The sequence below is a fragment of the Pantherophis guttatus genome, chromosome 4 (assembly GCF_059756535.1).
Source record: "Pantherophis guttatus breed Tessera chromosome 4, ASM5975653v1, whole genome shotgun sequence".
Taxonomy (NCBI): Eukaryota; Metazoa; Chordata; class Lepidosauria; order Squamata; family Colubridae; genus Pantherophis; species Pantherophis guttatus.
The window spans coordinates 156,415,670-156,485,579 of NC_142066.1; the positions used below are offsets into that span (position 1 = coordinate 156,415,670).

General features: G+C 44.1%; 2 protein-coding genes across 5 annotated transcripts; one reads left to right on the plus strand and one right to left on the minus strand.

Annotated features, from left to right (window-relative positions):
* Positions 1-497: 497 nt before the first annotated feature.
* Positions 498-46,385, minus strand: ALS2CL (ALS2 C-terminal like). 3 transcript variants are annotated; one of them, XM_087893143.1, is made up of 26 exons: positions 46,246-46,385; positions 36,360-36,604; positions 34,638-34,815; positions 31,865-31,930; positions 30,069-30,234; positions 29,237-29,365; positions 27,841-27,960; positions 26,274-26,341; positions 25,480-25,546; positions 24,137-24,333; positions 23,985-24,050; positions 22,988-23,086; positions 19,872-20,033; positions 18,744-18,855; positions 18,557-18,634; positions 16,875-17,002; positions 13,799-13,972; positions 12,741-12,831; positions 10,944-11,101; positions 10,243-10,305; positions 9,062-9,235; positions 7,857-7,899; positions 7,579-7,640; positions 5,224-5,373; positions 4,541-4,634; positions 498-2,447 (listed from the first exon to the last, which is right to left on the minus strand). In XM_087893143.1, exons 2-26 carry the CDS (start codon positions 36,463-36,465, stop codon positions 2,409-2,411), a joined length of 2,790 nt encoding a protein of 929 aa, XP_087749269.1. In that variant the 5' UTR covers positions 36,466-36,604; positions 46,246-46,385; the 3' UTR covers positions 498-2,408. The 3 variants fall into 3 exon arrangements, with proteins under 3 accessions (XP_087749269.1, XP_087749271.1, XP_087749270.1); XM_087893145.1 differs by having other exon boundaries at positions 36,360-36,542; positions 46,246-46,318; XM_087893144.1 differs by lacking the exon at positions 4,541-4,634.
* Positions 46,386-49,172: 2,787 nt separating this feature from the next.
* TMIE (transmembrane inner ear) lies at positions 49,173-69,569 on the plus strand. 2 transcript variants are annotated; one of them, XM_034408159.2, is made up of 4 exons: positions 49,173-49,583; positions 55,493-55,610; positions 58,344-58,493; positions 68,760-69,569. In XM_034408159.2, exons 1-4 carry the CDS (start codon positions 49,482-49,484, stop codon positions 69,095-69,097), a joined length of 708 nt encoding a protein of 235 aa, XP_034264050.2. In that variant the 5' UTR covers positions 49,173-49,481; the 3' UTR covers positions 69,098-69,569. The 2 variants fall into 2 exon arrangements, with proteins under 2 accessions (XP_034264050.2, XP_060541237.2); XM_060685254.2 differs by lacking the exon at positions 68,760-69,569 and adding an exon at positions 61,002-62,984.
* Positions 69,570-69,910: the final 341 nt, after the last annotated feature.

A 69,910-nucleotide genomic window follows, 5' to 3' on the forward strand; every position in this document is an offset into this window, starting at 1 on the left:
CTCTCCCCACCTTTTTCTTCTTCCTTCGTTCTTACTCTTGTCTTTCTTTTTCTTGCACTCAGTTCTGCTTTTCCTTCCTTTCCTTTTTTCTCCTTATACTCAAATCTTTTTTTACACTGTTTCTTCCGTAACCTTTTCTTCCTTCCTGTCTTTCTCCTTCCTTTCTTCCTTTTATTTGTCTCCTTCCTTTCCTTCTTACTCTTTCCTTCTTTTTCTTACTCAGTTCCTCCCTCTTTTTTCTTTTTTTTGATTTTTTTTCTTACACTTAGTTCTTCCTTCCTTCCTTCCTTCCATACTTACTTACTTTTTCCTTACACTCAGTTGTTCCTCCCTCGCTCCCTTCTGTATAATTATTCCTCTTTTCCTCCTCTTTCATTCCCACAGTGCAAAAAACGCCTCCAGAACAAAATGTCACTTATACATCAGGTCCTTTTGTACTTATCTCAAATTGTGTCCACATTTTTTTTATCTGATGTATTGCATAAACAAGGTCACGATTGAGAACACGTTAGGCAGTTTATTAATTTTTTGGTTTTTTTTTTAAATATAAAACCCAGTCAATAAACTCTACAAAAGACCAGAATTTCCTCTGGAGTCGATTAGGAAAAATTAGAGTTGCATTTCTAATGTCTGGGAAATAATCTGTCTGGTACTTGGGAGAAGTTGACCGTGGAGAAAAACGAATTAAATGCTTGTGACATTTAACCAATCTGTTGCAAAAATTGGTCCCAAAACCAATCTGTTGCAAAAAATTTTTTTAAAAACAACCGAATTTAGCATCCAGTATGAAATATTGGTAGTTGTAGAAAATCTCTTTGCAATTCCATAATTAAGAGGGTTTTTTCCCCCCTTCCCTTTGGTGGATCATTTTGAGAGCCTTAAATCTCTCCATCCTTAGGATCCTGTTCCTTCTGTTTTAATCAGTATAAGCAGCAAGGGGTGTTAAAATAGGACGGATAAAAATGAGAATTCTGCCCTTAACGGACTGCAGCTCTCAAGAGAAATGTTTTAATCTGTTTAAAAAAATGGGATTTGGGGGATTGACCAGCAAAAATACATCCATGAGACGTAAGCAGAAGGTAAAGTGCAAAGAACATAGGAAAAAAAAACACTACACAGGTAGTCCTCCACTTACAACAGTTCATTTAGTGACCTTTCAAAGTTACAATGGCACTCTGAAAAACAGATGATGGTCGAAGTGTCCTGGAGTCACGTTTCAGTTTCAGTTTATTTAGATTTATATACCGCCCTACTCCCGAAAGACTCAGGGCGGTGAACAGCCAAGATAAAACACATACAGTACAAAATTTAAAAAACAATTTAAAACGTATTAAATAAATTTGGCCCATACTAATTAAAATACCCCTGTTTTTAAAAACAAATCACAATTGATCCCCTTTTGCGACCTGATCAGATAAGTCAGTGGGGAGCATCAGATTCACTTAACAACCACGTGACTGACTTAACGACTGCAGTGATTCACTTAACTGTGGCAGGAAAAGTTCGTAAAATGGGGCAAAATTCACTTAGCGAATATCTCACTTAAAGAGAATTTTGGGCTCAATTACGGTCGTAAGTCAAGGACTACCTATATTGAATCTCCTTACAGAAGTCCTCACTTAATGACCGTTCCAATGGAGCCTCCTGAGGTCATCCAATCGCACTGCAGGAACTTGGCAACTGGTTTACCTTTAGGAACAGTTCCCTAGTCTGGCGATATAATTAATGATTTTTTTAAAAAAATTATATTTATTAAATTTACTAAACGTAATTATTTTCTAAATTTATTGAATTTACTAAGTTTATTATAATTTAACGAATCTGGAATTTATTTACTTATTACATTTCTCTACCAAGTTTATTGAATGCGTTCACTTCTATTAAATTTATTTGTTGAATTTTTATTTCAGTGAGTAAGTGCAGCTGTTCAATTAATACCACGGTCGTTAAGCGAATCCAGCTTCCCCATTAATTGTGCTCACCAGAAAGTTGCAAAAGAGGAATCACATGACACCCCCCCTCCCTAGGACACTGCCACAGTCATAAATACGAGACAGTTGCCGGGCGTTTGAATTTTGATCCCTTGACCACAGTGGATGCTGCAATGGTCGTTAAGTGTGAAAAATGACTTTGAATGGTCACTAAATGAACTGTAGCCTTACCCTATCTTTTCTTCCGTCAATTTCAAGCAAGCTCTGGTCATTGATTCAATTTTGAAGAAATTGAAAGCGCCCTTAAAAGAATGAACATACGGTACTTCCCATAGGAAAGACAAATATTAATTTTAAAAAATAAGCAACAGCAGCAAACTCTCCAGTCCGTTTTCTAGGCATGATCAGAATAAATTCTCCCAACTGCTATTGGCTGTTGATGATGGGTTGTGTAGTCTTTCAGGAGTCACGCGCCGTTCAAGGAAGTCTTATCTCCTGGATAAGCTGGTAGCAGGACTAAAAGACAAGAAGTTTGGAGATTAAAAACTAAAAAAAAAAATGCATTTATTCTGTGTTCTTCCCCTTAAGCTCATCTTCTCTCTGAGTGGGGGGGGGGGACTTCAGCAGCTGACACAACACCAGGAAAAAATTGAATTTTGCCATCTGCTAAAATTTTATCTTTTTTGGAAAATATTACACACTGAGTTTAAAAGGCTCCAAATACAATCTAGCGGTATAGCAATTAAAAAAACCTCCCCCCCCCCCTTTATAAGATTTATAAGGCCAGCTCAGCTGTAGATGAAGAAGGATGCCATCACAAATACAAGGGAAGGCAGGGGAAGGATCCTTCCTTCCTTCCTTCCTTCCTTCCTTCCTTCCTTCCTTCCTTCCCCCTTTCTTTCTCCCCCCTTCCTTCCTTCCTTTCTTCCTCCCTCCCTCCTTCCTTCCTCCTTCCCTTTCCCCTTTCATTCTCCCTTCCCTTTCTCCCTCTCTCCCTTCCTTTCTTTCCCCTTCCTTCCTCTCCTTCCCCTCCCTCCTTTCCTTCCTTCCTCCTTCCCTTCCTCACTCTCTTTCTTTCCCCTTCCTTCCTTCCTTCCTTTCCCCTTCCTTCTTTCCTCCCTCCCTTCCCCTTCCCCTCCCTTGTTTCCTTCCTTCCTTCCCTTTACTCTTTCTTTCTCTTTCCTTCCCTTCCTTCCTCCCTTCCCTTCCCTTATTTCCTCCTTCCTTCCCTTTCCCCTCTTTCTCCCTTCCTTCCTTCCCTTTCTCCCTCTCTCTTTTCCCTTTCTTCCTTTCCCCTTCCTTCCTCCTTTCTTTTCCTTCCTCCCTCCCTTTCCCCTTCCTTCCTTCCTCCCTCCTTCCTTCCCTCCCTCCTTTCTTCTTTCTTTCTACTCCTTCCGTCCTTTGTTATTTCTTTCCTTCCTCCCCTTTCCCTTTTCTTTCTCCCTTCCCTTTCTCCCCCTCTCTCTTCCTTCCCTTTCTCCCTTTCCTCTTCCTTCCTCCTTTCTTTCTTTCCCTTCCTCCCTCCCTTTCCCCTTCCTTCCTTCCTCCCTCCCTCCCTTCCCTCCCTCCTTTCTTCTTTTTCTTTCTACTCCTTCCGTCCTTTGTTATTTCTTTCCTTCCTCCTTCCCTTTCCCTTTTCTTTCTCCCTTCCCTTTCTCCCTCTCTCTCTTTTCCCTTTCTTCCTTTCCCCTTCCTTCCTCCTTTCTTTCCCTTCCTCCCTCCCTTTCCCCTTCCTTCCTTCCTCCCTCCTTCCTTCTCTCCCTCCTTTCTTCTTTTTCTTTCTACTCCTTCCGTCCTTTGTTATTTCTTTCCTTCCTCCTTCCCTTTCCTTTTCTTTCTCCCTTCCCTTTCTCCCCCTCTCTCTTCCTTCCCTTTCTCCCTTTCCTATTCCTCCTTTCTTTCTTTCCCTTCCTCCCTCCCTTTCCCCTTCCTTCCTTCCTCCCTCCCTTCCTTCCCTCCCTCCTTTCTTCTTTTTCTTTCTACTCCTTCCGTCCTTTGTTATTTCTTTCCTTCCTCCTTCCCTTTCCCTTTTCTTTCTCCCTTCCCTTTCTCCCCTCTCTCTTCCTTCCCTTTCTCCCTTTCCCCTTCCTTCCTCCTTTCTTTCTTTCCCTTCCTCCCTCCCTTTCCCCTTCCTTCCTTCCTCCCTCCCTTCCCTCCCTCCCTCCTTTCTTCTTTTTCTTTCTACTCCTTCCGTCCTTTGTTATTTCTTTCCTTCCTCCTTCCCTTTCCCTTTTCTTTCTCCCTTCCCTTTCTCCCCCTTGCTCTTCCTTCCTCCTTTCTTTCTTTCCCTTCCTCCCTCCCTTTCCCCTTCCTTCCTTCCTCCTTCCCTTCCTTCCCTCCCTCCTTTCTTCTTTTTCTTTCTACTCCTTCCGTCCTTTGTTATTTCTTTCCTTCCTCCTTCCCTTTCCCCTTTCTTTCTCCCTTCCCTTTCTCCCCCTCTCTCTTCCTTCCCTTTCTCCCTTTCCCCTTCCTTCCTCCTTTGTTTCTTTCCCTTCCTCCCTCCCTTTCCCCTTCCTTCCTTCCTCCCTCCCTTCCTTCCCTCCCTCCTTTCTTCTTTTTCTTTCTACTCCTTCCGTCCTTTGTTATTTCTTTCCTTCCTCCTTCCTTACTTCTAGTGCTGTCAGGAGGAAGTCATGTTTTCCACCATTTGTGGGATCCATCAGATCTCTGATCAAGTGAATTTCTGCTCCTAGATGTTGGATGCTACAAGAGAGGAATATCTTACGTCAGAACAGGAAGGCAGGTAACAGTCAGGTTGGGTGTCTGCAGAGCATTATCCCAACAGTCGAGACTGAGTAGAAGCTTATGAGTGGGGGTTGAAGTTTGCATAGAGGAAGAGGAGGAGGAGAGGAAGAAGGAGGAGGAAGAGAAGAAAAGAAGGGAGGAGAAGGAGGAATGTTGGGTCCTTGGTACTTTCTCTGAGCATGGTGGTTTCCTTGCAGATGTTTCATGACTCACGTAGGTAACATCATCAGTGTGCAAGGAAGTGGGGTTTGTGGAGAGGAGGAGGGGGGAAGAAGGAGGAGGAGGAGGAGGAGAGAAAAAAAGCAGAAGAAGGAGAAAAAGAAAAAAATGGGAGAAGGAGAAGAAAAGAAAGGAGGAAAAGGCTTGTGAGATCCTTGGTGTCCTCTGAGCTTGGATTCCTTGCAGACGTTTCATGACCCAACAGTGCTAGAAGGGAGGAGGGGGTTGTGGAGTGGAAGAGAAGGACTGTGGGGGGGTCCTTGGTGCTTTCTGAGCCTGTCGGGAGTGCGTCCCCCCCCCCTTGCAATCCTCAGAAAAGTCTTCTCACCTGGCCCGTGTCACCACGTAGGTCAGCAGAGGCAGTAAATCGTCCATTGGCAGATTACATTCCTTCCCCAAAAGTTGGTTTATCGTTTCCTCAATCTCCTCGTACGTCTGCTGGATTATGTCCAGTTTTTCCTGGGGGTCCATGGTAGCGCTGCAAGGGAGGGGGGGCTGTGTGAACAGAGACACGAGACTCCCAATTCTATAAAATCCCTGGGGGAGCCATGAGGTGCTATGAGGTGCACAAGGGAGAATTATTATTATTTTTTTTGAGAATGATTTCTCAAAAAAAAAAAAGAGGAATCTCATTGACCAATAGTCCTCAACTTACAACTGGTTGTTTATTAATGACCATTCTAAGCTATGACTAATCGCCCAAAAGTATTTTGAGACCTGTATTCGAATTTCAGACAGCTGCCCCACTGGTCACATGATTGCATTTGGGGTGATCCATAACCAGCCTGTTCTGTCCCCCTTCCTCACACAGGCAAGCGTAATACCAAGCATGCCTGCCAATATTTTATTAGGTAAACAGATTAGAATTCCTGGCAGACCAAGGTTTTGGCAGCAGACTGCCGAATGCCTGCCAAGACCATTTTCACTCCCATAAAGCAGAAGAGGACTTATCTTCAGTCCGTTCCAGGAGCAACAAATTATCCACCAGACAAGAGTTTAGTCAATGTTCAGTCCAAAATATATCCAAGCCGAATTTCAGAGATCACGATGTGACTTTCAGGGTTTAACTTTGTCCGTCACAAAGCCTGAAGAGCAATCCCACCCACTTTTATTCCTGGGTGGGGCGTGGCTCCGTGATTCAGCTCAATCTCTGGCCCTCCCACACCTCTTCTCCCTCCGACGCTGCCTGGGATCAAGCCAGGATTCATCATCCTCGCTCCCTATCAATGGGTGCTCCGATATGCCTTCCTCTTGGCACATCCCAGGCTTTTCCTCCTGGCCTTCGGATGGAACCTGAGGCATTGCCAGAGAGGAGGGTCCTGGAGAGGGAAGCCTTGTCAGTTCCTCCCCATCACCTTCTGAGTCCTCTTCCTCTGTTAGGACAGGTTCGGGAGCCTTGGTAGTACAGTGGTTTAAAGCACCCTGTTATTAACACAGCTGCCTGCAATTACTGCAGGTTCGAATCTCCCAAGGCTCAAGGTTGACTCACCTTCCATCCTTTCTAAGGTAGGTGAAATGAGGACCCGGATTGTGGGGGCAATAAGCTGACTTTGTATAAATATACAAAAGTATGACGGCTGTTGCTTAACGCACTGTAAGCCGCCCTGAGTCTCCGGAGAAGGGCGGCATATAAATCAAATTTTAAAAAAAAAATTAAAAAAAAAACACAGCCTGTATTTATGGCCATTTGCACTCTTTGAACGGTCACTAAACGAACAGCAGTAAGTCAAGGACGACTTATATCCTTCTCATTCAATGAGAGTGCTACCCCAGATTAGGGTTAGGGCAACTGGGCTTTCTGGTTTTTCTTTGAAGATGTTTCGCTTCTCATCCAAGAAGCTTCTTCAGCTCTGACTGGATGGAGGGGAATGGAAGGATTGATACTCCTTGCAGACAAAGCTGGTCATTTGCATCCTTTTAGAGAGTCATTGAGGCCACCTGGAGGTTTCTCTGTGTCCTCAGGATCACCTGAGTGGTGCAAATGGGTGTGGACCCTTCTTGGAATTGCTGATCATCCTGGAGAAAGCACAACTCCACAACGCAAGTCCTTTCAGCAGTTCCAAGAAGGCTCCACACTCATTTGCACCACTCAGGTGACCCCGAGGAAACAGACAAACCTCCAAGCGGCCTCAACGATTCTCCAAAAGGATGCAAATGACCAGCTTTGTCTGCAAGGATTATATAAATCCTTCCAACCCAGTCAGAGCTGAAGAAGCTTCTTGAATGAGAAGCGAAACGTCTTCAAGGAAAAACCAGAAAGTCCAGTTATTTTTGTTTTTTTGTTTTAATTTGATTTATATGCCGCCCTTCTCCGGAGACTCAGGGCGGCTTACAATGCGCTAAGCAATAGCCTTCATCCTTTTGTATATTTTATACAAAGTCAGCTTATTGCCCCCACAAACTGGGTCCTCAATTTACCTACCTTAGAAAGGATGGAAGGCTGAGTCAACCTTGAGCCTGGCGAGATTCGAACCTGCAGTAATTGCAGGCAGCTGGTCTTAATAACAGGGTGCTTTAGACCACTGTACTACCAAGGCTCTGTTCAATTGCCTCCTGAAAGGACACTTTAGGGACAACCATGAGCTGGATGACTGAAAAAAGACGCTGGGCTCAATTGTCGTCGTAAGTCGAGGACTCCCTGTATTATGAAGCTACGATGAGAAGAACTTTTCTTGGTACTTACATCAGTTTCTGCAGACATTCAGTTGCAGAGAGAAAGCAATGATCCTTCACCAGCGACTGCCTCTTTAAAAGAAGAATACCACAAGAGATTAGCACACCTGGGGGCATCGGAGGACACCCCAATCTAAGGTTTTGGGGTGTCCGAAATATCCTACATCCAAACGGGGGTATTTTAATTCATGCGAAGGTGCGGCATCGAAGATGCCAAGATTCAAACATGCAGGCATGGGAAGTATGCGGTGTGTCTGAACCGGGACTCGAACCCGCGCGAGAGCTTACTTGGTTACTGGTGAGGGTGAGGTCTTTCAGGGGCCAGAAGTCTCTGCAAAGAAAAAGGAACAGGGGATGAGGGACATTTTCAAAGAGGTGGAAGAGGAGAAAACAGGATTGCAATCGGGGAGCAGCACCTGCTCCAAGGAAATTTAGAAGAAGTTGCAGGGAGGGAGGGAAGGAAGGAAGGGATGGAGGGAAGAAAGGGAGAGTGGGAGAGAGGAAATAGAGAGGGAGGAAGGAAAGAGAGGAGGGAGGAAGAGAGGAGGAAGGGAGAGGGAGGGGAAACCATCAGAGGGAAGAAAGAGGGAGGGAATGAGCATGGAGGGAAGAAAGGAAGAGTGTGAGAGAGGAAATAGGGAGGAAGGAAAGAGGAGAGGGAGGAAGAGAGGAGGAGGGAGGGAAGGAAGAAAGGGAGGGAGGGAGGAAGAGATGGAGGAAGGAAGGGATGGAGGGAGGGAAGAAAGGGAGTGGGAGAGAGGAAATAGGGAGGAAGGAATGAGAAGAGGGAGGAGGGAGGGAGGAAGGAAGGAGGGAAGGAAGAGATGAGGAAGGAAGGGAGGGAGGGAGGGAAGAAAGGGAAAGTGGGAGAGAGGAAATAGAGATGGAGGGAGGAGAAGGAGGAAGGAGGAAGGGAGGGGGAGGAAAGCATAAGAGGGAAGAAAGGAGAGGGAGGGAGGGAGGGAGGAAGGAGGGATGGAAGAGATGGAGGAAGGAAGGGATGGAGGGAAGAAAGGGAGAGTGGGAGAGAGGAAATAGGGAGGAAGGAAAGAGGAGAGGGAGGAGGGAGGGAGGAAGGAAGGAGGGATGGAAAAGATGAGGAAGGAAGGGATGGAGGGAGGGAAGAAAGGGAGAGTGGGAGAGAGGAAATAGAGATGGAGGAAGGAAAGAGGAGAAGGAGGGAGGAGGAGGAAAGCATAAGAGGGAAGAAAGGAGAGGGAGGGAGGGGGGAAGAGACGGAGGAAGGAAAGAGGAGAGGGAGGAAAGAAGAAAAGGGGGAGGGAGGGAAAGGAGGGCAGGTGGAAGGAAGGAAGACCAAAAGAGGGGGAAGGAAGGAGGAAAAGAAGAGAGGAAGAAAGGGAGGTATATAGAGGAGGGAGAGACGGAGAAAGGGAGGAAGAAGTCAGAGGTAGGATAGGAAGGGAGAGAAGAAGGAAGGAGAGAGGAAAGAAAGAAGGGAGAGAGGGAGGGGCCTTTCTGAGACCCCCACTCACTTCTGCACATCCAGGTATTCCAGGAGCGTCGTGTCGGAGAAGCGGCTGAGGTTGGTGATTCCCTGGCAATAAACCTCGTCCTGCTTCTCGTGGGTGACCATGTAGAGCATCAGGAGATCCGGGTAGAAATATGGGAGGATGAGAGGCAGAATGACGGAACTTCCTTCCACGTCCCTAATCCGAGGGAGAGCAACAAATCCCATCATCCTCCTCCTCTCTTTCATCCCGCAACAGCAAAGTGCTCATCACCGTAACACTGACACATTCATTGCTACCGAGGTCTGGGTTCAAATCCAACCTCATCTATGGAAACTCGGCGGATTACTCCGGTGAGTTAATCAAACTGGCCCACCTTATAGGGTTGTTGTAAAGCAAAAAAAAAAAAAAAACCCAAGAGGAGAAAATATTAAACAAGCCACCATGATCTCCCAGAGGGTAGGTGAGATCTGCAGATAGTTCTCAACTTACAACAGTTCGTTTAGTGACCATTCCAAATTACAATAACTTATGTCCATTTTTTTACATTTTAAATAAATTTTAAATAAAATTAATTAATAATAATAATAATAATAATAATAATAATAATAATAATAATAATAATAATAATTTGTAACCATGGTCAAATGATCCAAATTCAGATGCTTGGCAACTGAGTCATATTTATGACAGCTGCCCCGGAGTCATCTAATCCCCTTTTGCGACCATCTGGCAAGCAAAATCAATGGGGAAGCCAGATTTGCTTAACAACCGTGTTACTCACTTAACAACTGGAGTGATTCACTTAACAACTCTGGCAAAAAAGGTCGTAAATAGGGCAAAACTCAATAAATGTCTCGCTTAGCAATGGAAATGTTAGGCTCAATTGTGGTTGTAAGTCGAGGACTAGCTATAAGTCAAAAGAAACCAGCAGATCAGTGAATCTGGAAGGCTAAAATCACAAAAATATAAGATTTCAGTCATTTTTAATGTGGAACAAAACTGAAGCAGCAACCAGACATTTACAAAATTTTGGAAATGCATCTGTGTGTCCAAAAATGAATCCCGACCTTTTAGCATTTGAATGTGTGAATTTGTACAACATGGTTTATGGCTTGGTATTAAATGAGCACCAAAGGACTGTGGCTTAGGTAACAAGCCATGATTCGAACAATCAAGAGCTTAACTGAGTTGTATATCAATACCTTTTTTCTGTGTTTTGGGGGGAATTGAAGCTTTTGACCTTGAAAGCAAGTTGCAACAAGCTTCTACAAGAGAAGAAAGTTAAAAGAGATTGTTAGAAGACAATAGGAAATTTAAAATTCAAACTCAGAAATTTAAAATTTAAGCTCAGAAAAGACACTTGGAAAATTAGGGAATTTTTAAAAAGTCATTAGAAGACTCTAGGAAATTTAAAATTTAAACTCAGAAAAGACACTTGGAAATTAAAAGAGACCATTAGAAGGTGCTAGAAATTTTAAAATCTAAATATGGAAAAGGGAAATTTAAAAATTAACAAAGTTAAAAGGGACCCTTGGAAAGACACTGGAAAATTTAAATTTTAAACATGGGAACTGAAAATTTAAACTTGGAAAATTAAGAGATCATTAGAACACACTGAGAAATTTAAAATTCAAACACAGAAACTTACAATTTAAACTAAAAAAAGAAACACAGAAAATTAAGAAATTTTAAAAAGATTAGAAAATACCCAGAATTTTAAAATTTAAACTCAGAAAACACTTGGAACATTAAGGAATTTAAAAGGGATAATTAGAAAACACTAATTAGAAAACACTAACACTTCCAGAGTTGGAAGCCAATGGCTCAAAGCAAAAAATAAATTTATTTGCAGTTGCTTAAGAGCGAAGTTTTCTAGGAATCGTGCAACACAAGTCACACTTACTGATAAAATTCCCATATTTTCTTGGCGTAGTGTTTGACCTCTTCTTGGGCCATTCTCAAGAGATGCTTGTTAGCCCCGATGCCAGAATAAGTGGACTGAAACACCAAAACCAGAGTTTTCAGCAATTTCCCTAAAGGATGTAAGGAGGATCCCAGAGCCTGGAAAATCAAGAAAATAAAATATTTTAAAATCAAGGTGGTTTTCAAATTTGGACATAGTATAGTTAGATAGATAGGGAAAATCCAAACAGGGTTTGTGCTCCTATTACAGATAGCCCTGAATTTACAACGGTTCGTTTAGTGACCTTTTGAGTGACAATGACTTATGACCGTTTTTCACACTTACGACCATTGCAGCATCCCCAGGATCATGTGATCAAAATTCAGATGGTCACAAACTCAATGGAGAAGCCAGATTCACCTAACAACCCTGTTACTCATTTAACAACCCTACTGATTCGCTTAACAACGGAGGCAAGAAACGTGCCATAATGGGATGAAACTCGCTTAACAAATGTCTCACTTAACCACAGAAATTTTGGGCCCTATTGTGGTCGTAATTCAAGGACTACCCTGCATCTCTTGCCTCCCTACTCTTCAATACAGGTAGTCTTCGACTTATGACCACAACTGATCTCAAAACTTCTGTTGCTAAGCCAGACAGTTCTTCATTGAATTTTACCCAATTTTATGACCTTTCTTCCCACAGTTGTTAAGCGAATCACTGCAGTCGTCAGTAGCCCCACGGTTGTTAAGTGAGTCTGGTTTCCCCATTGACTTTGCTTGTCAGAAGGTCGCAAAAGAAGACCCCAGGACACTGCGACCGTCATAAATTCGAGTCAGTTGCCAAGCATGCAAATTTTTATCACATGACCTTGGAATGCTGCAACGGTGGTCAGTGTGAAAAACGATCCTATGTCACTTTTTTTTAATGCCATCGTAACTTCAAGTGGTCGCTAAATGAACTATTGTAAGTCGAGGACTACCTGTATGAGAAAAGAGGTTTTTAAGACTTGCAAAATGGATGCTCAGCTGTCCCTTTGACAGAAATACAAAGCAGAAACAACGGATGGAAACTAATCCAGGAGAGAAGCATTTAAGGAGAAACTTCCTGACAAGTGAGGACAATTAAACAATGGAACTCCTTGCCACCAGAAGTTATAGGTGCTTCATCCCTGGAGGTTTTTAAGAAAAGTTTGGACAGCCACTCGTTCTGGAATGGTATAGGGCAGCGGTGGCGAACCTTTTACTCACCGAGTGCCGAACAGGTTCGTGCTTCGCGCGCTTTGTGCACACGCATGTCGTCCACACTAACACGCGGTTCGTCCCCATGCGCTTAGTGCGAAACCACACCATCTGCAGATGTGCAATTTTCACACGTGCACTCCACCATGCGTTGTGCATGCAATCGCACAATCTGCGCATGATTTTCACACATGCAATGCACTCACATGAACGCCATCTGCGCATGTGCATGCTACACACCAGTACTTTTGCACGCATGTGCAAATGTGCACGCATGCGCAGGAGAGCTCCGAAGACCAGCTGGGTCACCTGAATTGCATGCATGCGCACCAGAGGCCCAAACACCAGCTGGGGCACGCGTGCATGCAAAGCTGCAGGTGAGTTGGGTGACTCCCAGAAAAATGGCTCTGCGTGCCACTTCCGACACGCATGCCATAGGTTCGCCATCACGCGCATAGGGTCTGCTGCTGGTGCATGGGGTTGGACTAGAAGACCTCCAAGTTCCCTTCCGGCTCTGTTATTCTGTTTGATGCTTACCTGTGCTACACCATACCTGTTGCAAATAACTCAGCAGAGCTTCTGGCTCCTGGTGTTTTATTAGTTCTTCAAGAAAGTCCGTTTTCTCGGAGGCTTCTGCGGTTCCTCTGGAGGAGACAGACCGAGGTGAGTAAAACCATAAAGCAAAACCACAGGCTCACCGTTTCTCTGACGTTACAGGTAGTCCTCGACTTACAACCATTCGTTTAGTGACCGAAGTTAGAACAGCACTGGGAAATGGGATTTATAATCAGTTTTTCACACTTATGACGGTTGCACCCTCCCCATGTGATCAGAATTCAGACGCCTGGCAACTGACTCAGTGGTGGGTTCCAAGAGGCATTACTACCTAGAATTCTGGGAGTTGAAGTCCTCCAGGCTTCAAGTTGCCAAGGTTGGAGACCCCTGCTTTAAATAACCTGATCCAAAGCCAGGTAGGGCTTTGAAGGTGGCCACCAGCATCTGGAGTTGCACCTGGAAGCACATCGGCAGCCAAATCAACTCCCGCAAGAGAGGTGTGCAAATCTAGATTTGCACAAAACCACTGTGTCAGCGCTTCAACGCTGGCATAGAGAGCAGAGGAGAGAGAGAGATAAGCTCTGAACTTTTGCCTGCTAAATCCCTTTGAAGTCGGGTTGTCGTGGAAATGAGGAGGGAGGGGGGCATTCCTGGGAAATGACGAGACAAGAAGTCTGAAGAATGACTTGGAAGATAGCCAATGAGAAGCAGAGATTTGGGGATCGGAAAGGGAGGGATTGGGGGGCAAAAGGTCAGCCTTGTCCGCATCGAGTCATGATCCGGTGGCTGTGCTCAATTAAAGAAAAGATTTCCTTAAAGATTGGCAGTTTGGAAATTCATTTATTTTGAGATAGCATCGAAGTTTGACAGACTGCATGTTGAACCAAAGGAAGCTTCCAGGTAGTTTCCAAGGGCAGCCCCAGGCAGAGCACCTTGCGGTAGTCAAGATCTAATCTTGACCACCGTCATCCCGTTTTCATAAAGATGGCAAACCCCAAGCCCCAATCCTGCTGCTCCGAAACAGCGATGGTTTCTCGCAAGGCGATGGCCATTTACCCGTTGCAGAAGAGATTCTCCTGAGATTTGCGCAGTTCGCGACTCGTCTGGACGTGAAACCCCATGAACGATTCTTCGGCATCCGCTTGGCCTCCCGCGTGGACAAACGCCAGAAACTGGTCGTAGAGGTCTTCCCATCGCTTCTCCACCGGGAAGTCTTCCTGACCTAGCTGGCTGGACAAGAAAAACATACGGTTTTACAGCAGCAAGAATTGTATTTGCACAAAATTGGAAGACAGAGAAAATCCCGTCAGAAGGTGAAGTAATAAAAAAGATTTTAGACTGTGCGGAAATGAACAGATTAACGCTAAGAATAAAAGATAAAGAGGAATCGGTGTATTTCAAGACATGGGAAAGATTCTATGTACGGATAGAAAAGAAATATGAGTAAAAGTTGATAGATAAATGATATAGATAGATAATAGAAAGTTAAATGAGGGATAAGACAAAAAAGAAATAGAAACTTGGATGACACCAGAGTAAATGGAAAAGGGGAATGGGAGAAGAAGATTATAAATATAAATCTACAATTATGAAATGATAGATTGGGTAAAATGAGAAAGAAATTGAAAAGAAAGTACTGTATATATTATTAGAAAATTGGAGTTGCTTGGATACCAAATAAGGGAAATATTGCACAACAAAGGAGAAAGTTAGGAGAAAGGAGGAGAGGGAGAGAGGAGGAGAGGGAGAGAAAGGAATGGAAGAAAGAGGAAGGAGAGGAAGAAAGGATAGGGGAAAAGAGCAGGAGAGAAGGAGAAAAGGGAAAAGAGGGGAGGAGTGGGGGAGAGGAAAGGGAAGTAGGGGAGGAGAAGAGGAGGAAGAAAGTAGAAGAGGGATAGAGGGGAAAGAATGACGAAGGAGAAGAAGGTTTGTTGTGAAAAGAGAGGGTAGAAGAGCAACCCCAAATGTGATTAAAATGTCTTATTTTTATGCTTTCTTTAGAAAAAAAAATTATACATAACATCAATTATGGATAAGAGAATTTACATTTACAATATGTGTATAAGAAATAACAATAAAAAACTTTTTTTCAAAAAAAAAAGAGAAAAGAAAAACATACGGTTCACACGTAACAACATCCTCACTCTTGATGACTCTCAAATTTATGTATGTATGTATGTATGTATGTATGTATGTAATTTATATGTCACGGGCGAATGGACATCCACGAGCATCTAAGGCCGTGATGGTGAACCTATGGCACGCATACCAGAAGTGCCACCCAGAGCCATCTCTCCGGGCACGTCAGCCGTCGCCCGTAGCTCTTCCAGGTTCCAGCTGGTCTTCGCGCCAGCTGGTCTTCATGCAAGTAGGAGCGCCAAAAACCGGAAGACCAGGTGACACGCGCGTATGCGCACGCCGGAAACCGGAAGCTCAGCTCTTCCGGTTTTTGGCGCTCCCACGCATACACGCCAGGGAGATACTGTTCCGGTTTCCGGCATAACCCTCTCGCGCGCACGCACTCTCGTTTTGGCACTCAGTGCCGAAAAGATCCGCCAACACTGATCTGGGGCGAAGGGCATTAATTCACAGCTATCAGCCCTGACAATGTAGATCTGTTCGTATTGACCTTACGGACAGTCTTCAACTTACAAGAATTCGTTTAGCGGCCATTTGAAGTTACAACGGCACTGAAAAAAAGTGACTTAGGACCGTTTTTCACACTTACGACCGTTGCATCCATCCCCATGGTCTCGGGATCAAAATTCAAACACTCGGCAACTGACTCGTATTTATGACGGTTGATCCCCCTTTGCGACCTTCTGACAAGCAAAGTCAATGGGGAAGCCAGATTCGCTAAACAACCGTGTGACTCACTTAACAACTGCAACAATTCACCTAACAACTGTGGCAAAGAAAGGCTGTAAAATGGGAGCAAAAACTCACTGAATAACTGCCTCATTTAGTGACAAAGTATAGGCTAAATTCTGGTCGTAAGTTGAAGACTGCCTGTATAAACTCCATATTTTCCCACAAGAAGTCAAATTCTATAAAGTTGACCAAATGGAGATACTAGCTGGTCTATGAAAGGGTCTACTTGGGATAAGGCCAAAAAGTCAAAATGGAGCCCACACTGGAACAATTGAAACACGGATTGTTTTTGATGTTTAATGTTTCAAGGGGACCATCATGGCTGCCATCTTTGAAATAGACCTCCTTCAAAGATGGTAGCCATGATCAAAGTGTCCTGCTGAACATCATGGCTGAGCAAAGTCTCCAAATCCGGATCTAATGTTTCTAACCTAACCCAACACTTCATCATATTGAAAACTAGTGAACTTCAACTCCCAGAATTGTCCAAACAGTATGCTAGCTGGGGGATTCTGGGAGTGGAAGTCCTCCCCTCTTAAAGCATGCTGGATGGGGGATTGTGTGAGTGGAAGTCCTCCCCTCTTAAAGCATGCTGGATGGGGGATTCTGGGAGTGGAAGTCCTCCCCTCTTAAAGCATGCTGGATGGGGGATTCTGGGAGTGGAAGTCCTCCCCTCTTAAAGCATGCTGGATGGGGAATTCTGGGAGTGGAAGTCCTCCCCTCTTAAAGCATGCTGGCTGGGGGATTCTGGGAGTGGAAGTCCTCCCCTCTTAAAGCATGCTGAATTGGGGATTCTGGGAGGTTAAGTCCTCCCCTCTTAAAGCATGAAGGCTGGGGGATTCTGGGAGTGGAAGTCCTCCCCTCTTAAAGCATGCTGGATGGGGAATTCTGGGAGTGGAAGTCCGCCCCTCTTAAAGCATAGCTGGCTGGGGGATTCTGGGAGTTGAAGTCTAACCCTCTTCAAGGATGCTGGCTGGGGGATTCTGGGAGTGGAAGTCCAGCCCTCTTAAAGCATGCTGGATGGGGGATTCTGGGAATTGAAGTCTACTCCTCTTCAATGTGTTGATCTTGAGAAGCATTGGATTAGAGATCATTAGACCAATATTTTGAGACCTGTTTATGGTGGGATTGCTCTAGACGTCCATTAGCAAAGTCTTTCCTAACCAAACATTCGGGGGAACAAGAATGGATTTTCTAGAAGCTTCTCTCCAGGAGTGGAAGCCCCACAGCAATCTCAACAAACCATGGCCGTCTGACTTACATAGCAGATTTGGTGACAGCCTGTGGATCTCCAGAATGGCTCCTCACTCCTGGCACCTGTAGTCCTTCTCTAGATTTGTTGGCGAAGGTTTCCTCCAGAACGAAGCCATTTGGAAATGTCAGTTTTCCCTGAGTAAAAATTATACGATGGTTTGTTGCATTCATACAGCCGCCCATTTCGAATACATGATCCCGTGTCACTAACAATATTAAACATGATAAGGACACACACAGAAAACCCATACCGGTAGTCCTCAATTTTTAACCATTTATTTAGTGACCGTTCTAAGTTACAAGGGCAACTGAAAAAAGTGACTTAACGACCGTTTTTCACACTTACGACCGTTGCGGTCACATGATCAAAATTCAGATGCTTGGCAACTGACTGGTATTTATGACGGTCACAGGATCCCCGGGGTCATGTGATCCCCATGCGATTCACTTAATAACCGTGTTACTAACTTAACAACTGCATTGATTCACTTATCAGCGGTGGCAAGAATAGTCATAAATTGGGGAAAATAACTCTCTTGCTTAGCAACAGAAATTTGCGACTCATTTGTGGTTGTAAGTCCACAATTGGGACTGAAATTTTGGTCACTAAGTGATGCGGTCATTAAGTGAGTCATCAGATGATTGGACCCATATTACAACCATTTTAGAGCAGAATCATGCAGTCCTTAAGCAAATTCAGCCTTAAATTTTAATAGCATTCTACCATAAACATCAATCAGTTTCCAAAGCTGTGACAGTCATAACTTCAAGAGTGGCTTATACTGTAAGTTCCTTTGTTCAGCACCGTCGTTAACTCCAAGCTGTTCTTAAACAAACGGTCATAATTTGAGGAGTCCTTGTGAAATATTTAGCAGTTGGGAAGGGGGTTAAAATCATCCAGTATCACTAACACACCTGGTTAATTTGAATGTACTAATTATTCATTTTTTCTAATTTTAACTATTGTTCCTTGCCAATGCTTAGTTTATTATTAATCATTATTATTAATAGTTCATAATTTTGGTTAATCAATAACTATCATTAACTATTCATTATTACTAATCACTATTTCCCCACATCCATACAAATATCTTGGCAGCAATAAAGAACATCCATCCATCCATCCATCCATCCATCCATCCATCTATCTATCTATCTATCTATCTATCTATCTATCTATCTATCATCTATCTACGGTATCTACCGTGTTTCCCCAAAAATAAGACCCTGTCTTATATTTTTTTGAACCCTGAAATAAGCGCTTGGCCTTATTGCCATGCACCAAAAGCCCAATTGGGCTTATTATCAGGGGATGTCTTATTTTGTGGGAAACAAGGTATATCTATCTATCTCTCATCTATCTATTTATCACTCTATTTAACCATCCATCTACCTATCATCTATCCATTTATCTGTCTGTCTGTCTGTCTATATCTATCTATCTATCTATCTATCTATCTATCTAATCATATCTCTTTCTCATCTATCCATCTATCCATTTTTCTATTTATCACCTATCTCTCTATCTATAAATAAACTATACAGTATTAATCAACAGGCCTGGGATTTCTTGGTGGTCTCCTGTCTAGGGATTTATCAATCCTGATGTTAAGAAAAACATTTTAAGCAGCAGCCTGACTCTTCCAGGCTCCAGACCTCAATTCAACCCATTCTCCATCTCATACTTGCCTTGCCAACAAACTTGAAGTCGTTCGTGAAATTTCCCTCGTAGATGGAATCATCCTCCAGAATCAGAACCCCGGATCCCTTCCAGATAAAGAGAAAGGAATCGTTGGTTAAAGGTGGGGTTGAAAATCAAGTAAATAAATAAATGTTAGCTTTTATAGAATCTATAGCAGGCAAAAGATTCCCTTACCACCATTTTATCCAGGTGGAAAGTCCTTTGGAAACAGACCCCTGACTGCATCACCACAATTCCTGGTCCATGCCTCTGGTCGTTTTCCCACATCCCAATGTATCTTTCACCTCTGAAATCCAACAAGCCAGAAATAAGAAAGTGAAAGTGAAAGTGAAAGTGAAAGTGAAAGTGAAAGTGAAAGTGAAAGTGAAATTAAATTAAATTAAATTAAATTAAATTAAATTAAATTAAATTAAATTAAATTAAATTAAATTAAATTAAATTAAATTAAATTAAATTAAATTAAATTAAATTATTAAGCAAGTGCTCTGGGTTGTTCCTTGCTTAGACTGTTGTTTACCACCAACACTGACAGAGTGAGCCACTAGTATATACACAGACAGCAAAGCCCACATCCTTCAGGCACTGATGATGTTACCTAGTTGGGTCATGAAGCATCACTAAAGATCGGTTTATCTCTGCTAGATCAACCTGATTCCTCCAGATAGTTTCAGTTACAAATTCCATCAGCTCAAAGCAACATGGCCAAAAGTAATGGTTTATGGGAGTGGCAATCCAAAACATTTGGAACGGTGTGTAAACATATTTGATCTCTATGTGTCTGTGGATGGCTGATCAGTGATGAAAGAACCAGGCTCAGAGAGCACCAAGGACCCCCCAGTTCTCCTCCTCCTCTTCCTCCTCCTCCTCCTCTTCCTCTTCTTCCCTCTTTTCTCCACCAAAGAAGGAAGAGAAGGAAAAGGAGGAACCACTTTACTCCTCCTTCTTCTCCTCCTTTTCCTCCTCTTCCTTCTTTTCTCCACCACTTCTTTCTAGCACTGGTGATGTTACCTAGTTGGGTCATGAAACATCTGCATAGAAACAACCAAATTGAGAGACCACCAAGGACTTCAGTCATCCTCTTCCTCCTCTTCTTCCTCTTTCTCCTCCTCCCACAGTCCTTGTCTTCCTTCATCAGCTCCTCCTCCACCGCCTCCTCCCCTCCTTCTCCTCTACACAACACCCCCTTCTACCACTGATGATGTTATTTAGTTGCGTCGCGAAACATCTGCAAGAAAACAACCAAGCTCAGAGAGCACCAAGGACCTTACATTTTATTTACTCACGAGATGCAAGCCATCTTACCTCTCCTTGTCATCCCAGACACCATAACCCGTTCTCTTGTCCTTCGTCCAGTGTCCTGTGTACTTAAATGGATGGTCGGTATTCAGGGGGCTAACCAGAAGGCCAAAACCTTCACGCATGTTGTCCTTGAAATACCCTTTGTAGACCATCTCGTTGCCGTATCTGAAAAATAAGCCAACTTTAACAAAGACCTCTTCAATGGAAAGTAATTTTATCAAACTGCCCAAGGAGCTGCTGATCCAGTTCTACAGAGGAACTATTGAGTCTGTCACCTGCACCTCCATAACTGTCTGCTTTGGCTCTGCAACCCAACAAGACAGACACAGACTTCAGAGGATCATTAGAACTGCAGAAAAAACCATGGCCACCAACCTGCCTTCCATGGAGGACCTGTATACTGCACGAGTCAAAAAGAGGGCTGTGAAAATATCTACAGACCCCTCGCATCCTGGACATAAACTGTTTCAACTCCTACATCCTCAAAACGATGCTATAGGGCATTGCATACCAGAACAACTAGACACAAGGACAGTTTTTTCCCCAAACGCCGTCACTCTGCTAAACAAACAATTCCCTCAACACTATCAAACTATTCACTAAGTCTGCACTACTATTAATCTTCTCATCGTTCCCACCACCCATCTCCTCCCACTTATGACTGTATGACTGTAACCTTGTTGCTGGTATCCTTAAGATTTATATTGACTGTTTCCTAATATGATTTGATTGCTTATTTGTACCCTATGACTATCATTAAGTGTTGTACCTTATGATTCTCGATGAATGTATTTTATTCTCCTTATGTACACTGAGAGCATCTGCACCAAGACAAATTCCTTGTGCGTCCAATCACACTTGGCCAATAAAGAATTCCATTCCCATTCCCATTCCCATTCCCATTCCCATTCCATTCCATTCCATTCCATTCCATTCCATTCCATTCTATTCTATTCTATTCTATTCTATCCTATTCTATCCTATCAGTACAGGTACAGTCAAGTTACTACCTGTATCCTCCTCATTCAATGAAAGTGCTACCCAGTTTATGAAGAGAGGTAGAAAATCTTGATTTAATTATATTTTACTTTGTTCATTGACTCAAAAAAAAACAAACCCACATACAAAAATAATAAAAATACATTCTCCCCCCAAAAAAGAGAGAGATAATAGGTGCTTTTAAAAGAAAAAAAAATAGAAGAAAAAAATTGCATCGTTTTAATGGTAAATAGAATTCTAGATACAGTTTATATAATTCTATTATTATTCAATCACATTCTTTAAATACATGTAATCATCCATTTACAACCACAACTGAGCCCAAAAATTTCCCTTGCTAAGCAAGGCAGTTGTTAAGTGAGTTTTGCCTCATTTTATGACCTTTCTTACCACCATTGTTAAATGAATCACTGCCATTGTTAAATTGTGTGCCATTAGATTGTGTGCCGTTGTCACACGATCGTTAAGCGAATCTGCCTTCCCCTTTACTTTACTCGTCAGAAGGTCGCAAAAGGGGATCACATGACCCCAGGACACTGCGACCGTCATAAATATGAGCCAGTTGCCAAGCATCTGTATTTTGCTCATGTGACCATGGGGATGCTGCAACGGTCATAAGTAAAACTGTCCTAAGTCACTTTTTTCAGTGCCATCATAACTTCGAAGGGTCACTAAACAAACCTTTGTAAGTGGAGAACTACCTGTATTCTATAACTGGGAGGTGTAGAATATCCAGGAAAGGAAGGAAGGAAAGAAGAAGAAAGAGAGAAAGAAAGACAGAAAGAAAAAAGAGAGAGAATGAAAGAAAGAGAAAAAAAGAAAGAGGGAGAGAGAGAGAAAGAAAGAAAGAAGGAGAGAGAGAGAGAAAGGAAAAGAAAGAAAGAAAGAAAGAAAGAGAAAAGAGAAAGAGAAAAGAAAGGGAGAGAGAAAGAAAGAAAGAAAAAACAGAGAGAAAGAGAAAAAAAGAAAGGGAGAGAGAAAGAAAGAAAGAAGGAAGATAGAAAGAAAGAGAAAGAAAGAAAGAAAGAAAGAAAAAGAAGGAAAGAAAGAAAGAAAGAAAGAAAGAAAGAAAGAAAGAAAGAGAAAGTCAACATAGATTTCTCTTTCAATCACTGTCAATCCAAGTTCTTAGAGGTAGTCCCCGATTTATGACCACAAGTTACTGAGCCCAACATTTCTGTGGCCAAACGAAACAGTGGTTAAGTAAATTTTGCCCCATTTTACAACGTTTTTGCCACCGTGTTGAAGTGAATCCCTACAGTTGTCACAGGGTCGTTAAGTGAATCTGGCTTCCCCATGAGTTTGATTTCAGAAGGTCACAAAAGGGGATCACGTGACTCCGGGACACTGCAACTGTCATAAATACGTGTCAGTTGCCAGGCGTCCCAATTCTGATCACTTTTTTCAATGCCGTTGTAACTTCAAACGGACATTAAACGAACTGTTGTAAGTTGAGGACTACTGTGTTCTATAACTGGGAGGTGTTGTTGTGGCCCGTCAGTGGCCTGTGCGGATTGTAGCTGATTCTGACAGCGAGGAGGCTGGTGTGTGCAGCCTGTGCAGCTGGTGCTTGAGTCAGACAGTGAGGAGGCTGGAGAAGATGTGGGGCCAGAGGCCTTCAGAACCTCCAGAAGCTCCCATAAGTGAAGAGGAAGAAGAGGAGGAGCCTCTTCTCGATGCACCGGCACGCAGAGCTGCCAAAAGGCAGGAGTGGCTCCTCAGGAGGAGGTCTCCTCGAGAGTAAGGCTTGGGGCTAATTGGCCACTTCCTTAGCCTATTTAAGGAGGAACACCGATTGCAGCAAACTGTAGGGAACAACTTTAGTTCTCTCTCCTTCGCGTCTGGATTCTCTGCAAATTGCTTCTGGGCTTTCTGCCAACCCTAGTAAGATTACGATTATTTATTCTTTGGATCCTTGTAGGCTGTTAAGAAAGTTTATTAACAGCCTTTGTTTTGAAAAAGACTGAGTTATTTTAGTAAATTAAGTTTTGTACAAACTTGGTGTGTGCTGTGTTCTTTGGAGTCCGTAGCTGGGGCAGAACAGGTGTAGAATATCCAGGATTCTTTCTACCAATATATTGCTCATCCCAAACAGATCCCAGGTAATCTTTTGAACTTACTCACAGATACCGTAGCCATTCATCTGGCCCTCGCGCCAGTGGCATTTGTAGCAATCGTAGTGGTCACTGGATCCTTGAGGGATCAAACAGATCCCGAACCTGAAAAATGGAAGAAAAGACATTAGGCAGAAACGGTGAGGCTGACTTAATTCTAGTGAGGAAATCTTACGATTGTGATATTTGGAGGGAAGCCCTTAAGGTCATCCAGTCCAACCCGCTTTGTAGGAACCCAAATTAAAACATCCTCAATGCTCCATCACATCCAGTACAGGCCGTCCTTGACTTATGACTGCAACTGAGCCCAAAATTTCAATTGCCAAGCGAGACGGTTGTTAAGTGAATTTTGCCCCATTGTACGAACTTTCTTGCCACGGCTGTTAAATGAATCACTGCAGTTGTTAAGTTAGTAGCACGGCTGTTTTAAGTGAATCCGGCTTCCCTGCTGACTTCAGTTGTCCGGAGGTTGCAAAAAGGGGATCACATAACCTTGGCACACAGCAACCGTCGTAAATGTGAGCCAATGGCCAAGTATCTGAATTTTGATCATGTTACCGTAGGGAATGTTGCAATGGTCACAAATGAGAGGACTGGTTGTAACCCACGTTTTTGGCTTACTGTCGTAACTTCGAGTGGTCATTAAACAGGCGGGTTGTAAGTTGAGGACCAGCTGTATGTAAGTGTGTAAGAATTATAAAAGCAGTTTATAAAAGCATCAGCGCAGTTTTTCCTTGCGCCGTCCAGAGGCTGCTTGATTTTGCCTTAATTTAGAGGGATTTATCTTTTTTAACCTCCTAGGCGTCTCTTTTCAATCGAGGATTTCCTGGTGGTCTCCCATCCATAGCCCAATTTGGCCCAATTTTGCTTAGTTGCCAAACATTCACAAGATCAGGTGGATTTCAGGCATGGATCCACTCAACAGGCAAATCTGGGCATGGCCACCCACCACTCCCAACAGCCCCTCTTGTAAGTCGGCAATTCAACAGGTAAAGCCTCTCACCCGTTTTCCAAGCCTTTTTTGAAATCTCCTGCAAAATTCTGGCCGTTGGGCCACGTCAGTTTCCCTCTGCAAAGAGAAGAGGCCAATTAAAGCAATTAATTAAATCTGAGTCATTTTAAGACGGTGCCTTCCAGCTCCAGGCGGGGACTTACTTTCCGTGGGGTTTCCCCAAGCACCAGTCCCCCTCGTACGTGGCGCTCTTGAACCGCCCTTCGGCCCTGAATGTGAAAGTGGCAAAGCGGCAGAGCGGGGGGGAGAAGGTTTTGCCCTCATCGCCCCACACGAAGACGTCTCTCTTGTCTGCCAAGGCCTGGACCACTGCCCGGCGGATCTTCCATTGCCACACCGCCTGCAGAGGGGAATATGAGATGGGCAGCAGATAAATGAATGAAAGGAAGGAGGAAGGGAGGGAGGACAAAGAGAAAGAAAGAAAGAAAGAAAGAAAGAAGGAAGGAAAGAAAGAAAGAAAGAAAGAAAGAAAGAAAGAAAGAAAGAAAGAAAAGAAGAGAAAGACAGAAAGAAAAGAGAGAAAGAAAGAAAGAAAGAGAGAGAAAAAAAAGAGAGAAAAAAAGACAGAAAAAAAGAGAAAGAGAGAAAGAAAGAAGGAAGGAAAGAAAGAAAGAGAGAAAAAGAAAGACAGAAAGAAAAAAGAGAGAGAGAGAAAAAGAGGAAGAAAGAAAGAAAGAAAAGAAAGAGAAAGAAAGACAGACAGAAAGAGAGAGAAAGAGAGAAAGAAAGGGAAATAAGGAAAGAAAGAGAAAAAGAAAGACAGAAAGAAAAGAGAGAAAGAAAGAGAGGAAGAGAAAGAAAGAAAAGAGAGAGAAAGAGAAAGAGAGAAAGAAAGAGGGAAAGAAAGAGAAAAAAGACCGAAAGAAAAAAGAAAGAGAAAGAAAGAGAGGAAGAAAGAGAAAGAAAGAAAAGAAAGAAAGAAGAGAGAGAAAGACAGAAAGAAAGACAGAAAGAAAGAAGAGAGAGAGAGAGAGAAAGAAAGTAAGAAAGAAAAAAGAAAGAAAGAGGAAGAAAGAAAGAAAGAAGGAAGGAAGGAAGGAGAGAGAGAGAGAAAGAAAGAGAGGGAGAGAGAGAAAGAGAAAGAAAGAGAGAAAGAAAGGAAGAAAGAAAAAGAAAAGAAAAAAGCATCAGAGAAAGAAGGAAAGAGAGAAAGAGAGAAGAAAAAGACAGAGAAAGAGTGAGAGAAAGTGTGTGTGTGTGTGAGAGAGAGAGAGAGAGAGAGAAAGTCCCCATTGACTTTGCTCATCAGAAAGTCGCAAAAGAGGATCACATGACCCCGGGACACTAAAACCGTCATAAGTACATGCCAGTTGCCAAGCATTTGAATTTTGATCACATGACCATGGAGATGCTGCAATGGTCCCAACTGTGAAAAAGCCACTATTTTCAGTGACACTGTAAACTTTGAATGGTCACTAAATGAACTGTTGTAAGCCGAGGACTACCTGCATTTCGTGTCCACCACCCAATGCCATGTACCACTCACTTGGGCTTCTGGTTCTTTGGCCAACAGGAAGAAATTTTCTTCTGGAGTCACAATGTGTAAAGTATGGCTGCAAAAAAATAATAAAAATAAAATAAATGCAAATTGTTGACGTTGTGCATTAAAAATAATTTTGCTTTTTTTTTTTAACTGTGTAAACGGAAGGAAGCATCTCATTGAATTCTTATCAATTCATCCACCCACATTTTTCCTCCCAAGTACACGAAGTCCTCGACTTATAGCCATTTGCTTAGTGACCGTTCCAACTTACAACGGCACTGAAAAAAGTGACCTAGGAACGATTTTCACATTTATGACCGTTGAAGCATCCCCAGAGTCACGGGATCAAAATTCGGCTCCTATTTACGACGGTCGCAGTGTCCCGGGGAGGGGGAGGGGGGTCACGTGATCCCTTTTTACGACCTTCTGACAGGCACAGTTAAAGGGGAAGCCGTATTCACTTAACAACCCCATGACTAACGTAACAACTGCAGCGATTCACTTAACAACCGTCAGAAGAAAAGTCATAAAATGGGGGGGGGCAAAACTCACTTAATTGTCTCATTTAGCAACAGAAATGTTGGGCTCAATTGTGGTCATAACTTGGGGACCGCCTGTATGTTCCGAGAACAGGTCATAAATCACCTTTTTCAGCCGCTGTTGTATGGTCACTAAACAAATCGTTGTAAGTCAAGGTCTTAATTTGAAAGATACTAAATCTTCCCCAGGCAATAAATGGGGAACGAGATAAAATTTTTCCTCTGCTCCTCATAAGCCATTGAATTAATTTTACTCACTTTCCTGTTTCTCTGGAAGTTGCCTCAACCCACAGAAGCTTCAGATCAAAACTCTGGAAGTTATTCCCCTGGAAAATTAGAGATTTTTTTTTTTTAAAAAAATGAAAAGATAGCCTCAAAACAATTAATGAAAAAAAAAACCACATTATTGTGGTTTTACATTATCCATATTTCTGCTGCTCTTTGCTTGAAGGGCGTAACTGGCACACAAGCCATAACACCATTTTCTGATTCTTGGGGTTCCTAAGGCTCAGGTAGAGAGCCCAGGTGGCCCCAGGTGTCACTCCCTCCTCCGATCTCCAAAGGGACAGGTATTATGGGATGGAAGCCGGTGCTTGAGATAAAACAGGCTTGGGAAATCTCCAGGATTTGCAGAATTGCAACCAATATGTAAGGAAAGAAAGGAGGAGGAGGTGGAAGAAGAGGAGGAGGGGAGAAGGAGGAGGGGGAGGAGAAGGAGGAAGAGGAGAAGAGAGAGGAGGAGAGGAGGGGGAGGAAGGGAAGGAGGAAGAGAAAGAGGGGGAGGAAGAGGAGGAGGAGGAAAAAGAGGAGGAGGGGAGAAGGAGGAGGGGGAGGAGGAGAGGAAGAAGAGGAGGGGGAGGAAGAGAAGGAGAGAGGGGGGAGGGGGAGGGGGAGGAGGAAAGGGGGAGGAGGAGAAGGAAGAGGAGGGGAGAAGGAGGAGGGGGAGGAGGGGAGGAAGAAGAGGAGGGGGAGGAGGAGGGGAAGAAGGAGGAGGAGGAGGAGGAAGAGGAGGAGGAGAGAGAGGGGGAGGGAAGGGAGAGGAAGGGGATGAGGAAGAGGAGGAGGAGGAAAGGGGGGAGGAGGAGGAAGAGGAGGAGGGAGAGGAGGAAGAGGAGGAGAGAGAGGAGGAGGGGAAGTGGAGGAAGGGAAGGAGGAAGAGGGGGAGGGGGAGGAAGAGGAGGAGGAGGAAAAAGAGGAGGAGGGAAGAAGGAGGAGGAGGAGGAGGAAGAGGAGGAGAGAGAGGAGGAGGGGAAGGAGGAAGAGGGGGAGGGGGAGGAAGAGGAGGAGGAGGAAAAAGAGGAGGACGGGAGAAGGAGGAGGGAGAGGAGGAAGAGGAGGAGAGAGAGGAGGAGGGGAAGTGGAGGAAGGGAAGGAGGAAGAGGGGGAGGGGGAGGAAGAGGAGGAGGAGGAAAAAGAGGAGGAGGGAAGAAGGAGGAGGAGGAGGAGGAAGAGGAGGAGAGAGAGGAGGAGGGGAGAAGGAGGAGAGGGAGGAAGAGGAGGAGGAGGATGAAGAAGAAGAGAAGGTGGAAGAGGAGGAGAAGGAGAAGGAGAAGGAGGAGGAGGGTGCTTTCTAGTTCCAGACTAGAAAGTGGGAGAGGGGGAGTTCTACTCCCATCTTAGGCACAAATGCTAGTCCTCTCTCTCTCTCTTTCAACCCAGCCCACCTCACAAGGTTGTTGTGGCGAAAATAAGAGGAGGAAGGTAAATTCCCTGCCTTGAGTCAGAATAACAATAGATCCCTGGGATGTCAGCGTTTGTGGTCACGGAGGAGGCCACGCCGCGTGTCCCAAGCCGAGAGCACCCAAAATCCGTCTTGCCCTCTTACCTGGATCAGCACCAGGGCGTCGTTAAAGAGAAGGATACGGTCCGTTCTGCCGGAGCTGGTGAAGATGGGGAGGCTTTCGCTGTCTTCCAGCAACCGTCTCTCGGGGGTGCAAAGGACGTCCTACAAGAGAAAGAGAGATACAGGCAGTCCTTGATTAACAACGGTTCATTTAGCGACTGTTCAAAGTTACGACGGCACTGAAAAAAGTGACTTACAATGGTTTTTCACACGTACGACCGTTGCATCGTCCCCACGGTCATGTGATCCAAATTGGGATGCTGGGCAATCAACTCATATTTATGACGGTGGCAGCGGCCCCTTTTGCGAGCTTCTGACGAACAACGGGGAATCCAGATTCGCTTAACGACCATGTGACTAACTTAACAGCTGCAGTGCCCCTTGGCAAGCAATGGGACAAAATTCCCTTAATAATCATCTTGCTTAGCAGTGGAAATTTTGGACTCAGTTGTGGTTGTAAGTCGAGGACTACCTGCACTTATAGTCCTCGACTTACAACAGTTCATTTAGTGACCGTTCAAAGTTACAACGGCACTGGAGAAAGAGACTTATGACTGTTTTTCACACTTACGACCACTGCAGCATCCCCATGGACACGTGATCAAAATTCAGACGCTTGGCAACTGGTTCATACTTATGACGGGCGCAGTATCCCAGGGTCATGTGATCCCCTTTTGTGACTTTCTGACCAGCAAAATCAAGGGGGAAGCCAGATTCACTTAACTGTGTGACTAATTTAACAAATGCAATGATTCACTTAACAACGGTGGCAAGAAAAGTCGTAAACTGGAGCAAACCCACTAAACAAATGTTTCACTTGGCAACATAAATGTTGGGCTTAATTGTGCTTGTAGGCTTCAGGATTATCTGTCAGAGTATATTCATCAACTAGAATAGGACATGGTAACAAGGTCAGCCAATGAGGGCTGTTTGGGAGCTGAGACAGACTGGAGCCAGTCTTAGTCTGCAGCTTCTGAGTCTGTGCAGAGAAACTGAAACTAGTCTGCTCTGCTGAAACGAAACTAACTGTTCTCTCCTGCCTTGTGTGCTTTGCTTGTAGCTGCTAATACGTTGAAGAAGAATCTATATTGGTATTGTAAATTTATTTCATGTATTATTATGTATATAAAGAAGTTAATGAATCCTGCTGCATCAGTCTGCCTGGGTGTGCTTTCTGGATGTTTGATTTCTGCAACAAACTCTGACATTACTGTACCTGTACCTAAATTTTGTAATCAATCTTTCCAATTTCAGGTGCGTTTGGGCTAAAGTTACACCAGGCTAACAGACAGGACAAAAATGACATTTGGGCTGGAATCCTGATGGCCATTTCAGTGGGACCCCTCATCCATCCAACCATCTATTCTCAAGAACGCACCGTGAACTTAGTTCCCACGGACTTCCACAAGGCGACGGTGAAGCCAGCTTCGTCCATGATTCGGCTGACGTACGAACGCAGCTTTGCAAACTTTTCAGAAGCATCAGATACTGTTTTTTTCTCTAAGCCCTGTGGAAAGAAAAGCATAAACTGAGCTGGCTCGGCTCCCAACTCCTTCTGAGTCAAGGTGGACATTGGCAAAATGAGTTGAAGCTGCTTCGAGGATTAACCCAGGTTTCGGATTCACACAATCCAGTGAACTGAGTGGTTCCAACTAGCTGTAGAGGAGGGGGAGGGGAGGGGGAGGAGGAAGAGAAGAATTATGGGGTTCTTGGTGGTCTCTGAGCTTGGTGGTTTTCTTGCAGGTGTCTCATGACCCAATTAGGTAACATCATCAGTATTAGAAGGGAGTAGGGTTTGTAGGTGGGAGGAGGAGGAGGAGGAGGAAGAAGGAGGAGGAGAAGGAGGAGGAGGAAGAAGAGGAGGAGGAGGAGGAGGAGGAGGAGGAGAAGAGGAAGAGGAAGAGGAAGTGGAAGAGGAAGAGGAAGAAGAAGAGGAAGAAGAAGAAGAAGAATGTGCGAATGTGCGAATGTGGGAATGTGAGAAGAGGGAAACTGTTGGATCCTTGGTGCCCTCTGAGCTTGGTTGTTTTCTTGCAAACGTTTCATGACCGAACTAGGGAACATGTTCAGTGCTAGAAGTGGGAACCCCACTCCCTTCTAGCACTGGTGATGTAATCAAGTAGGATCGTGAAATGTCTACAAGTCAACCACCAAGCTCAGAGAGCAACAAGGACTCCGTAGACAGGTGTGTCCGGCTGCAGATGCTCTACCTGGCCTGTGGCTGTCTTGAGTTTGGCGAGGACGCTGACGTATCGCTGCAGGTGGTCTCGGAACGGCTTCTGCAACACGGTGTAAAGCCCTATGGCCAGACAGCTGTCAGGTGAGAAATCAGCAAGGAATTCGCACAGGGCGGGTTTCTGCAACTTCCAGACATCGCTGCAATCAGAAAGAAATGACAAGACCACAGAACTGTCAAACTGGAAACTGTTGAACATGCAAGTAGGAGTGAGTCTTACATCAGCCTTCACTCATTGGTTCATTTTCCCCGGCGGGAAAATGAACAAGTGTCATGGCTGACAAGCTGGACAGTGTTGTGGCTCCGTTGCCTGAGCCTGGGCTATCGACAGATGCAGACTCTGAGAGTGAGGGAGAGGAGTTGGCAAGGCCTCCCTCTCCAGGACCCTCCTCTCTGGCAATGCCTCCGGAGGACACCGAAGGCCAAACGATAGGCTCAGAGCCAAGCACGTCCCCGCAGCCACAGGTGGACAGCGACGAGGAAGATAAGTGCTGGCTGGACCCTCGGCAGAGGCGCAGGGAGAAGCGTGCGCAGCAGAGGGGAAGGCGTGCCAGAGATTAGCTGAGTCACTGGACCACACCCCACAGGGTATAAATGTGGGTGTGGTGGCCGGTTCAGTTTGTGACGAGCAAAAACTGGAAATACTCCATGATCTCTGAGTTACTGGACTTTGCCTGCTTTATCGGACTGCATTTGGATTAATCCTTGTATTGTTGACACTCTGCCTGTTTTATCGGAATGCTGGCAGTCTAATCTTTGTTTTGTGTGAGTAAAGTCTGAATTGGCAGCTAGTCACTGGGTTGCTGCCAGCTTTATCTTCAAAGAGTTTTGTCGTGTGGCTTATTAACTCCGGGCCGTCTGTGGGGGTGTGTGTGGGGTATGGGGGCAGAACAGACAGCTAGCTCCCTGCAGCCCTCAGTTCGTAGTTGTTGTTGTTCCCGTTGCCTGAAATAAACGGTTATTTTACTTCACTACGATCGTCCTGCCTCTCTTTTCGTGTTGGACTTAACAGAAACGATCCCAAGAAAGTTCTGATTTTTTTTTTCAAAAAAAGGCCCCTTTTTTGTCAAATATTGAAATTCCTCAACCAATAGAAATTTTGCCATGAAACCTATATATGACCTTTCTTGCCATGGTTGTTAAGTGAATCTGGCTTCCCCCCCCCAAGTTTGCTCATCGGAAGGTCGCAAAAGGGGATCAGGACACTGTGACCGTCATAAATATGAATCAGCTGCCAAGTGTCTGAATTTTGATCACGTGACCATGGGGATATGGCAAACGGTCGTTAAGTGTGAGAAACGGTCATAACTCTTTTTTTTCAGTGCTGTTCTAACTTCAAACGGTCACTAAATGAATTTTTTTAAGTCAAGGACAGCCTGTATCAAACTATGGCCTTTTGTATTCTTTTTCTTAATGTTCTCTTTCTTAATAATGTATGTATTTCTACCACTGGGTTTTTTTTGCCTGTTTTGTTCTTTTTGTTAGGATTCCAAACCATCAATCAATCACAAAAAAAACCAACGTTTGGCCTGAAAAAAGCTTTGGAGCCCAATCCAATTTTTTTTCTTTCCTTTAAAAGCGATCATGTAATATTTTGCACATTTTAAATCTCCAAATATGTTGTTCTTGCCATATCATGAGTTTGCTCTCCCAGAAAGGCTGCAAAAAGATTTCCAGCAGGGTCGTTTTGGCTCTGAACAGCTAAATTCAAACCAGAAACATTTTTACTTTTGAAGGCCAATTGATTAACGGTTATGCTTCATTACTCACCTTTTACTCCTGGATACCTGTTCAAAATTTTGCAACACCACGCAAGTACCAAATGTGAAGAAATACCTGTAGGTTAAACAAAGAAAGACAGAGATCTGTTATTGCTGTTGGCCACTTAAGAAAGATGATGCCTGACTAGGTGGCTCAGTGGCTAAGACACTGAGTTTGTCAATTAGAAAGGTCGGCAGTTCGGTGGTTCGAATCCCTAGTACAAGTCTCTTGCGTGAGCAAGGGGTTGGACTAGATGACCTCCAAGATCCCTGTTACTGTACTGTACTGTACTGTAAGACAGCTGGACTTCCACTCCCAGAATCCCCCATCCAGCATGCTTTAAGAGGGGGAGGACTTCCACTCCCAGAATCCCCCATCCAGCATGCTTTAAGAGGTGAGGACTTCCACTCCCAGAATCTCTCATTCAGCATGCTTGAAGAGGTGAGGACTTCCACTCCCAAAATCCCCCATTCAGCATGCTTGAAGAGGTGAGGACTTCCACTCCCAAAATCCCCCATTCAGCATGCTTTAAGAGGTGAGGGCTTCCATTCCCAGAATCCCCCATCCAGCATGCTTTAAGAGGGGGGGACTTCCACTCCCAGAATCCCCCATCCAGCATGCTTTAAGAGGGGAGGGCTTCCACTCCCAGAATCCCCCATTCAGCATGCTTTAAGAGGTGAGGACTTCCACTCCCAAAATCCCCCATTCAGCATGCTTTAAGAGGTGAGGACTTCCATTTCCAGAATCCCCCATCCAGCATGCTTTAAGAGGGGTGGACTTCCACTCCCAGAATCCCCCATTCAGCATGCTTTAAGAGGGGAGGGCTTCCACTCCCAGAATCCCCCATCCAGCATGCTTTAAGAGGGGAGGACTTCCACTCCCAGAATCCCCCATCCAGCATGCTTTAAGAGGGGGGGACTTCCACTCCCAGAATCCCCCATCCAGCATGCTTTAAGAGGTGAGGACTTCCACTCCCAGAATCCCCCATTCAGCATGCTTTAAGAGGTGAGGACTTCCATTTCCAGAATCCCCCATCCAGCATGCTTTAAGAGGGGAGGACTTCCACTCCCAGAATCCCCCATCCAGCATGCTTTAAGAGGGGAGGGCTTCCACTCCCAGAATCCCCCATTCAGCATGCTTTAAGAGGGGAGGACTTCCACTCCCAGAATCCCCCAGCCAGCATGCTTTAAGAGGTGAGGACTTCCACTCCCACAATCCCCCATCCAGCATGCTTTAAGAGGTGAGGACTTCCACTCCCAGAATTGAAGGATGCTGGCTGGAGATTTCTGGAAGTTGAAATCCCCCACTCTTAAATTTCCCAAGGTTGAGAAACAGTTTTCCAGGTCAAGCAGACCCTGCAACTCTCAGATTCCATCATCCTGGCCAGGTAGGATGTGGCTGCTCGAAGCTCAGGAGATGAAGAAGCCGTCACTCAATGAACCGTTGTAAGTTGAGGACTGCCTGTATTTAGGAGAGAAGCTGGGAAACTCTGAGTTATTTGAGTCGGTCTAGAGAGGCTAAGGGGTTGTCGGGTCTATTCCTACTCCAAACTTTTTTGGGCCACAAAATGTAGACCATAAAAACCCCTTTCTTGGGACCTCCCAATCAAGAGGCAGAAGTCCAGCGATCGAAAATCGGCTCCGTTTGAGTGAATCTGTTCGCGTTTTTGCTTCTTCCCGATCACGATCGAGTTCTCAAACGTGATCTGTGGGGATTGCAGGTAATCCTCAATTTAAAACAGTTGGTTTAGTGACTGATCGAAGTTGTAACGGCCCTGAAGAAAGGGATTTATGTCTGTTTTTTCACACTTAACAGCTGTTGCAACATCCGCAGGGATCAAAATTCAGCCGCTTGGTAACAGACTCGTATTTATGACAGTCGCAGTATCTACTTTTACGACCTTCTGACAAGCAAAATCGTGGGGAAGCCAGATTCACTTAACAACCCTGTGACTCATTTAACAACTGCAGGGATTCACTTAACAACTGTAACAAGAAAGGTTGTAAAGTGGGGCAAAATTTACTTAACTGTCTTGCTTAGCAACAGAAATTTGGGGCTCAATTGTGGTCGTAAATTGAGGATTACCTGTATATACTATTGTATAAAAGTAAAAAGTTGAGGTTTCATCTTATTATCATATTCTACTGCACCAAATGATGCAGTGGAGTAAAATAATATTCTTATTTTAATTCTATAATTCAATTAGAATATTGTAAGATAATATTGTTATTCTATATTTTAATTCTATAATTTAATTAGAATATTATAAGCGAATATTGTTATTCTATATTTTAATTCTATAATTTAATTAGAATATTATAAGATAATATTGTTATTCTATATTTTAATTCAATAATTAGAATATGATGATAATATTGTTATTCTATATGTTAATTCTATAATTCAATTAGAATATTATAAGCGAATATTGTTACTCTATATTTTAATTCTATAACTCAATTAGAATATTATAAGATAATATTGTTATTCTATATTCTAATTTTATAATTGTTAGAACATTATAAGATATTATTCTATATTTTAATTCTATAATTCAACTAGAATATTATATGCAAATATTTTTATTGTATATTCTAATATTCTTATTCTATATTTTTTTCTCTTTTCCCTTCTACCCTACACTTCTCTCTCTTCCCCTATTTGAGTTTCAACTTCTTCTTATTTTTTGTGTTTTATGCTTGGATAAATGAATAAAAAAAACTTTGAACAGCAGCCAAACATCCACCCCTCTCCTCCACAAGATGGGCTTTGTAGTACTCACTGGACATAAGCATTCAGGAACGAGTCCGCGTCGCAGACAAGGTACACGTCGGGGATACCAACGGATTCGGAGGTGCTGTACGTCTCCTTTAGCGTCCTGTAGTTCTCCTCCGTCAGATGCCAGATTGCTTGGAAGTGGTCATTTAACAGGAAAAAGAACTTTACATTCTCCAAAGACCCTTTTAAGACAAAAAAATCGAGACACCCTCGTAAAGTGGGGAAAATCGTCCAGAAATAAAAGGAAATTTGGTGATCTCGTATACAGGTAGATCCTCGACTTACGACCACAATTGAACCCAACATTTCTGTTGCTAAGCAAAACATTTGTTAAGTGAGTTTTGACCCATTTTGCGATCTTGCTTGTCACAGTCGTTAAATGAATCTCTGACGTTGTTAGGTCAGTAAGGCAGTTGTTAAGCGAACCTGGCTTCCTCCATTGACTTCGCTTGTCAGACGGTCGCATAAGGGAATCACGTGACCCCAGGACACTGCAACCGTCATAAATGCGAGTCAGTAGCCAAGCATCTGAATTTTGATCATGTGACCGCGGGAAGCCTGCAACGGTCGTTAAGTGTGAAAAACAATTGTGAATTGTTTTTGTCAGTGCTGCTGTCAGTTCGAACTGTCACTAAACGAATTCTTATAAGTCAAGGACTACCTGTAGCTAAGCTGGTGAATGCGTCAGAGAGGATATTACCCTAATAATATATTGGCCTCAAAATTAAAGTTTTTTTTTTTCCTTTTTCCTGTGGGTTAGAAGTAGGCTAAATACTATATAAGAGAAATTTTGTGCTTAATTCAGATTAAAACTCTGGACGCAGGCACAGCTATTTTTCAAGTGACTATACAGGAAGTCCTCGATTTATGACCACAATTGAACCCAACTGAAAAAAAGGATCAATGGATAATCAGCCCCCCAAATTTGGTTCTTTGTTTTCCCACAATGTTTCCTACCCTCCACCCCCTTAAATTCCCTAGTTCACCCCCTAAAATCATCTACAACTGGCAGAGTAAAGATAGTCCTTGAGTTACAACAATTCATTTAGTGGCTTATTCAAGTGGCTTATTATGACCGTTGCAGCGTCGTGATCAAAATTTAGACAATGACTGGACCTAGGAAGAATATGAAATGTAATAATTTGTTAGCACATTTTAGTTCTTGGTTTGTGAATGCTATACCCTGTGCTCGTTCTGGGAAGTCTAGGGAGGGGGGTGGGGGGGGAGGGGAAGGGAGGGTGGGAAGGGGAGGGGGGTTGAGGGGGGAAGGGTGGGGGGGTGAAAATGTTTGTACTTTTCATAAAACTTTTCAATAAAAAAATAAATAAATAAAAAAAAATTTAGACAATGACTGATATTTACGACAGTCGCTATTTCCTTGGGGGGGGAGGAGGTCACGTGATCCCCTTTTGCGACTTTCGGACAAGCCAAGTCAGTGGGGGAAGCCAGATTCGCTTAACAACCGTGTGACCCACTTAACAACCGCAGGGATTCATTTAACAACGGTGGCAAGAAAGGTCGTAAAACGGGGCAAAACTCACTCAAGAACTGTCTCGCTTAGCAACGCAAATCATGGGCTCAACTGAGGTCATAATTAGAGGACTAGATTGTTATCTAGAATTTCCCCACGGTAAATTCGAACCCACCCTGCCTGACATGACCCATTCCGAAGCACAGATGAAGAACGGCTGAACCTGAACCCAAGACAGGGTCCCCTCCTTCTCACCTATTTGCAGAAGGGGCTTCAGAACCACAGCGTTGATCCGCGCCAGATGCGCGGAAAACGTCTCCTCGACCCTGAGTAGTGAGGAGACCACCTCCGAGATCCTCATCTCCTGGGAAGATCCCGTTGGAAAAGGAGAGAAGGCAGAGACGCCGAGTTGGGCCGGAGTTTCAGAAGTTTCGGATGCTTCAAAAACAAACCAGGATGAAATTAGGCTTGATCCGAATCATGGTTCACACCGGAACGTCCTTAAAGATTCAGGAAAGAGGAAGGGGTGGGGGGATTGATATTTAAGATTGTGGTGGGATTAAGGATGAAGAGGTGTGGACTTCAACTCCCAGAATTCCCCAGAAAGCATGCTTTAAGTTACATGTTCAGCTCCCAGAATTCCCCAGCCAGCATGCTGTAAGGGAGGTGGACTTCAACTCCCAGAATTCCTCAGTATGCTGTAAGGGAGGTGGACTTCAACTCCCAGAATTCTCCAGCATGCTGTAAGGGAGGTGGACTTCAATTCCCAGAATTCCCCAGCCAGCATGCTGTAAGGGAGGTGGACTTCAACTCCCAGAATTCCTCAGTATGCTGTAAGGGAGGTGGACTTCAACTCCCAGAATTCCTCAGTATGCTGTAAGGGAGGTGGACTTCAACTCCCAGAATTCCCCAGCCAGTATGGTTTAAAATAGGTGGAATTCAACTCCCAGAATTCCCCAGCATGCTGTAAGAGAGATAGGCTTTATCTCCCAGAATTCCCCAGCCAGGTTACTTTGAGATATGGACTTCAGCTCCCAGAATTCTCCACTCAGACTGCTTTAAGATAAATTGACTTCATTTTAAGATGGTGGGCTTTAACTCCCAGCAGAGCTGGCTGGGGAATTATGGGAGTTGAAGTCCAAACATCTTTAAGCTGCCAAGGTTGAAAAATATTGGGACAGGGCATAATAACCAGATCTAGAAAAACAATCCATGTTTATCCCTGTCCCTTCTTATGCTAAATAAAACCAAACCAGGTTTATTATGAATTTATTTCTACTGGCATCAAATTCCAGACTGTATAATCTCTTCTCCAATCCGAGATGAAGGAATTGGAAGGGAGGAGGGAGGAGAGAGAGGGATGGAAGAGTAGGGAGGAAGGGAGGGAAGGGAAAGTAGAGTAGGAGAGAAGGCAAGACAGGGAGGAAGAGAAGAGAAGGAGAAGGAGAAGGAGAAGGAGAAGGAGAAGAGAAGAGAAGAGAAGAGAAGAGAAGAGAAGAAGAAGGTGTGAAAAGAAAGTTGGAAGGGGAAGAGGAAGAGGCTAGATTTGAGGAGAAAGATTGCTGTACAATAAAAAAAAGGAGATGAAGTGGAAGAAAGGCAGCTCTGAACAAACAAATATAAATATATCAAGAAAAAGAATGAATTGTTTAAGAATAAATGAGGATAAATATGTATAAATAGTAAAGTTAGAATTTAGGGATAAATGAAGATGTTTACGTATGCAAGTATAGAAATACTGAGGTATATTCAAAAAAAGGAAAGGGGGGAAGACAATATTGACAAAAATTGTAATTGAGTAAAATGTATTTGAATTTGACTAATTGTATAAAATAAGAAACGACCAACACTGTTAAAAAAAAAGAAAGAAAGATATAGGTGAAGGTGGGAGAGGAGAAAATAAAAAAAACTCAATAAAATTTGTTTAAAAAAAAAATCTTCTCCAATCCCTTCTCAATGCTTCTATCATGCCAGGGGCATCTTTAAATTTCTTTACAGGTGGGGGAGACATAAACAAGTGAGTCAGTAAATTAAACGAGGATATTTTGATTATGGTCTGTGAGCCTCTGTTTTTAATACTGTATTATTATATTTGCTGTTGTTTTTCAGGTCTGTAGAATCACATCAACAAGAAAAGCAAATTATGAATAAACTGGGTGAAAACATGACTGAATCCACTTCTCCCCCTTCCATAGGTAGCCAACCTGAAAAACTTGACTTATAACCAGTCCTCACACTTACGACCATCATAGGATTCCCATCACGTCACGTGATTAAAATTTGGGCACTTGACAACCAGCGTGTATTTATGACGGCTGCGACATCCTGGGGTCACGTGATCCCCTTTTGACAAGCAAAGTCAATGTGAGGAGCCGGATTCACTTAATGACCATATGATTCACTTAACAACAGCAGTGATTCGCTTAACAACCGTGGGAAAAAAGTCTGTAAAATCGGGTGTGATTCACTGAACAACTGCAGGAATTTGCTTAAGAACAGTGTCACCAAAGGTTGGGAAATCGGGTGTGACTCACTTAAGGACCTCCTTGCTTAGCAACGGAAATTTCATGGTCGTAAGTGGAGGACTACTTGTAGAAGGAAAAGGTGTTGAGCACACAAAGGCATCTCTGCAAATTGCGTAAGAATGACATTTGTTTTGCTTCTAGGTGTGTGTTTGTGGCCAAGGTGTGACACTGTCTCTTCACTAACAACACAATCTCTTGTGTACAGTTTCGGTTTGGGCATTGCAAATGGGCTAGCACATTTTGGAAGTTTGCAAATGTTTATTTTTGTTTCTCTTTTTTTTCCAACAGCTTTTGAAACCGCACTGGATTCACTGACCCACAAACGGCGAACAAACACATTTCTATTTTCTGGCCTCCTTGTAAAAACGTAGCAACCACAACCTTAAAAATCTACAAATGGGATGAATGCACCTTAAAACAAGGTGTGGAAAATCGTGAATCCTGCCTGTTTGCACCGTTGTTAAGCCAATCACTGCCGTTGTTAAATTAGTCACACGGTTGTTAAGTGAATCTGACTTCTCCATTGGCTTTGTTCGTCAGAAGGTTGCAAAAGGAGATTATGTGACTCCGGGACATTTCGACGGTCATAAATATGAACCAGTTGCCAAGCGTCTGAATTTGGATCCCATGACCACGCGGATACTGCAACCGTCATAAGTGTGAAAAACGGTTGTTAAGTGCAAGGACGGGTTATAAGTCACTTTTTTTCCCAAGCATCTGAATTTGGATCCCATGACCACGGGGATGCTGCAATGGTCGTACGTGTGAAAAACGGTTGTAAGTGCAAGGACCGACTGTCAGTCAGTTTTTTCGTGCCGTTCTTACTTCAGTCAGTAAATGAACTGTTGTAAGTTGAAGATTATCTATAGGCCAGCAGAGCTGGAGGCTTTCAAAGGTTGGGTGGGGCACAGGGTCTTATGCAACCTGTTAATTATGCAAGGCCTTTTTTTAAAGTTTCTAGACCTCACCCTTCCTGTGCCCTGATATGATGCCAACTCCCCTCTTCCCTTAATGATTAATTGCTCAGGCATGTATTTACAAAGCCTGGAGTGCCTTGGGGATCTTTTACACAGCTTATCCACCTTGGTGTAAATCAAGTAGCTCAGCCAGCTGTTGCCCGTATTTTGGGGAGCTGCAGGAAAGACTTGGGTGCGATTTCTGACTCAATTCTCCCTTCCCAGCAATTGGCAGGGAAATAGACTCCCGTCTATATACGGAATGATATAGATTAGAATAACTTTACTTTATTGTCACTTTTGAATGCATGCTAATACGGCATACAGTAAAATGAAATTTCATACATTAAAATGGAATTTTGGGATCTTGAGTAGGTGGGTTGGAATAGATGACCTCTGAGGTCCCCTCCACCCCTATGATTCTATGTTCTCTCCCTGGCAAGAGTTGGGTCATTGCAGGCACGTCTAGACACAGAGTAACAGCTTAACAGGTTACAGGCATACAAGCAGTCCTTGAACTTACAGCCATTCGTTTAGTGACCGTCCGAAGTTCCAACGGCGCTGAAAAAACGTGACCTGTGATTGCTTTTCATACTTACAACCGTTGCAGAATCCTCGTGGCCACGTGATCAAAATTCAGAGGCTTGGCAACGGACTTGTACTTATGACGGTTGCAGAGTCCCTGGGACGTCACATGATCCTCCTTTTGTGACCTCCTAACGAGCAACGTCAATGGGGGAAAGCAGATTCATTTAACAACCGTGTGACTAACATAACAACCGCAGGGATACACTGTTCGTTTAACAACCGTTCCAAGTTAACAACGCCACTGAAAAAAAGAGACTTAGCAGTCATTTGTCAAAGCTTCCCCGCCATCACATGATCACTATTTGGGTGCCTGGCAGGTGGCATGTGCTAACAATGATTGCAAAAATCACTCTTGCAGCCATCACATTCCCATTCGCTTAAGGATAGCACGATTCGCTTAACAACTGCAGGATTCGCTTAGCAACCGTGGCAAAAATAAGGGGCAAAGTCGGTAGCAACTCAGTTCACACCTTGCTTAGCAATGGATATTCAGGTCCCAAGGATGGCCGTAAGTGGAGGACTGTGTGTGTAAAATGAGGCTGTTTCACTTCAGTCAAACTTTCACTGAAGTGAAAGTGAAAGGAAGAGGAGAAGGAACAGGAGGAGGAGGAAGAAGAAGAGAAGGAGGAAGAGACGATACAGAAAGAGAAGATACAGAAGGAGGAGGAGGAGGAAGAGAAGGGGACAGACAAGGCAGAGGAGTAGAAGATGAAGGGGAGGAAGAGAAAGAGGAGGAGGAAGACAAGATGAAAATATGTAAGGAGGAGAAGATAAAGGAGGAGGAGGAGGAAGAAAAGCAGGAGGAAGAGAAGGATACAGAAGGAGAAGATACAGAAAGAGGAGGAGGAAGAGGAGGAGGCAGACAAGGCAGAGGAGAAGAAGATGAAGGGGAGGAAGAGAAAAAGGAAGATGAGATGAAAATATGTAAGGAGAAGGAGAAGATAAAGGAGGAGGGGGAGGAGGAAGAAAAGGAGGAGGAAGAGGAGGAGGAAGAGAAGATACAGAAGGAGAAAATACAGAAAGAGGAGGAGGAAGAAGGAGACAGACAAGGCAGAGGAGAAGAAGATGAAGGGGAGGAAGAGGAGGAGGAAGACAAGATGAAAATATGTAAGGAGAAGGAGAAGATAAAGGAGGAGGAGGAGGAGAAAGAAAAGGAGGAGAAGGAAGAGAAGGAGGAAGAGAAGATACAGAAGGAGAAGATACAGAAAGAGGAGGAGGAAGAGAAGGAGGCAGACAAGGCAGAGGAGAAGAAGATGAAGGGGAGGAATAGAAAAAGGAGGAGGAAGACAAGATGAAAATATGTAAGGAGAAGGAGAAGATAAAGGAGGAGGAGGAAGAGAAGGAGAAAGAGAAGATACAGAAGGGGAAGATATAGAAAGAGGAGGAGGAAGAGAAGGAGATAGATAAGGCAGAGGAGTAGAAGATGAAGGGGAGGAAGAGAAAGAGGAGGAGGAAGACAAGATGAAAATATGTAAGGAGAAGGAGAAGATAAAGGAGGAGGAGGAAGAAAAGGAGGAGGAGGAAGAAAAGGAGGAGGAGGAAGAGAAGGAGGAAGAGAAGATACAGAAGGAGAAGATACAGAAAGAGGATGAGGAAAAGAAGGAGGCAGACAAGGCAGAGGAGAAGAAGATGAAGGGGAGGAAGAGGAAGAGGAGGAGGAAGACAAGAAGATGAAAATATACAAGGAGAAGGAGAAGATAAACGAGGAGGAAAAGGAGGAGGAATGTGGAGAGAAGGAGAAGGGAGACAGACAAAGGGGGGAAGGAAAAGAAAAGAGAGAAGGAGAAGGTTAGAAATGGAAGAGAAATATAAGGGGGAGATTAGAAAGAAGAAGGAATCCCACCCTCAAAGAATCCGCTCAGAAGACTCACCTGACATGAAGACCTTCCTGGTTTGCTCCGGCTGACATTGTCTCCGTCCGGTTGACCCATTGGGGAAGGGAGCATGTAGGGCTGAGCCCTCCCCCCACCTCCACACACCCAGTTCCTCTTTCCTCCCAGGACGGATCCAGACACGCCTCATTCTTGGCCCAGGAGAAACTCTGCCAGCAGCAGTTTTAGAAGCTGCTTCTCCACTCCATGATCCCCTCTAGACCCCCAGAGAGACCCTCCTCAAAAGCCCAGCCTCGTGGCCAGAGGGGTCTCCAAACCTGGCCACTTTTAAGACTTGTGGACTTCAACTCCCAGAAATCTCCAGCCAGCTGGCTGGGGGATTCTGGGAGTTGGAGTCCTCCCCTCTTAAAGCATGCCGGCTGGGGGATTCTGGGAGTTGGAGTCCACCCCTCTTAAAGCATGCTGGATAGGGGATTCTGGGAGTGGAAGTCTTCTCTGAAAGCATGCCGGCTGGGGGATTCTGGGAGTTGGAGTCCGCCCCTCTTAAAGCATGCTGGATAGGGGATTCTGGGAGTGGAAGTCTTCTCTGAAAGCATGCCGGCTGGGGGATTCTGGGAGTTGGAGTCCACCCCTCTTAAAGCATGCTGGATAGGGGATTCTGGGAGTGGAAGTCTTCTCTGAAAGCATGCCGGCTGGGGGATTCTGGGAGTTGGAGTCCAACCCTCTTAAAGCATTCCAGCTGGGGGATTCTGGGAGTTGGAGTCCACCCCTCTTAAAGCATGCTGGATAGGGGATTCTGGGAGTGGAAGTCTTCTCTGAAAGCATGCCGGCTGGGGGATTCTGGGAGTTGGAGTCCACCCCTCTTAAAGCATGCTGGATAGGGGATTCTGGGAGTGGAAGTCTTCTCTGAAAGCATGCCGGCTGGGGGATTCTGGGAGTTGGAGTCCAACCCTCTTAAAGCATGCTGGATAGGGGATTCTGGGAGTGGAAGTCTTCTCTGAAAGCATGCCGGCTGGGAGAATTACTCAACTACTCAAAATTTCCACTACCGATTCTCCAGAACCTGTCAGAACCTGCTGGATTTCACCCCTGGTTTGGGCCCTTGATTCGAATCTAGCCAATTGCATTTTTTTTTTCAGCCATTGCAAACTGCCCTTCATATTTGCATGAAGAGAAATTTTAGGGTCGTTTGAGTAATAAAGGAAAATGATCAAAACTTAATCGTGTTGCGACACCCGTTTCCCAGCTGGTGGAAACGCCGATCCAAGGTTGGGGACAAGCCACACAATGTCCCAGGCAGGCAACATGAAGCCATTATGCAAATTATGTGGATAATGTCATTTGCATCTGTGATTACTTCATCTGCATGGAGAGGGTGCATGTAACTACAGGGGTATCATGGAGTGGGATGGGGGTTAAAGGTTGCAAAATGGGAGGTGGGGTGTTATCACCCAAGCTCTAACATTTTGATATGTGGGGCAGGTTGATGCCCCCACCAAATGGGGAAGGGTCCCAGACTGGCACCCAAAGCTGGACTGAAGGAACATAAATATTGTAACCTAATAGAAGGGAAAAAGAAAGAGAAAGAAAGAAGGAGGGAGGGAGGGAGGCAGAGAGACAGAGAAAGAGAGAGCGAAAAAAAGAGGGAGAAAAATAGAAAAAAGAAAATAAAAAAGAAGAAAGAAAGAAAAGAATGGATAGAAAGAAAAAGAGAGAAAAAGAAAGCAAGGAAGAGAAGCACAGAGGGAAAGTGAGAGAGAGAGAGGGAAAGCAAAAAAGAAATGAGAGAAATAATTAGAGGAAAAAAGAAACAAACAGAAAAAGAAAAAAGAGAATAATAAAATAGAGAAAAAGAGAGGGAAAAAGGGAGAGGAGAGAGAAAGAAATGAAAAGAGAAAGAAAGAAAGAAAAAGAAGAGAGAAAAGTAAAGAACGAAGTAGAAAGAGGGCAAGAGAGAAAGAGAAAAAGAGAAGAAAGGAAGACAGAAAAAGAAAGAAAGAAAAATAAATAAGAGACAAAGAAGGAAAGAGAGGGAAGAGAGAGAAAGAATAAAGAAAGGTAAAGAGGAAAAAAGAATGAAAGAGAGAAAAACTGAAAGAAAGAGAAAGGAAAGGAAGGAAGGAAGGTAGAGAGAGAAAGAAGGAAGGAAGGAAAAGGGGAAGGGAAGGAAAGGAAAGGAAAGGAAAGGAAAGAAAAAAGAAAAGAAAAGAAAAGAGAACGGAAGGAAAGGAAAGAAAGAGGGAGGGAGGAAGATGAAGGGAGGGGAGGGAAGAGAAGGAAAGGAAAAAGAAGGAAAGGAAAGGAAAGGAAAAAGAAGGAAAGGAAAGGAAGATGGAGGGAGGAAGATGAAGGGAGGGAAAGAGAAGGAAAGGAAAGGAAAAAGAAGGGAAGGAGAGGAAAGGAAAGGAAAGGAAAAAGAAGGAAAGGAAGATGGAGGGAGGAAGATGAAGGGAGGGGAAGAGAAGGAGAGGAAAGGAAAAAGAAGGGAAGGAGAGGAAAGGAAAGGAAAGGAAGATGGAGGGAGGAAGATGAAGGGAGGGGAAGAGAAGGAAAGGAAAGGAAAAAGAAGGGAAGGAGAGGAGAGGAAAGGAAAGGAAAGGAAGATGAAGGGAGGGAGGAAGGTGCTTTTTCCAAGCATATATTGACCATTTTGTATTTGCTTAGTCCCCTGAATTCCAGCGGTGTCCAGGTGTGTCCAAAAAGTCAGTACAGTGGCATGGTTACAGCAATCATCTTGACATTCTGCCCTGTCTGTTGATAAACCAACTTAGTTTGTGGGATCCTTGGTGTCCCTCTGAGCTTGGTGGTTTCCTAGCAGACATTTCATGTCCTAATTGGGGAATATCATCAGCAAACCCCACTAATTTTTTATGTTGATGCTGCTTCCTAGTTGGGTGACAAAATATCTGCAAGAAAGCCATGAAATCCTCCTTCCTTCTAGCACTGATGATGTTACCTAGTTGGGTCATGAAAACGTCTGCAAGAAAACCACCAAGCTCAGAGGACCCCACAGTTCAACTCTGAGCTACAAATATTATCTTTTATCATTAGCTACTTTACTTATCGTCTTAGTGTCTCCCCTTCCTCGTGCAAAGTGCAAATCCCTGCTTTTCATTTCGTCTTAAGGCATATCCTTTCCCAAATCTCTTCATATTGCCACATTTCCCCCCCCCCCAGGCTGGAAAATTAGATGACACGGGTCAAAGAAACCAACACCGTCCAGCGTGGCTCAACCACCGATCCCAGCACCAAGGCGGCCTCAAGAGAACCTCTGAAGAAATTTTCCATTGAGAATGAGGCAGAAAAACGGAAGCCTCTGGGGGCTCCTCAATGAGGAATGTCACATTCTCGGTGCAGAATTTTCACGGGCAATTTTGCAAAATGGTAACCGTGGAGGTTTACAGAAGGGGGAAATTGTGGGGAGTGGGAAAACCTACAAGCCAAACCCCCCTCCTAGGATTAACTGCCCTTGTTGAGGGGCATCATATGTTACGTAGTTAAGTAGGTCTTTTTCAGCTGTTTTCGGTAGTCGTGGAAAACAAAGAGAGAGGAAAAGGATGGCTGATTTTCCCATGCAGCAAAAAAACACCTTTCCACTTAGAGGGAGGTTAAGGTGTTGCAATGGTTTATCAGACAAGCTATTTTCTCACTGGTTGCAAACACGTCTTCCGTCTCTCCAACGCCCTTCTCCTTCCTTCCTTCCTTCCTTCCTTCCTTCCTTCCTTCCTTCCTTCTTACCTCCATTGTCTTCCCTCTCCTCCCTCCCCTTCCTTCCTTCATCCCACCTTTCCTTTCTTTCCTTCTTCGTTTACTTTCTGCCTTCCTCTTTTCTTCTTCCTCCCTTCCTCCCTCTCCTGCCCTTCCTTCATCCTTCCTTTCCTTTCTCTCTTTCCTTCTGCCCTTCCTTTTTGTCTTCCTCTTTTCTTCTTCCCATCCCTCCCTTTTTCCCTCTCCTCCCTCCCTCCTTTCCTTTCTTCTCCTCCTTTCCTCCCTTCCTCCTCCTCCCTTCCTCTTTTCTTTCTTCTTTTCCCTCCTCTCCCTTCCTCCCTTCTCTTTCCTCCTCCCACCCTCCCCTCCTTCTTTCTCTCTTCCTCATTTTATTTCCTTTCTCTTTGTATATTTTTCCTGGCTCTCCTTCCACGCTTCTTTCCTTCCTTCCTTCCTTCTTTTCTCTTCCTTCCTTCCTTCTTTTCCTTCGTTCTTTCCTCCCTCCCTTCTCCCACAGCAAAGCAAACCCCACCTGGGCTGAAGCAGGCATCTGTGGCCGTCCCTTCCAGCTCTTCTCTCTCGCCCTTCCTGGTCACAACCCACAGTGCACATTTCTTCCTCCCAACTCACGTGCTCCCTGAGCTCATGTGCTGCAGGAACTGGCAGCTCAGCCAATCTCCAGTTTCTAAGGTTGACCCACCTCCCAAAGAAAAGGAAAAAAGGGGGAAAAAAAAGGGTGTGTATGGGGGGAATCCCACAATGCACTGCAGTCGCATTCCTTCTGGCCCTCCTCGAAATTCTTTGGGGAGCAGCCAAGACTTCTGACACTTGGCAAGGAGGGCACAATTATTCAAAGTGAGCCATTTTTCAGATCTGTGGACTTCAGCTCCCAGAATTCCCCAGCTGGCTGTGCAGATGAGGAGGGGTTGAACCGGTCCCTGCCCAAATAAATTTCATAAATAAATAAAAATAAGTAAATTGTGAAATCGGGTTATATTATGCTTTAAGAGGGGACCACTCCAACTCACAGAGTCCCCCATCCAGCATGCTTTAAGATAGGTGGGCTTCAACTCCCAGAATTCCTTAGGCAGCCATGCTGGATGGGGGATTCTGGGAGTGGAAGCCCTCCCCTCTTAAAGCATGCTGGATGGGGAATTCTGGGAGTTGTAGTCCTTCCCTCTTAAAGCAAGCTGGCTGGGGGATTCTGGGAGTGGAAGTCCTCCCCTCTTAAAGCATGCTAGCTGGGGGATTCTGGGAGTTGTAGTCCTTCCCTCTTAAAGCATGCTGGATGGGGGATTCTGGGAGTTGTAGTCCTTCCCTCTTAAAGCATGCTGGATGGGGGATTCTGGGAGTTGTAGTCCTTCCCTCTTAAAGCATGCTGGATGGGGGATTCTGGGAGTGGAAGCCCTCCCCTCTTAAAGCATGCTGGCTGGGGGATTCTGGGAGTTGGAGTCCTCCCCTCTTAAAGCATGCTGGGTGGGGGATTCTGGGAGTGGAAGTCCCCCCCTCTTAAAACATCCTGGCTGGAGGATTCTGGGAATGGAAGTCCTCCCTTCTTAAAGCATGCTGGCTGGGGGATTCTAGGAGTTGGAGTCCTCCCCTCTTAAAGCATGCTGGGTGGGGGATTCTGGGAGTTGGAGTCCTCCCCTCTTAAAGCATGCTGGGTGGGGGATTCTGGGAGTGGAAGTCCCCCCCTCTTAAAACATCCTGGCTGGAGGATTCTGGGAATGGAAGTCCTCCCTTCTTAAAGCATGCTGGCTGGGGGATTCTAGGAGTTGGAGTCCTCCCCTCTTAAAGCATGCTGGCTGGGGGATTCTGGGAGTTGGAGTCCTCCCCTCTTAAAGCATGCTGGGTGGGGGATTCTGGGAGTGGAAGTCCCCCCCTCTTAAAACATCCTGGCTGGAGGATTCTGGGAATGGAAGTCCTCCCTTCTTAAAGCATGAAGGCTGGGGGATTCTGGGAGTGGAAGTGCACTTCTAAAAGTTTCTAAACACTGCTGTGTAAGTGCCAACGTTGAACTGGTCTCTGCCCAGATCTGCTAAATATAGACAAGAAAGAGGAAACAGGAAAAGATGGAAATTAAATCACCACGATTCCATCAAAAGATGAACAGAAAAACAAGCAGAGGTGGCGCACTCTCTACTCTGCATTCTGCAAAAACAATGCTGAATTAACATGTGAGCCCAGGATACTGCCGAGTGTCATAAACAGGAGTTAGTTGCCAAACGTCTGAATTCTGATCACATGGGGAGGTTGCAACGGTCGTTAAGTGTGAAAAACGGTCGTAAGTCCCTTTATTCAATGATGTTTTAACTTTGAACAGGCATTTGACAAACGGTTGTAAATCAAGGACTAGGATTCACTTCCAGCTTTTCTTCATAAAAGAATAAAAGTAGAATAAAAATAATAAAGGCTCAATTCGCATTTTTCTAAATCGAACTGGGGACCTGAGAAATGAGGTGGTACTGCAGCAGCATACAAGTAGTCCTTGTTTAGTGAACAGCCATTCGTTTAGTGACCGTTCAGAGTTAGAGCACTTTCCACACCTTCCAGCATCCCCATGGTCACGTGACCTCTCTTTCCTCCTTCCTTCCTCTTTCCTTCCTCTTTCTCTCCCCCCTCTCTTCTTCCCTTCTTCATTACTCCCTCCCTTTTCTCCTTCCTTCCTTCTTCTTCTTCTTCTTTATCCTCTTTTCTTCCTTCCTCTCTTCTTCCTTAATTACTCCCTCCTTCCTTTCTCCCTCCCTCTCTTCTTTCCTCTTTCCTTCTCTCTTTCCTTCCTCCTCACTCTTTTCCTCTTCTTCCTTCATCTCTTTCCTCCTTACTTCCTTTCTCTCCTCCCTCCCTTCTTCCACTCTTTTATTACTCACTCCCTATTTTCCTGCTCTCTTCCTTCTCCCCCTCTGCTTTCCTCCCTCCCTCCCTCCCTCTCTCCTCCCTCTCTTCTTCCCTTCTTCCTCCCCCTCTTTCTCCTTCCTTTCCCCCTCCCTCCTTTCTTCTCTTCTTCTATTACTCCCTGCCTCCCTATTTTCCTGCTCTCTTCCTTCTCCCCCTCTTCTTCTTTCCTTCATCCCTCCCTCCCTTCCTCTTTCTCTCCTCCCTCTCTTCTTCCCTTCTTCCTCCCCCTCTTCCTCCTTCCATTCTCCCTCCCTCCCTTCTTCCACTCTTCTATTACTCCCTGCCTCCCTATTTTCCTGCTCTCTTCCTTCTCCCCCTCTTCTTCTTTCCTTCCTCCCTCCCTCCCTCTTTCTCTCCTCCCTCTCTTCTTCCCTTCTTCATTACTCCCTCCCTCTCTTTCTCCTTCCTTCCTTCCTCCCTCCCTCCCTCATTTCCTCCCTTCCTGCTTCCCTTTCCTTTGAGAAGCAACCCAGCCAGATGAATGGCCCCAATCCCCCTTCCCCAGGTGACTGCCTGCACCACAAAACTGGAAACCTGCAGCTACAGTGCAGGGGCTGCCAAGCACATCCAGATGCTGCCCTCCCTTTGAAAAAAAACAAAACAGGCCTGTACTAACCGAATCACCTCCTCCCCAGGGATAATGCCCTACCCTGAGCAAGAACCGTAAAAAAAACAAAAAAAAAAACAAGATATTTGCAGCCTCCTGGCTTCCTCGTTGAGCGGAGCAAGGCTGCCTGTAAGCTAACCTGGGCTAATGAATTAATTAATGGCCCTGCCTGGACAGTGACAGGGAAGGGACAAAAGGGGGAGGGGGGGGAGCCATCTCTCCTCCAGCCGAAGCAGCCTCCCGGTTTGCACCGGCGAAGGGAGATGGCCTGGGATCCGAATACTCGAAGCCCCCTCTGTCCGTTTGGGGGCTCAACCTCCATCCTGCTCTGCTACTCCAGCACTGCCTGGAGCCAGCTAATTCAGGTGAGGAAGGGGATGGGAGAAAGCTTTGGAGGGGAGAGGGGCAGAAGGGATTGGGGTGGGTGCCTGGGAGGGAGGTGGGTGGGTGGGTGGAGAGACCCCATCCAGGACCAGCAAAGGATGAGGGGTGGATGCAGGGAATCCAAAAATAGAAGAGAATATTCGTAGCTCGGGAATGAACTGTACTGCAGGGTCCTTGGTGCTCTCTGAGGTCTTGGGGGTTTTCTTGCAGGCATTTCGTGGCCCAGCTAGGGAACATCATCAGTGCTAGAAGGGAGTGGGATTTGCACCCTGCTTATATATAATAGCTTGCCCTGCCAGTGTGGGCCACGGTGCAGTTTTCTCCTCGATAGTACTTTGATTTGGGTATTATCTGCTTGACTTTTGTCTGGTGTTAATCCCTGCTTGGCTGCTGGACAGGATGTCTGATTGTTTCCTCCTTACTTTTTTTATGGTGTCTTTTGAACGGTGTGTAAACGTGGTTGATCTCTATGTGTCTGTTGATGGCTGTTCAATGCTGAAACAACCAGGCTCAGAGAACACTAAGAACCGCCCCCCCGCCACACACACCCTCCTTCTCCTCCTCCTCCTCCACTCCGCAAACCCAATCCCTTCTAGCACTGATGATGTTCCTTAGTTGGGTCATGAAACGTCTGCAAGAAAATCACCCAGCTCAGAGAGCACCCAGGCTCCCCTAAATCCAAGAATATTCTTGTGCCAAATTCTTTGGGGTCCTAACAGGAAGGAAGCTCAGGGCAGGATTGTCAAATCTAGATTGCAGATATCTGGATGACCACCAGATGCTGACAGAAAATTGGGGGGAGGGAGAGATTTTTTTCCCACCACCTAATGGCCATCACATTTTGACAACCTAGATCTGATGGTCCAAGAGGCAAATGCTGCCACTGTTCTTTTTAATGTTTTCATCAGTTGAGTTTTAGCAGTTTAATCTGATTATCTTTTATTTTTTGATTGGGTAACACCCAGAGTTCATTGAAAGATGAGGCAGGTTATATAAATATTTTAAATAAATAAAATGAGACAAACCAGCCTGCAGGTTAAGACTCCCCAAATACAGGTAGCCCTCGACTTACAATAATTCATTTAGTGACCATTCAAAGTTACAACAGTAGTGAAAAAAGGAACTTATGACTGTTTTTCACACTTACGACCATTGCAGCATCCCCATGGTCTTGTAATCCAAATTCAGGTGCTTGGCAACTGACTCATACTTACGACAGTTGCAGTGTCCGTGATCTCCTTTTGCGACCTTCTGACAAGCAAAGTCAACAGGGAAGCCAGATTCGCTTAACAACCGTGTGACTCACTTAACAACTGCAGGGATTTGCTTAGCAACTGTGACAAGAAAGGTCACCAAATGGGGCAAAATTCACTTAACAACTGTCTCACTTAGCAATGGAAGTTTTGCACTCAATTGTGCTCATAAGTCGAGGACTAATTGTATTTAATTTTGCACTGCAAAAATCCAAATTTTTCCATCAGTTTGAAATCCAGATTGGCTCTGACAGTGATCTGTCATAAAAGAAATTTACAGGAATCCTGGTTGGGGTTTTTATTTGAGCTAAGTTTAGGTCAGGAATTTTGCAAACAAAAGGGGAAATTCCTAAGAACCAACGAAAGGTATTTAGTTGAGTATCAGAAAGGAATACCTCCAAGAAAACTTTAAAAGAGAGAGAGAGATTTTCAGGAAATTCTGGATGGTTTTGACTTTCAGCATTGTGGCTTTGGCGCTTGAATATTGATTTAATTTAAGGTTTGCAAAGGCCCCACGAACTCAAAGGAATTATTTTTATCCCTCCGTTGTTCCATCAGCACTTTTTATTCCAGATCAAAAATGCAGAGAAAAGGCACACCGATTCTATTTATTCTTCTCTGTCTGAAAATGTTTCAGAATCTGTGACCTTATATTTTAATAAGGCTTTCGGAGTCAACCAAAAACAAAATAGAAACAGAAAAAAAGTTCTAGGAGAAGACAAGATCAGAAAAGGAGCAAAATGAAGAGAGCAGAAAAGAAAAACGAACGAAGAAAAAATTAGAAAAAGGAAAATTTCTGACTTTTTTTCTGTGCAGATACCGTGCAAATATAAAGTACATTAAACCTTTTGCTCTAAAACTGCTCTTAAATCTATGGTGGCACAGTGGTTAGAGTGCAATCCTGCAGGCTACTTCTGCTGACTGCTGGCTGCCTGCAATTTGGCAGTTCGAATCTCACCAGGCTCAAGGTTGACTCAGCCTTCCGTCCTTCCAAGGTGGGTAAAATGGGGATTCAGATTGTTGGGGCCAATAGGCTGATTCTATAAACGGCTTAGAGAGGGATGTAAAAGCACTGTAAAGCAGTATATAAGTCTAAGGGCTATTGCTATTGCTCTTCCTTTTCTCCTTCCTTCCTTCCTTCCTTCCTTCCTTCCTTCCTTCCTTCCTTCCTTCCTTCCTTCCTTCCTTCTTTCTCCCTCCCTCCCTCCCTTCCTTCCTTTCTCCCTTTCTCCCTTCTTTCCTCCCTTCCTCCCTTCTTCCCTTCCCTTCCCTTCCCTTCCCTCCCTTCCATGTTGCGCAGTGGTTAGAATGCAGTATTGCAGGCTAACTCTGCCGACTGCCAGTAGTTTGAATCTCACCAGGCTCAAGATTGGCTCAGCCTTCCGTCCTTCCGAGGTGGGTAAAATGAGGTTCCAGATTATTGGGAGCAATAGGCTGACTCTATAAACTGCTTAGAGAGGGCTTCAAAAGTACTGTGAAGCGGTATATAAGTCTAAGTGCTATTGCTTTTCCTTCCTTCCTTCCTTCCTTCCTTCCTTCCTTCCTTCCTTCCTTCCTTCCTTCCCTTCCCTTCCCTTCCCTTCCCTTCCCTTCCCTCCCTTCCATGTTGTGTAATGGTTAGAATGCAGTATTGCAGGCTAACTCTGCCGACTGCCAATAGTTTGAATCTCACCAGGCTCAAGATTGGCTCAGCCTTCCGTCCTCCCGAGGTGGATAAATTGAGGACCCAGATTGTTGGGATCAATAGGCTGACTCTGTAAAGCGCTTAGAGAGGGTGTAAAAGCACTATGAAGCGGTATATAAGTGCTATTGCTAGTGCAAAAATAAATTAGTAAAGTACATTAAACTTCTTGCTCTAAAATTAGAGGAATATCCTGTAATACATAAATCCTGAATGGTTCTAATCATCTAATTCCACAATTAAAGTTTTGTTTCTTCCAAGCAAAAAGTAGAAATTCTAGTCCCTAAGTCACAGTTCTTATCCTAAAACAGAGATTAATTCCACTGAAAACAGGCTTATTTTGGAGAAATTATATATAATGGGCTGCACAGCAAGGAAGTCAGGTTTTCCTGGGAGGAAGGGAATTTTATTGAATTTTACTGCTAAACAAACAAATCTAAGTTCTAGCTAGATTGATTGGGGTAGACAGTTAAGTTGTAATTCAGGTAGCCCTCAATTTATGATTCTTGATCTAAACCATGTTTAGAGACCAGAATTTGCATTGCTAAACAAGATGAGTCACACCCAATTTTTTATGCCACGGTTGTTAAGTGAATTGCAGAAGTTAACCAAATCACGCCATTGTTAAGCAAATCCAGCTTTGATTTTGCTTGCAGGAAGCCAGCTTGACTTGATCAGTCCTCATACTTACGACGGTCACTGCATAACCCCGCTCACATGATCAAAAGTAACCGGAATATATTTACAATCATTGCAGCATCCTGGGGTCCTGGGATCACAGTTTGCGACCTTCTCAGCTGGCTCCCAACAAGCAGAATCAACGTGGGAAGCCGGACTCATTTAACGACCGTGTGATTCACTTAACAACTGCAGGGATTCGCTGATCAACCATTGGCCAAAAAAAGTCAGAAAAAAATCAGGCGTAACTCATTGGAAACAACCCCCTGGCTTATGGCAAGGGACATTCTAGTGTGGCAGGTGGGATTCAGCCGGTTCGCACCATTTTGGGAGAACCGGTTGTTAACTTTCTGAGCAGTTTGGCAAACTGGTTGTTGGAAGAAATCATTAGGGCAGAGAACCGGTTGTTAAATTACTTGAATCCCACCCCTGGGCAAGTTGTGTCGTTAAGTGGCTCAATTGCGGTCGTAAGGCGAGGACTACCCGTACTTGAGATAAATTCAGCAATTTTGCACATTGAGCATGGTAGGAGGAGGTCTCTGTGTGTGTGTGTGTGTGTGAGAGAGAGAGAGAGAGAGACATCACAATTTAGCATTCTAGTCCAGTGATGGCTAATCTTTTTGCCGTCGCGTGCCAAAAGCGGGGGGAGCGGGGGGGGGTCGCGGGTGTGGGTGCCCACATCCATAATTCAATGCACCAAGCCCTCCCGCGCATGTGCACGTGACCCCCCCATACTTCCCCCTGCTTTTGGCACATGATGGCCCAGTGGGCTCGGTAGGCCCGTTTTTTCCCCTTCCCGGGCTCCAGAATCTTTTAGGAGCCTGGGGAGGGCAAAAACAGCCTTCCCCATCTCCCCCGGAGGCCTTCCGGAGGCCAGAAACAGCTAGTTTCCCAACTTCCGGTGGGACCGGAAGGCCTGAAAATCAATTGGCTGGTGCACACATCCACGCTGGAGCTGAGTTTGGGCAACACTCGCGTGCCCACCAATATGGCTCCGCGTGCCACGTGTGGCACCCGTGCCATAGGTTCGCCATCCCGGTTCTAGTCCTTTTTTTTTTTAAGTGGCGATACGTTTACGCAACGCCGCACCTCAACAAGAGCCAGCCGGTGTTCCGAAATTGGAGACGGACGGGCGAGGAACACAATGCCCTGGAAATAAATCATGAAAAGAGCCTTCCAGGAAGACAGAAAGCTTTGTGTATGTGTGCAGGAGTGCGTCAAAGGGATTGTGTGTTCACTGCCCCCTACGAATTTTGCACACAATTCAGTGTGATTATTCTAACCCCCCACCAACCCCCCCACCAGTCCCTTTTGTGATGAAAGGCATTAGGAGAAAGGAAATGATATAAAGATAAAAACAACATAAATTAAACACAGGAGGTCCTCCACTTACGACGGTTCACTTAGTGACCGTTCAAAGTTACAACGGCGCTGAAAAATGTGACGGATGATCGTTTTTCCACACATACGACCATTTGCAGCCTCCCCGTGGTCACAAGATCAAGATTCAGACGCTTGGCAACTGATTCGTATTTATGACGGTTGCAGCTTCCTGGGGGGTCACGTGATCTCCTTTTGTGACAAGCGAAGTCGATGGGGAAGCCAGATTCGCTTAACAGCCGTGTGACCAACTTAACAACAGCAAGGATTCACTTAACAACTGTGGCTAAAAAGATCATAAAAGTGGGGCAAAAGCTAACTTAACAAATGCCTCACTTAGTAACAGAAATTTTGGCCTCCATTGTGCTTGTAAATTGAGGACTACTGCCTAACTGAGGACATCCTGGTCAACTACAACACCCAGCAGCCCCAGATAAGGAAAGCTCAAGATAGAGGATGCTGGATGTTGTAGTTAAGCAACATTTGATACATGTGGGTTTCTCTATGTCCCTTAAATCTGTGTTTTTTTAAGCTTGACAATTTTAAATGGTTTAGACTTCAACTCCCATAATCCCCCAGCTGGCATGCTTTAAGAGGGGAGGACTTCCACTCCCAGAATCCTCTAGCCAGAATGCTTTAAGAGGGATGGACTTCAATTCCCAGAATCCCTCAGCAGGCATGCTGGGAGTTGAAGTCTGGATGCTTACAATTAGTTTTCCAATAGCTGCATGACAAGACTTGCAATTAACAAAAGTTAAAGACGCTAACAATTGCCAACTTCCTCTTTTCCCACAAGCCTCTGGGTCTGTTATGGCTGCTTAAGCCAAGATGGCGGCCAATTCCCAGAATCCCCTCTGCCTTCAACCGCCTTCCTTTTGCCTCCTTTGTGTTTCCGTAGGCAACCACCGAACCGCCCAAAAAGAAACCGGATCCCGTCACATCGGAAACCGTGGTGATCTGGGGTTTGCGACTCTGGCAAGTGGTTGGGATTTTTGCCATTTTTGTGCTGAGTGTTAGTAAGTGCTGTTCCTTCTTTTTTTAATTTGCATCCTCTCGAGTTACCGGTTTTATTGCCAGGGAGGTCAAAAAAGTCAAAATGGCATAGTACACTTGCGTCTGCCATCTTCACATTTTTTCACTTCTTTCTTGTGGATGTGCCTTTTGGGAAGTATAAAAGAAAAAAATTTTGGTGTCCTTCAGTACAGGTAGTCCTCGATTTACAATAGTTCATTTAGTGATGGTTCAGAGTTACAACGGCAATAAAAAAAAGGTAAATTTTTCACACTTACGACCGTTGCAGCATTCCCATGGTCACGTGATCAAAATTCAAAGGCTTGGCAACTGACTCATACTTATGACCATTGCTGTGTTGGCAGGGTTACGTGATCCACTTTTGCGACCTTCATTCAATGGGGAAGGCCGACTCACTTAACAACCAGGTTACTAACTGATCAACTGCAGTGGTTCACTTAACAACCATGGCAAGAAAGCTCGTACAATGGGGCAAAACTCACTTAACAAATGCCTCGCTTAGCAACAGAAATTTTGGGCTCAGTTGTGGTGGTAAGTCAACTGTCTGTTTAGTGACTGTTCAAAGTTACAACAGCACTGATAAAAAGTGACTTATGACCGTTTTTCACACTTATGACCGTTGGAGCATCTCTGTAGTTGTGTGATCGAAATTCAGGCACTTGGCCACTGACTTGTATTTATGACGTTCGTAGTGTCCTGGGGTCACGTTTTGTGACCTTCTGACTCAACGGGGCAACGGGGAAGCCAGATTCACTTAACAGTCGTGTGAGTAAGTTAACAACTGCAATGATTCACTTAATAACGGCAGCAAATGGGGCAAAACTCACTTAACAAAGGTCTCGCTTAGCAACAGAAATTTTGGGCTCAATGGTGGTCGTAAGTTGAGGATTACCTATACATTCTGATTTCTAATCACACGAGCACAGGAATGCTGCAACCGTTATAGGTCTGAAAAACGGCGGTAAGTCAGTGCTTTCAGTGCCATTGTAACTTTGAATGGTTGCTAAACAAAGAGTTATAAGTCAAGGACTGTGCAAAGCCAACTGCACCCCGTTAGGAGCAGCCTCTGTAGCTCTTCAGGTTGAATTGTTGCCTGCAGCGGAGAATCTGGATGGGTTTTTAGAGTCATAAATAATGGCGGCACGGTTGACAGGACTCGAACTCGCTGCTATCCCCGGGAATTAAGCAAACGGCAACTGTTCCACCGCACGCCCCATTGATTCCACCTGGCGCGGGCCGTTTTCCAGGTCTGCAGCCTGCCTGCTGGCATTGGAAGAGAAAGCCTGGAAGAAAATGTTCCCGGACAGGGGAGGAAATATTTGCACCATTAAATAGGCATCATCGCGGGAAACGCAGCCAGATTTTTCCCGCGGGCTGACAGTGAAAACAGACCCACCAAAGAAGCTGCCAGGAAGAGAAAACAAGCATTTTAAGGAGTCCATTTTTTAAAATTTATTTATTTATTTTATATTTTTGAGGCAGATTTAATTTCACGAGCATCGCGCAGGGAATGCGTGCTGAGTATGCCGGACGGCGAAGTTACTCAAAACATTTTGACTTTGCCAATTGGCGCGTTTGTTTGGCTTCCCGTCGTGTTTGACTTTCCCAGCGAATCTTTCTCAGCAACGCATCAAAAGGGCTTGTGAAGAACGAGCCAGACTCCCATTGTGGACTTTTAGTTGAGGTTCCGTAGACAGGGGGAAGTCCTCCACTTATGACCTTTCATTTAACAACCGTGCAGTTATGGCGATGCTGAAAATTTTTAATTTAATTTAGTTTAAATTAAGCTTATGTTTTCAAAAAAATTAATATGCTGTCCATTTCATTATCAAGTGACTTGGGGCCAATTACAGTGTCGTAAATCATAGTATAAGTTGTCCTCAACTTACAACCTTCCTTCCTGCCTTCCTTTTTCTTTTTTTCCTTCTTTGTCTTTCTTTCTTTCTTCCTTCTTTCCTTTCCTCCTTCCTTCCTTCTCCTTTCCTTTTTCCTTTTTCTCTCTTCCTCCTTCCTCCATATTTCTTTCTCTTCCTTTGTTCCTTTTATTTTTCTTTCTTTTAAAAAAAATTTTTAAAAAGTTTTTTTATTTTAAACATAGTTAAAAAGACATACATAGACATACAAACATATACAAGAATCTTAGTTTCTTTTTCAGCTACTTAACAGTGATCCATTTCTTACTATATATTATATAGTATACTATATATTTCTTACTTTTTTTCTTTCTCTCTCTTTCTCTCTCCTTCTCTCCTGTCCTTTTTACTTTTCCCCCCTCTGTTCCTCCTCCCTTTCTTTCTCTGTCTGTCTTTCTTTCATTCTTTTCTTTCTTTCTTTATCTTTCTCCTTCCTTCCTTCTGTCCTTCTTCCTTTCTTTTTTCTTTCTCTCTCCTCCCTTCCCCTTCTGTTTCTTCTTTCCTCCCTCCTGTTCTTCCTTCCTCCTTTCTCTTCTTCCTCTTTTCCCCCTCTCTTCTTCTCCTTCTTTCATTTCGTTTTTATTTCCCCCCATTCTGCACCCTCATCTTTTTCCTTGCTTTTCACCATTCAATTCCAATTTTTAAAAATTTAATCCAGCGGTCTCTCCTTTGGGGAAGCCCCAAATGTGTGTGTGTATGGGGGGGGGTGTCATCCTCCCTTGGGGGTAGGGGAAAGCTCTCCTGAGTAAGCCACTCACTCCTTTCTCTCCAGCCAATTCTCCCTTCTTTCCTCCCCATTTTTAGTCATCACCCTCTGTTGCATCTTCAAATGTCGCATCCCGAGGACCAAGAAGGAGATCGAGGCCCGCTATGCCAAGAGACAGGCGGCCAAGATGTACGCAGACAAGCTGGACACTGTGCCCCCCCTTAATGAACTGACCGAGATCCCAGGAGGTGAGGACCCCCATTTTTTTCCTCTGGGGCTGGAGAGGGGGTTGGAAATTGGGGCGTCAGGTAGTGGGAGGCCTCGATTTACGACCACAAAAGGGAGCAGAATTTCTATTGCTAAGCAAGTGAATGAGTGAAGCTGTTTAGTGAATCGCTCGGTCGTTAAGCGGATCCAGCTGGGCCCATTGACTTGTCTTGTCAGAAGTGTGGTGATTCGTTTAACAACCGTGGCATAAAAGTTGTCAGATCAGGTGGGACTCGCCTACCGATGGTCTTGCTTAACAATTTGAGTATCCATTGTGGTTGTAAATCGAGGACAACCTGTACAGAAAGGAACTGCAGCCAGCTGTGTCCCTCCTCCTTCTCTGCCATTAGAAGGCTGAGCGACTCACCTGCCTCTTGCAATGGCCAGACTCACAGGTGACCTGCAGGTGTGGCAGCTCTGTCCACCCTGATCACAAGTTCATTGGCTTAAGTAAGTGACCAGCTCTGAACTCTTGATGGTTTTCTTTCCTTCCTTCCTTTTATTTCTCTCTCACTCTCCCCTCTCCCTGCTTCCTTTCCTCCCCCTTTTCCCTTCCTTCCTTCCTCCTCCCTCCCTCCCTTTTATTTCTCTCACTCTCCCCTCTCCCTCCCTCCTTCCTTTTCAGTCTTTCCTTCCTTCCTCTCTCCTCCTTCCCACCTTCCTTTCCTCCTCCCTCCCTCCCTTCATTTTTCTCTCACTCTCTCCCCTCTCCCTGCTTCCTTCCCTCCCTCTCTTTTATCTTCCTTCCTTCCTTTTTCACCATCCCTCCCTTCCTCTTTCTTTCAACCCTCCTGCTTTCCTTGCCTTCTTCTCCTTTTTTCTCCTTCTGTCTCCTTCCTTCCTTCCTCCCTCCTTCCCTTTCAGTCCTCCTTTTTTCTTTTATCCTTTCCTTTCCTTTCCTTTCCTTTCCTTTCCTTTCCTTCTCTTCCCTTCCCTTCCCTTCCTTTCCTGTCCTGTCCTTTCCTTTCCTCTTCTTTCCTTTCCTTTCCTTCGTCTCCCTTTCCTTTCCTTTCCTTTCCTTTCCTTTCCTTTCCTTTCCTTTCCTTTCTTCCCTCCTCTTCCCTTCCCTTCCCTTCCTTTTCTTTCCTGTCCTGTCCTGTCCTTTCTTTTCCTCTTCTTTCCTTTCCTTTCCTTTCCTTTCCTTCTTTCCTTTCCTTTCCTTTCCTTTCCTTCCCTTCCCTTTCTTTCCCTCTTCCCTTTCTTTTCCTTTCTTTCCTTTTTTCCTTTCCCTTTCCTTCCTTCCCTTCCCCTCTTCATCCTTTCCTTTCTTTTCCCTTTCTTTCTTTCCTTTTTTCCTTTCCCTTTCCTTCCTTCCCTTCCCCTTTTCATCCTTTCCTTTCCTTCCCCTTTCTTTCCTTTTTCCCTTTCCTTTCCCTTCCCCCCCTTCCCTCTTCATCCTTTCCTTTCCTTTCCTTTCCTTTCCTTCTCTTCCCTTCCCTTCCCTTCCCTTCCTTTCCTGTCCTGTCCTTTCCTTTCCTCTTCTTTCCTTTCCTTTCCTTCGTCTCCCTTTCCTTTCCTTTCCTTTCCTTTCCTTTCCTTTCCTTTCCTTTCCTTTCCTTTCTTCCCTCCTCTTCCCTTCCCTTCCCTTCCTTTTCTTTCCTGTCCTGTCCTGTCCTTTCTTTTCCTCTTCTTTCCTTTCCTTTCCTTTCCTTTCCTTTCCTTTCCTTTCCTTTCCTTCTTTCCTTTCCTTTCCTTTCCTTTCCTTTCCTTTCCTTTCCTTCCCTTCCCTTCCCTTCCCTTCCCTTCCCTTTCTTTCCCTCTTCCCTTTCTTTTCCTTTCTTTCCTTTTTTCCTTTCCCTTTCCTTCCTTCCCTTCCCCTCTTCATCCTTTCCTTTCTTTTCCCTTTCTTTCTTTCCTTTTTTCCTTTCCCTTTCCTTCCTTCCCTTCCCCTCTTCATCCTTTCCTTTCCTTCCCCTTTCTTTCCTTTTTCCCTTTCCTTTCCCTTCCCCCCCTTCCCTCTTCATCCTTTCCTTTCCTTTCCTTTCCTTTCCTTTCCTTCCCTTCCCTTCCCTTCCCTTCCCTTCCCTTCCCTTCCCTTCCCTTCCCTTCCCTTCCCTTCCCTCTTCATCCTTTCCTTTCCTTTCCTTTCCTTTCCTTTCCTTTCCTTCCCTTCCCTTCCCTTCCCTTCCCTTCCCTTCCCTTCCCCCCCTTCCCTCTTCATCCTTTCCTTTCCTTTCCTTTCCTTTCCTTTCCTTCCCTTCCCTTCCCTTCCCTTCCCTTCCCTTCCCTTCCCTTCCCTTCCCTTCCCTTCCCTCTTCATCCTTTCCTTTCCTTTCCTTTCCTTTCCTTTCCTTTCCTTCCCTTCCCTTCCCTTCCCTTCCCTTCCCTTCCCCCCCTTCCCTCTTCATCCTTTCCTTTCCTTTCCTTTCCTTTCCTTTCCTTTCCTTTCCTTTCCTTTCCTTTCCTTTCCTTCCCTTCCCTTCCCTTCCCTTCCCTTCCCTTCCCTTCCCATCCTGTCCTTCATTCTCCTGCTTCTCTGCCTCTTCCAGGCTCCACCGAAAGCCTCCCGACTCTTTCGGGCCAGCTGGAAGCACGACCGCTAACCTCCCTGCCAGCCGTCCAGGAAGAAGAGGAAGTCGCGGGGGAAGCCCACTAGAGGCCGCCCACCTCCCGCTTTCCATTCCCTTCTCCAGCGCTGTCCTTCGTTCGCGATCCTGTGTCTCTGCGTGTGTCTCTCTTTCTCCGCTGCATTTGCCTTTTTCTTCCTCCGGCTCTTCTCTTCTATCTTCGCCCCGAGAGCCCCACCTGTCACCTCCGCCTCCTCCCGCAACCCGAGCATCTCCATACAGGCGCTCAGGTAGAGCTCAAGCAGTTCCCTCAACTTCTTGCCGTCGAACACAGGAAACCCTCGACTTACGGCCGAGCCCCAAATTTCCGTTGCTAAGCGAGACATTTCTTAAATGAGCTTTGCCCCGTTTCACGACCTTTCCCACCGCAGTTGCTAAGCGAATCTCTGCCATTGTTTCAGCTAGGAACACGGTCGTTAAGCGAATCTGGCTTCCCCCTTCCTCAGAAGGAGGTCGCAAAAGGGGAATCGCGTGACTCCGCAGCACTGCAACCGGCGTAAATACGAGTCAGTTGCCAAGTGTCCAAATGTTAATCAGGGGATCGAAGGGAGGCTCTGCAACAGTCATAAGTGTGAAAAAGTCACTTTTTTTCAGTGCTGTTGCAACTTTGGTTGCAACTCAAGGTTGACTCAGCCTTCCATCCTTTCGAGGTAGGCAAAATGAGGACCCGGATTGTGGGGGCAATAAACTGACTTTGTATAAAAATATTCAAAAGTATGATGGCTATTGCTTAACGCATTGTAAGCTGCCCTGAGTCTCCGTAAATAAATAAATAAATAAATAAATAAATAAATAAATAAATAAATAAATAAATAAATAAATAAATGCGAAGAGATACAGGATGCCAACCCTTGCAAGAATGCAACATTCAATTTGTGCCAATTAAATTCTGCCTTGGATGAAGAAATATAGCCAATCCTTGACTTACAACTGTAACTGTTCAAAGTTTATACTGAAAAAAGGGACTTACGACCGTTTCTTTACACTTACGACTGTCATAGCATCCTCCTAATCAAAATTCAACAGTTTGCCAACCGACTCATATTTATGGCAGTCGCAGTGTCCCAAGGTGACGTGATTTTCTGACGAGCAAAGTCAACCCAGATTCGCTTAACAACCGTCTGACTAACTTAACAACTGCAGTGATTCCCTTACCCACTTCGGCAAAGAAGGTCGTAAAATGGGGCAAAGCTCACTTAACGACTGTCATGCTTAGGAAGGGAAATTTTGGGCTCAGTTGTGGCCGTAAGTCGAGGACTCACTGTGGAAAGGTTGAATCTGCAGAGACAAGAAAAACAAGCGAATATTAAAAGGATGGATGAAGTGGAAAATAGCGTTGCCTACAAGGAGGTCAAAAAAGGCAAGATGGCGTCTATAGCCAAGCAATCCTGAGGGGCATCTCTGGTTTACATGCAACATGGCGGCATTCTTAGAATAAGTGTTTAGTCATTGAGGCCTAACATTATGGTTGTAAATCATGACAAAAATGTTTTTCGGCCTGTTTTATGACGGTCGTTAAATGAAACTCATTGTTTCCTATGGGGCAGCTTTACTTGAAACCAGAAATAGGCACCAGTGTTGGGTGCTTGGTAAACGGTTTAACTTTACGGCCGACATACAATCAATCACATAAAAATATTTACCACAGTTTTCATTAATTTTTATTTTTATTTCTATTTACTATTTATTAATTTTTTTATTATTTTTTTCCTTTTTTGGGTGGTTTCCAGCAAAAAACAACCATAGGAATGCATTGATCCACTTAACCACTACTGTACTGGCTTAAAGACCACTGCCAAAAATGTCATAAAATTGGATTTGGGTGCCTCAATTTATGACCGTCGTGACTCACGATGGAAATTCCAGACACTATTACGATCATAAATTGAGGATTGAGTTTGTTCAGCAGAGTTAGTCCTGAATTTGAACTGGAGCAAACATCTCCATTCTTGGTTCAGCTAGAAAAAATATGCATTATTAATATATTGCAAATTATTAATATATTACAACATTAATATTTAATAAAATAATATTTAATGAGGAAATGGAAATAACTTATTAAACATCAGTGACTAGCAAAATTGTTAACTGGAAAAAAGGGAAAACAGGCAGAGAAAAGGAAGACGGAGAGAGAGAAAGAAAGAACTGGTAAGAATTTACATTATTTCAACTACAGGTAATCCTCGATTTACGACCATTTGTTCAGTGGCTGTCAAAGTTACAACGTCACTGAAAAAAGTGACTTATGAACATTTTTCACACTTAGTGGGAAGCCTGATTCACTTAACAACCATGTGACTAGGTCAACAACCGCAGTGATTCGCTTAGCAACTATGGCAAATGTTGTAAAGTGGAGCAAAATTCACTTGATAGCTGTCTTGCTGAGCAACGGAAAGTTTAAGAGGCAGCTTGGAGTCATATTAGTGGCATAGAAGCACCATTGGCAAGAAGTAAGTAAGACACAGGTAGTCCTTGACTTACGACTGGAATTAAACCTGGAATTGCGGTCATTAAGTCATTGCAGTCGTACATCTTGTGACCAGATTTGAAGAGTATTTTTAGGACAGTCCTTAAGTGAGAACAACGGTCATTAAGTGAATTTATTTTTCCTGCCTGGCCATTTTTTAAAAAAGGGTGGTAAGTCACTCAGAAGAGGTCCATCTAACGTGAAATGGTTGCTAAGCCACTGGTCGTAAAGTGAGGATTACCTAGAAAGAGGATTATGACAAACCTGGGTTTGGTACAGCCCAGATAATCCTTTATCACGGATATTTATTTATTTTGCTTATTAATGGATTTTTACACTGCCCATCTGCCCTACGGAGGGTTCCTTCAATGCGCAGGGGAGGCTGGATTAGATGATCTCAAGGGACATTTCCAATTCAAGGGTTAAAAATTAAAAGTGCTCCGCTACAGGACCCTGGTCATTAAAAGCTCCTTCCAAACTTTGGAGGGGGTTTGAAAGAAGAGTCCGAACGGTCTTGAGGATGGCGTTCCCGCCCGTCGTGGAGGGGTGGACTAGATGACCTTTGGGGCTCCCTCCCAATTCGCCAATTCTCCGGTTCTCCGGCTCTCTTGCTATGAGATGGTTCAGGCTTCCTCTCGGAATTTATAACTCTACCTCGCGTGTGGCAGGAAACAAGCTGCTTTTGGTTGCTCTAGCCAACAAATCTTGGTTTGTGTCCAACGAGAAGCGACGTGGCGTTCCAGACAAACATCTGGCCAGCTTGTAATTAAGAGACAGAAAAACAGCTCCAGGTGATGACAACACGAAAAGCCAGATTTCTTATAGAACATATCCTGCAGGGAGGCAGGAAATTTTCAGAAAGTTTTGCAAAAGTGTGTCTGTGAGGGAGAGAGGGTCCCCAGTTTGCAGGTGAACCCCTAAAAGAGACATATATATTCCTTAAAGTCTTCATTGAAATATTTGGGGACATAGGTTTCATCCTTATGCACCTCTGTTTTCCAGCAGGCTAGAGTTTAAATTAGTTTTTCTCAAAAGTTGGCAGCTTAAAGATGTCTGGACTTCAACTCCCAGAATTCCTCAGCCAGCATTGTGGCTGGGGAATCCTGGGAGTTGAAGTCCACGCATGCTTGCTAGGGGATTCTGGGAGTCAAAGCCCACCCACCCCTTAAACCATGCTGGCTAGGGGATTTTGGTAGTCGAAGTCCTCCCCTCTTAAAGCATAACTGGCTGGGGGTTTCTGGGAGTTGAAGTCCACCCCTCTTAAATCATGCTTGATGGGGGATTCTGGGAATTGAAGTCCATACTTTTTAAAAGTTGGCAAGCTACAAAACACTACAATATAGAATCGAAACAAGGTGAGTTTTAAAAAGAAAAACACTATTATAAAATCCTCATCTCTAAAAGCTCTCCGGTTAACCAAAAATGAAAGTTTAATCAACATTTAAAAGCTGAATGAAATACAGTGCTATTAATTAATCTCCCAGGCAGGTTAAATAAATTTTCCGTACATTTTCCTTTAGCTGTTCAATATCCAGCAAGCAGAACGAAAGAGTAGCGATGGTGCACAAGTTTATTTTATCCAGAATCCATCTTGGTGTCCCACTCTTTATAGTTTAAATTTCAAAGAGATTTTGTTGTGGTTGTACATACAGGAAGTCCTCGACTTACCACTGTAATCAAGCCCAAGAATTCTGTTGCTATGTGAGGCAGTAGTTAAGTGAATTTCACCCCGTTTTACGACCTCTCTTGCCAGAGTTGTAAAGTAAATGATTGCAGCGGTTGAGTAACCTGGCAAGAACCTGGATAGCTCAGCAGACTAAAGCCTGTTATTAACATTCAGCTGCCTGCAATTACTGCAAGTTCGAATCTCCCCAGGCTCAAGGTTGACTCAGCCTTCCATCCTTTCTAAGGTAGGTAAATTGAGAACCCAGTTTGTGGGGGCAATAAGCTGACTTTGTATAAATATACAAAAGGATGAAGGCTATTGCTTAACGCATTGTAAGCCGCCCTGAGTCTCCGGAGAAGGGCGGCATATAAATCAAATTAAAAAAAAAAAAAAAGTGAATCTCGCTTCCTCATTGACTTTGCTCATCATATGGTCATAAAAGGGGATCACGTAACCCCATCATGAATACGAGTCAGTTGTCAAGCACCTGACTTCTGCTCACTTGACCCTGGGGAGACCGTAATGGTCGTTAAGTGTGAAAAACTGTCATAAGTCACTCTTTTCAATCACTTGGTACCTTTGAATGGTCACTAAATGAACTGTCGTAAGTCGAGGACTACTTTTATTGTAATAATTGCCTTTTTAAAAAAGGATATCCTTCAGGACTTCTTCTTTCGGGTTGCACAAAATAAAGATATAGAACGTAAATTTCCAAAAATAAAATAAGAACAAATTACAAAGATATTTTATTTGGGCATTCAAATATATAGGAAGTCCCCAAGTTATGACTACAATTGAGCCCCAGATATCCATTGCTAAGCGAGATGCTTCTTAAGCGGGTTTTGCCCTATTTTACGACTTTTTCTTGATGGAGTTGTTAAGCGAATCCCTGCTGTTGTTAACTGAATCATGTGGTCATTAAGCGAATCTGGGTTCCTCCCATGGACCTTCCTTGTCAGAAGGAGGTGGCAAAGGATGATCCTGGAGCAGCACAACTGTCATGTGTCCATGCCAGCTGCCAAGTGCCCAAATTTTGATCATATGACTGTAAGGAAACTGTGATGGTCATAAGTGTGAGGACCAGTCATAAAATGGATCTTCCTTCTCTGCTTCAGCTGTTCTCCATCCAGGTTTGCCCCAGTTAATCTAAGAGTAAATTATCTTCCTTCCTTCCTTCCTTTCTCTCTCTGATTCCTTTCTCTCTCTCATCTTCTTTCCTTTATCTCTTCTTCCTTCCTTCCTTCCCCCTCCCTGTTTTTCCTTCCTTCCTTCCTTTCTTCCTTCCTTCCTCTCTCTCATTCCTTTCTCTCTCTCTCATCTTCTTTCCTTTATCCTTCCTTCCTTCCTTCCTTCCTTCCTTCCTTCCTTCCTTCCTTCCTTCCTTCCTTCCTTCCTTCCTCTTATCTTCTTTCCTTTCTCTCTCTCTCTCATCTTCTTTCCTTTATCCTTCCTTCCTTCCTTCCTTCCTTCCTTCCTTCCTTCCTTCCTTCCTTCCTTCCTCTCTTATCTTCTTTCCTTTCTCTCTCTCTCTTATCTTCCTTCCTTCCCTCCCTCCTTCCTTCCTCTTTTTTCCTTTCTCTCTCTCTTATCTTCCTGCCTGCCTGCCTGCCTTCCCTCCCTCTCTCACCTCCCTCCCTCCTTCCTTTCTTCCTTTCTTCTTCTATCCTTCCCTCTTATCTTCCTTCTTATCTTCCTTCCTTCCTGCCTTCCTTCCTTCTCATTCTATTTCCACCTTCTTTCTTTTTATTTCATATTTCTGTTTCCGTGGCAGAGACCTTTTTTTCATTCATATTTAATATACATGTAAATATTCCCAATCCTTGACTCGCACCCATTCATTTACTGACGTGCAAAGTTACAACAGCACTGGAAAAGGTGACTTATGACCAATTTTCACACTTATGACCATGGCAATATCCCCGCCATCACGTGATCAAAATACGGGTGCTTGGCAACTGACTCATAGTTATGACAGTTGCAGTGCAGGAAAGCCAATGGGGGAAGCTGGACTTATTTAACAACTGCAACTCACTTAACAACGCCTTGATCAGCAACGGAAATTCTCATCCTGATTTTGGTCGTAAGTCGAGGATTACCTATATGACATTTATGCAGTAATCAGTTAGAATAAAAATTACGAATGAATCTGATCTACAGCCTATCAATTATATTTATCCCCATTTAAGAGGTTTTTGTGACTCCCTGATGCTTTTTTTTAAATATTTCTGCTAGCAGAGGCTTTTAAAAATAATCTCTGTTTAATGTAGGGATGACATTTATATAGCCATGGGTAATCCATTAGAATAAACATTATGAGTATAACTATAAAATATAGTTATTGGCTAAATGTATCTTTACGGAAGGACGTGAGTTTAATTTTTCTGCCAAAAGAGTTTTTAATTGGCAAATGAACCTGATCTTCAGAAAACGTTTTTAAAGAGAGTTTTGCAACACCAAAATTAACAGCCAGCTAAGAATTAAGTGATTTTTTTCCCCCACACCTGGGTCAATTTATAGGCAATATAGATACAGGGAGTCCTTGATTTACGACCATCATTGAGCCCAAAACTTCTGTTGCTAAGCGAGACCTTTCTTGTCAAGCTGTTAAGCGAATCGTTATGGTTATTAAGTTAGTGACATGGTCGTTAACTGAATCTCGGCTTCCCCGTTGACTTTGTACATCAGAAGGACGCAAAAGGGGATTATGTGACCCCGGGACACTGCAACCGTCATAAATATGAGTCAGTTTCCAAGTGTCTGAATTTTGATCACGATGCTGCAAGTGTGAAAAAGGGTCATAAGTCATTTTTTTCAGGGCCACTCTAACTTTGGTCATTAAACGAATGGTTGTAAGTCGAGGAATAACTATCTATTTTATTATTTCATTTTATTCAGTTTCTATCACTGCCCAACTCAACCAAGTCATGCTGGCCTGGACTAAATCTTCTCCTTTTTTAAATTTAAATTTTAAACACAAATTTTAATCTGTTTAATTATGGGGTATTTTAAATTCAGCCAAATTATTTATTTTTTTAAAAAGTATTTAAAGTTCAGCCAAATTATTTAATTTGTTTTAATCTATTTTAAATTTTGTATCTCTGTGTTTTATCTTCTGGCTGTTCACCGCCCTGAATCCTTCGGGAGAAGGGCGGTATAGAAATTTAATAAAATAAAATAAATAAATAAATAAAATAAGTGACTTTTTGTGCAAAATGAAAAACAAACAAACAAACAAACGAGGAAACATTTAACATAAACTGTAAAGCTGGGTTGGCTTTCTTGCAGACGTCTCATTGACCCAACTAGGGAACATTATCAGTGCTAGAAGGGAGTGGAGGTTGGGGAGAGGAGGAGGAGGAGAAAGGGAGGAGGACTGCAGAGATTTCATGACTCCTCTCCCTTCTAGCACTGATAATGTTACGTAGTTGGGTCATGAGACGTCTGCAAGGAAAGAACTCAGCTCAGAGAGCACCGGGGACCCCATTCTTGTTATTAATGACATTTTTTTGCTTCTGCCCCATCCCCTCTCTTTCTTTTCCTTCACCAGGTCTGGCCAACGTGAAGGCAGAGGAAGAAGAAGAAGAAGAAGAAGTGCCCACCGTATCAGGCAAAGTAGATGCCCAGAAGAAGAAAGAAAAATCAAAAGAGGGAAAGAAAGAAAAGAAGAAGCAGCAAGAAGAAAAAGAAGAAAAGGAAGCATCTGAGAAGGACAGGAAAGAGGGAACAAAGCAAAAACAAAGCAAGAAAGAAGGGAATGAGACAAAATCAGAGAAGAGGAAGAAAGAGGAAGGAGGAAAGAATGGCAGCAAAGAGAAACACAGAGGCAGTTCCAGAGCACGTTCGAAAACACCCGGAAATCCTAAAACTTCATCCCGGAAAAAGTGAGTGAAGATGAGAGAAAATTGCAAGAGAGAGAAAGAGAGAGAGAGAAACAAACCCGGAGGCTTTAAAAAAAAGAGAGAGAGCACTTTTTGCACTTTTTCAAGGTCTTCTGAGTGTTTGCATCGCTTTGGACTCATTAAAAATAAATGCTGATCGATAAAAAATAAATCTCAAGCTTGAGGTCTAGAAACTTGAACAAGCATCTTGAAATCCATATTGGCGATCTCTTTTGTCCTGTTGCAAAAAAGAAAAGAAAAGTACAATTGTGAACTCAATTCAGAATATTTAGGGGGGGAAAGGATCAAGTAGTTGTTTTTAGCAACTGTATTTGTCCAGTGTAATAACTTAATCCGTAAAAAAAAATCCTAATTGTTTTGGAAAAAAGCAATATATGGGGGAAATAATTATTATCCCAATGATATGCGTTTGCACATGGCAAGACCCAGCAGGTAACAAATAAAAATAAATTCAGATTTTTTTTTCCAGTGGATTTTGAAAACATCTGTTCAAAAGGCAGATGGTTAATGAGGGTTAAAAAATGTATAATTATGCTTTGAAGTCCTAATTTGTTCAAGATCATTAGGACTGCCCAGTTTATGGCAATGCTCAGAAAATCAAATTCTTTCCGGGGAAAGAGTGCCTCTAGGCATGTACAGAAGGCCGTTTCGCATTTTAGCATCTGGAGCAAGATGGGTCATTTGCTCCAAGCGATGATTTGAAAGGGAAGTTTTCATTTTTTGGAAAAAGAAGTGTTAAAGATTATAACACAAGGTCAAATACAAATAAAAATTGAGAAAGTTAAAGAGAGAAGAAGAA

Coding starts and splice junctions, on each gene's coding strand:
- ALS2CL (XM_087893143.1), bottom strand. CDS start 36,465: ATGAGGATCTCGGAGGTGGTCTCCTCACTACTCAGGGTCGAGGAGACG. Junction 30,235..31,864: donor CAGGTATCCAGGAGTAAAAG/GTGAGTAATGAA, acceptor TTCTGATTGCAG/CGATGTCTGGAAGTTGCAGA. Junction 26,342..27,840: donor ACGCCCTGGTGCTGATCCAG/GTAAGAGGGCAA, acceptor CTAATTTTCCAG/GGGAATAACTTCCAGAGTTT.
- TMIE (XM_034408159.2), top strand. CDS start 49,482: ATGGCCTGGGATCCGAATACTCGAAGCCCCCTCTGTCCGTTTGGGGGC. Junction 49,584..55,492: donor CCTGGAGCCAGCTAATTCAG/GTGAGGAAGGGG, acceptor GTGTTTCCGTAG/GCAACCACCGAACCGCCCAA. Junction 58,494..68,759: donor ACTGACCGAGATCCCAGGAG/GTGAGGACCCCC, acceptor TTCCTTCACCAG/GTCTGGCCAACGTGAAGGCA.